The sequence below is a fragment of the Siphateles boraxobius genome, unplaced genomic scaffold (assembly GCF_051911475.1).
Source record: "Siphateles boraxobius isolate OS27281-9 unplaced genomic scaffold, OSU_SipBor_1 1, whole genome shotgun sequence".
In the NCBI taxonomy this organism is placed as follows: domain Eukaryota; kingdom Metazoa; phylum Chordata; class Actinopteri; order Cypriniformes; family Leuciscidae; genus Siphateles; species Siphateles boraxobius.
Genome location: NW_027508699.1, coordinates 22,094,801 through 22,165,000, shown reverse-complemented (window position 1 = coordinate 22,165,000; position 70,200 = coordinate 22,094,801). Strand labels below are relative to the sequence as shown.

At 38.5% G+C, this 70,200-nt stretch overlaps 1 protein-coding gene and 1 long non-coding RNA gene across 2 annotated transcripts; one reads left to right on the top strand and one right to left on the bottom strand.

The window, feature by feature from the left end:
* The first annotated feature begins 9,789 nt into the window (after window positions 1-9,789).
* On the top strand, window positions 9,790-44,797 carry cdh6 (cadherin 6). Its single transcript, XM_077228768.1, has 12 exons — window positions 9,790-9,920; window positions 22,235-22,571; window positions 24,928-25,222; window positions 25,843-25,962; window positions 27,224-27,397; window positions 29,355-29,542; window positions 29,727-29,977; window positions 31,550-31,686; window positions 31,934-32,064; window positions 34,079-34,196; window positions 40,530-40,781; window positions 42,790-44,797. Exons 2-12 carry the CDS (start codon window positions 22,359-22,361, stop codon window positions 43,293-43,295), a joined length of 2,385 nt encoding a protein of 794 aa, XP_077084883.1. The 5' UTR covers window positions 9,790-9,920; window positions 22,235-22,358; the 3' UTR covers window positions 43,296-44,797.
* Window positions 44,798-51,102: 6,305 nt separating this feature from the next.
* LOC143737394 (uncharacterized) lies at window positions 51,103-59,478 on the bottom strand. The gene is made up of 3 exons (XR_013203650.1): window positions 59,384-59,478; window positions 53,754-53,905; window positions 51,103-52,177 (listed from the first exon to the last, which is right to left on the bottom strand). It is a non-coding gene; the product is annotated as an uncharacterized LOC143737394 (long non-coding RNA).
* Between the last annotated feature and the right edge of the window lie 10,722 nt (window positions 59,479-70,200).

Below are 70,200 nucleotides of genomic sequence, written 5' to 3'. Positions count from 1 at the left end.
GCAGTAGTATCAAAGGTTAAGGATTAAGTGAATGCTTGGTTAAAGAGATGCGTCTTTAATCTAGTTTTAAACTGGGACAGCGAGTCTGAGTCTCGTACAATATCAGGAAGGCTATTCCAGAGTTTAGGAGCTAAATGCGAGAACGCCCTCCCTCCTTTAGTGGACTTAGATATCCTAGGAATGACCAGAAGCCTCGAATTTAGTGATCTTAAAGAGCGCGATGGATTGTATGGCGATAGAAGGTCTGTTAAATACACAGGAGCTAAACCATTTAGGGCTTTATAGGTCAGTAGGAATACTTTGTAATTGATACGTAACTTAATAGGTAACCAGTGTAGAGATGATAAAATAGGTGTTATATGATCATATTTTCTTGATCTAGTAAGAACTCTAGCAGCTGCATTTTGCACTAACTGTAGCTTGTTGATTGAGGATGCAGGACAACCAGCTAATAAAGCATTACAGTAATCTAGGTTCGAGGTCATGAATGCATGAACTAACTTTAAACAGATAGCATGTTGCGTAGCTTAGCAATGTTTCTAAGGTGGAAAAAGGCTGTTCTTGTAATATATGAAATATGATTTTCGAAAGTCAAATTGCGGTCTAGTATAACACCCAGGTCTTTTACTGTAGTGGATAAAGTAACAGGACTTCCTTCTAAATTAAAGTTGTATTGTAAGGGAATTTGTGGGTAGTTTTTTGGACCAATAAGTAGTACCTCCGTTTTATCTGAATTAAATAGCAGGAAATTACACGTCATCCAGCATTTTATATCATTTAGACACTCTGTCAATTTAGATAAGTTAGTGTTTTCATCTGGTCGTGATGAGATATATAATTGAGTGTCATCAGCATAACAGTGGAAATTAATTCCATGTTTTCTTATAATATTACCAAGTGGCAGCATATATATTGAGAATAGCAGAGGGCCTAACACCGATCCTTGCGGCACTCCATAGTCTACTGACGTTATCTTTGATTTTTCCCCATTTAAACAGACAAAATAGTAGCGGTCTGATAAGTACGATCTAAACCAGCTTAATGCCTGTCCCTGAACACCAGTGTAGTTTTGTAGTCGATCCAAGAGTATTTTATGATCGATAGTATCGAACGCAGCACTAAGATCGAGTAGAACTAGTATTGAGATACAGCCTTGGTCAGAAGCTAAAAGTAAATCATTTGTAATTTTAACTAGCGCAGTTTCTGTGCTATGATGCGGTCTGAATCCCGACTGGAATTTTTCATAGATATCATTTTCTTGTAAGAAAGAGCACAATTGAGCGGACACAATTTTTTCTAGTATTTTAGACATAAATGGAAGATTTGAGATGGGTCTGTAATTTGCTAAGTTATTTGGATCTAATTGCGGTTTCTTAATGAGAGGTTTTATTACTGCAAGCTTGAATATTTTTGGTACATGACCTAAAAATAAAGACGAGTTAATAATATTAAGAAGAGGCTCTTCGACTACAGTTAACACTTCTTTCAGTAGTTTAGTGGGTATTGGATCTAATAAACATGTTGTTGGTTTAGATGCAATGATAAGTTTATTTAGCTCTTCCTGTCCTATAGTTGTAAAGCGGTGAAGTTGTTCTGGAGGGGCCATAATTGAGGCTGAATCATAAGACATCATAGAGGATTGTATATTTACAATTGTGTTTCGGATGCTTTCTATTTTCTCATTGAAGTAATTCATAAAATCATTACTACTATATTGTAATGGAATATTTTGCTCTGGTGATGTTTGTTTATTTGTTAGTCTAGCCACGGTGTTGAATAAAAACCTTGGATTATTTTGGTTATTTTCTATTAGATTGCGGAGATGCTCAGCCCTGGCTGCTTTTAGAGCCTTTTTATAACGTGGCATACTGTCTTTCCACGCGATTCTAAAGACCTCTAAATTAGTTTGTTTCCATTTACGCTCTAAGTTACGAGTTTCTCTCTTGATTGCATGCGTAGCACTGTTGTACCATGGTGCTTTAGTTTTCTCTCTAACCTTTTTTAATCTAATTGGTGCAACAATATCTAGTGTACTAGAGAACATGGTGCTCAAACTGCTAGTCATTTCCTCTAGTTCATCTGTTTGTTTGGGTGCACTGCGCAGCTGAGATAGATCAGGTAAGCTATTTGAGAATCTATCTATAGTGGTTGGAAGGATTGTTCTGCCTGGTCTATAACGTGGCGCAACATGACAAATTTCAGCAGTACGTATTATACAAGTTACCATGTAATGATCAGTGAGATCATCACTTTGTGGTATAATATTTATATCAGTTGGATTGGTTCCATATGATATAATTAAATCTAGTGTATGATTTAGACGATGAGTGGGACCACTGACGTTTTGCGTGACCCCAAAGGAGTTTAATAAATCTGTAAACGCAGTCCCTAACGCATCATTTGTATTATCTACGTGTATGTTAAAGTCTCCAACAATTATTGCTTTATCGACATTGACCAATAGATCTGAGAGAAAGTATGCAAACTCTTTTAGGAAATCAGCATAGGGCCCTGGAGGTCTATATAGGGTAGCCAAGGCTAGAGATAATATGGATTTGTTTCTTGCATCTAGCGTAACATTTAGCACAAGTACTTCAAACGAATTAAACCTGTGACCTGTTTTCTGAGTAACATTAAGAATATCTCTATAGATTGTTGCAACACCGCCGCCACGACCGATCAGACGGGGCTCATGCTTATAACAGTATCCTGGTGGAGTAGACTCATTTAGACCGAAATAATCATTTGGTTTAAGCCAGGTTTCAGTAAGGCAAAGTACATCGAAACTATTATCTGTGACCATTTCATTTACAATGACCGCCTTAGGTGTGAGCGATCTAATGTTTAGAAGACCTAGCTTTAGAAATTGTTTTTGTTCACTGATATTTAGATTTTCTGGTTTAATTACAATAAGATTTTTGCTAGATCCTACACTAGATTTATTGTTTGGCCTCACTAAGCGAGGAATAGACACAGTTTCTATATAATGTTCTACACTACTTATATCAATTAAGTTGGGACAGCAAAGACTGTGATTTGGACTTTGACTTACTAGTCATATGGTGTGTAACGTCTTGGAGATGTTGTCCGACAGAACAGCCGCTCCGATTCTGCTGGGGTGCAGGCCATCAGCACGGTAGAGCCTAGGTCGCTCCCAGAACAGATTCCAATTATTTACAAAGAGCAGTTTCTGTTCATTACACCATGACATTAACCATTCATTTAGAGCAAATAATCTACTGAACCTTTCTTGTCCTAGTCGGTACGTGGGAAGCGGTCCAGACACGATGATCGTTGCTTCAGGCGATGTGCTGCGAACCGTCTCGATCAGGCTTCTGTAGTCCTTCTTCAGAACCTCCGTCTGCCGCAGCCTGATGTCGTTCGTCCCCGCATGTAGTACCACAGCTCCGACGCGCTCGTCACCATTCAGGATCTCGGGAATCTGTGCAGCGACATCAAGAACACGAGCGCCAGGTCGTGGTGCTCGTGTTCTTGATATATATTCAATATCTGAATATATTGATATATATTGATATATATTCAATATCTGAATATATATCAAAAGAAAGAACGAAAAAAAAACTGTTTGATTCTAGCTTCATGTATTCCTTTTTTATCAACACTTGAATGTGGGTAAATTTAATTAAAAAACAACAACAACAACATTTTGAGCAAAAAGTTGAGAAACAGGGTTTCTTTTTTTTTTCTTTTTTTTTTGTCAAAGACTACATCTATATAGGATGGTCAAAAAACTACATGGGGTAGATTGAGTCCATCAACACCCCCAAAGCTTGACATTTCATTCAGGAACAATATAGGCAGTTTTGATTTATATTGATGATCGGCTTATTTTGCATATGCATCTGCTTACATATCACATGTTTCTGCTTATTCTTCGACTGTGTTTTGATCAGGAGATTCAGTACTATTTCAGAAGATGTGTAATAGCGCCCCTTACTATCGTATAACAGCGAAAACACAGAGAGCATGACATTTCTTTCAATGGCAGGGAAAGAGTTAAAGGTGCAGTGTGTGATTTTTAGCGACATCTAGCGATTCGGTTGCGAGTTGCACTAAGGGCTCAGCCCACTGCTCACCCCTCCCTTTCGAAGTAGCTACGGTGTCTAACATGGGACAAACATATCGTCGTCTGAGACAGCAGAGAATAGCCAGAGTAAGCCAAGAGTGTGTAACATTGTCACTGTTTCTGTACCACAATCCATTATAAACCACATCATGGACAAAGTTTACAAAGCCATAGTCAGATGAGGATCAAGGGTCTTAATATATAATATAATAATAGTAATCAGCTGATTGTCTCACAAATGTAACCAGCACATTTCCCCCCACATAGCAAACCCATAATACAGCGAGGGAGAAGAACCACATGAAACTTTATGCAACTATATATTTTTTTCTAACAGGGTAGTAAAAGTTTAGCTGGCTAAATATGAGCTGTTACTGTGGCTGAGCTGGTTAAAGCATAAAGCCTTGTTTAAACTCGACGCGTCCGCATGAGCCCAAAGGTGCGTGCGGCAAAAATACCGTGATTGTAACAGCGCGCGCGCCTCCGCATCCCCTAGACACCATTTACACCATTGTTTTTGTATGGTATTGCATATCTTTAATAGATTTGTTTTTATAATTTATTTAGTTTCTTCATGTTTGTTTATAATGCACTTAAGTTATTTTATATATCTTATAATGTTAAAAATGCATTAGTATATGTAGAAGTTAACATTAAGTTGTAATGCTGTAACAATATTGTTCATTGTTAGTTTTACATTGTCAACGAATTGTGTTATTGCAAAGTTGCCCTATATTTTTTTGGTTGTTTTTATTTGAACACACACACACACACACACACACACACACACACACACACACACACACACACACACACACACACACACACACACACACACACACACACACACACACACACACACACACGTATGTCCTTCTTGAACTGTTTAGGCCAGTGTTTGTCTCTTTCACTCTTGTTTCCCCATGAGAGTTGCCCTATAAATGCAACATGACAAAGTCTATTGAGAAGCACGTCTAATACATTTTTCCCCCCTGCTGTAGTGATGTTGCCCTGGGTCTTTGGGATCTGCTCTCTTGCTGAGGGTGGAAATCACATTCCAGTGGTGGAGACGGGTCAACCCCTGCGATTTGCCATGCTCAGCAAGAGCACTCGGGACTACTTTCTTAGGCCTCAAATGACTCACATTTGGATCCTCAGGGAATAGAAACTTTACAGCTCCTCTCTTTAACACACCAGCCTTACAGGACATGCAAATAAGATGCCCTTGAAGTTTCTACATTCATTAAAAGAAATTCAGACATTTGCAATCGGAAACATGGAAATACGAAGTCTCGGATGTGACAAGAAGTCATCACCATAATTATGTATCTTATACAAAACGATGCTTGCTCTGTGCCCCCCCCCCCCCCCCCCCCCACCCCACCCCACCCCACTACCCCACTTTGAAATGTTGACGGCATTGCATGACATATCTGGGCTGCTTATTATTTAACATTGCACCCATTGCTCCTTGACTCTGTCTTGGGTGGTATAAGGTATAAGCCTGAGCCAATATGCTGTTACTGATTTAAAGCGGATTATCGTTTGCTGTCCTAAGCCTCAGTGAAATCCTTTAAAATATTCATATTGGCAGACCTGGATTAGAAAATGAAACAACAGACTTTTTTTTTACCCATGTAGATTGGTTATATATATATATATATATATATATATATATATATTTCTATTGTTTGTATGAATCTCAGCTTCTTTACAATCCCAACATGAAATTTTCATAGTTAATGAGTGATGGAGTGTGGTTTGTAGCCATGCTAGATTAGATAACACTTAATGCAACATAAACATAAACATCTGCTGAGTGATTGGCTGTTTACATAGGGCATGTGCTATCCATCCGTCCTCTGTCAACGCATTTATACTCATCTTCACATTACAGCCGTAATCTCTTTTAGCATGAGACTGGAGACAACAAGATTGAGAATTTTCAGTATTAGGCCGGTTTATTGGATTCAAAGATTTTGTATTATTAGTAGTCTTTTTATACATGACAAACATTTTTATGGATATTAAGTGTATGGCACAGTATTAAGTGTATGACTGAATATATGCACTTTTTCCCATTTTTTTCCATTTTCATACACACACAAGCATTTATAGATTTATTCACACTGACTTGAGCAAGACTTTCTGCTTTGTCAGCAGTCAAGTGGAATGTGCATCAGCCATGTCAAAGAATACATTTAGGTCATGTCAGGATTTCATCAGTTAGAATTCAGCTGGTGTGTGTAAACGCATGCCATTTCCAGAGTCAAGCATCATGCCTGTAAGCGCACTTGTCACATTCCTGGTAACTCAAATTTTTGGTGCTGTTTTGGTCATTCTTTTTTCAAGTTTTCAAGTCAATTTTTAGAATGTCTTCTGATGTTGTGAAATGTCTCAGGGTCTTGTGAGCAAAGCAATAAAAAAAGATTCACATCATTCAAGTCTGTTTCTAAATGCTGAGTCATAAATCTGCTTAAACAATAACTTTATTCTGTGCCATCAACAGATCCGCTAATGAGGCATCATCAGGCCTAGAGGAATTCCCATTGTGCTTAGGAGGTTTTGGAGTCAACAGGAAGGGGGCTGACTTTGTTAAAGTGTGACCAGGTTTCATGGGGTGTCTGACTGATGACTGTACATGGTATGTGGTTTTTGACTTTAGGGCTTGACTTTTGACGCATAGCTAGCTATTTACGTTATCAAAGTATGTCAATTCACAAGTTCTATCTAATCCAAGGGTCTGAAACTGCCAGTCCATTGGACTGAATCTGACCTTTTTTATGTCCCTTCAAGTGTTAGTTTATCTTTAAAAACAGCCCTTTAATCAGTTTTTACTTTCTGCATTATGTTTAACGTTATTGTCTTTCAGGGTTCTTAAGCCGGCCTATACCTCTGATCAGTGTTACACTGGGGAAAAAATAGTGCAATATTAAAGGGATAGTTCACCCAAAAATGAAAATTCTGTTAGTATTTACTCACCCTCATGTTGTTCCAACCCCGTAAGACCTTCGTTCATCTTCGGAACACGGATTAAGACATTTTTGATGAAATCTGAGAGCTGGATCACTCCTCCATAGGCTTCTTCAGGGATTGAACTTGCCAGCCCCGAAAAGTTATTAAAGACATCGTTAAAATAGTCCAAGTGACTACATTGGCTCAATATTAAGTTTATCAAGCGACGAGAATATTTTTTGTGCGCAAAAACAAACAAAATAACGACTTTATTTCAACTATTCATTTCCTTATGGTCCTCTAGTCAGTTAACATAGTGTGATTCCATAGAGCTACGTCACACATAGGATCACTATTGGCTGACGCTGGTCATGTGGGTGATGCATGTGACGTACAACAACAGAAGCGTACGCTGTTAAACTAGTGAACTGACTTGAGGCCCACAGAGAAGGAAATTAATAGTTGAAATAAAGTCGTTATTTTGGGGTTTTTTGCGCACAAAAAGTATTCTCGTCATTTGATAAACTTAAGATTGAGCCACTGTAGTCACTTAGACTATTTTGACAATGTCTTTAATAACTTTTCAGGGCCTGCAAGTTCAATCCCTGAAGAAGCCTATGGAGGAGTGATCAAGCTCTCAGATTTCATCAAAAATATCTTAATTCGTGTTCCGAAGATGAACAAAGGTCTTACGGGGTTGGAACAACATGAGGGTGAGTAATTACTGACAGAATTTTCATTTTTGGGTGAACTATCCCTTTAACTTTTTAAAAATCACTCAGAAATGGCTAAATTTCGCAAATAATTGCAAGTAAACGGCAAGTAACTTCTGAAGACAAACAATTGAATTAGAAAGACTTAAACATGCTCCAATAATCTTTGTTTTATTTACAACTTTGAAAAATATATTTTGTTACATTGTAGACACAAATTGTACAACATGGTTTATAGTAGGCTTATTAAACACCTATTTATTTATTATTCTTAGAAGCAATTGATCTCTAGTTTCATATTTCATGACAGTTCCCATGCAACTGGGACTCCTCTCTGTAAAAGAAAGGGAGCTTTATTTCATGACTCATTTATGCTTTGTGAAAAAAAATGAAGTGTGATATTATGAAGACAAAATGTTTTTTAGCAAAAAAAGCGTTGGATGTACATCATATGTATATGTATATATATATATATATATATATATATATATATATATATATACATATATATAATTTCTTGAAGTGTAAAATAATTGATGATTTTGGAAATTGAATATCAGATTAGAAAATGTGTGACTTTGACAGCCCTAAAATACATTTTTGGCCCTTGGACCCAAGTTTGAAAAAGTCTAGTTGACAGCAACAAACAAGCCTTTACACGCATGCCTAACTTAACTGTATAAATATGCATGCCCATAACTAGATCAAATGTTGTAATGGTTGTAAACCATTTTTTTTGTTGTTTTTTCAAATGTTCAGTACCAAGTCTTTTGAGTTTAACCCCTGATCTAATACTTAATAATGGTAGTGTAGAGTAAACTGATTCAGCTTGCTGCCCGTAATGGAGCGCTCAAACTCCAAGTTTCCACCCGAGACTACATAATTTAATATTTAGTAGAGATACTACAAAATAAAGGATGCTGGAGAACAATTGTTAGTGAAGTGAGATGAGCAGCTGCTTATATATTCTTATGACTGACTGGACTAGATGCTTCTCACAAACTTTCATTTAGAGCTCAGTTAAATGTAAGAAGGCCAAGAACATAACATAATAGTCAGATGTAAATAAAAGAATCCTGATGCATTTTCTTTATTGAGGAGACTAACTGTACAGCTTCTATAGAGATCATACATCAGTAATTCTTTTATCACTAGTCAGAAAAGTGCTAAAACATCATAGTGCAAAAGAAGTCAGCTGGGGTCTTGTGGGGGTTTTGATTCTCAGCAGAAAAAATATATAGATGGTCAAACTGTAAAATGGTAGGCTTCATGCCCACAACTGCTTCACGGGGTCAACAGATTTATGACACCAAGTCAGAGTCTTTGAAAGATGAACTAAACAGCTTGTTCTCCATCTCACACAACATGTTTCTGAAGACTTAAAGGGATAGTTCAGTCAGAAAAAAAAATGTGTCCTGTACTCACCCTCATGTTGTTCCAAACCCATATGACTGTCTTTGTTCAGTGGGACACAAAAGGAGATGTAAGAATGACAGCCTCAGTCCCCATTCACTTTCATTATAGCCTATAGAGAGCGAGAAAAAAAAAAAAGAATGAAAGTGAATGATGACTAAGGCTGCCAGTCCCTAATATTCTCTTTTTGAGCTCTTCAGAAAATAAGTCAGTTTTAAAAAAACATGAATATGAGGAGTAAATGACAGGATTTAATTTTTTTTTATGTTTATTTTTTATTTTAGTTTTTGAGAAATATCTATTTAAAAGCCAGGTAAACAATGAACTTTCATAATTTATTTCATAAATATAAATCATCTTTCCTCTACGGCCAAAAAAATAAAAATAAAAAAATGATTAATGATAAACTGAATAAAAGTAGAGGTAATAGTAGATAGTGACCCAAATCTCCAAACAGACGCGACGATATCAAATAACGTAGGCTTAATTTTCAAACTACTTTCGCATCCCTTAATGTTCATGATCCCTCTCAGTCACCGCTCTATGTGACAGCCAATCAGCGGGTCTGTCGCTTAGACCGCACGAGAGAGAGAGAGAGAGAGAGAGAGAGAGAGAGAGAGAGAGAGAGATGCTCCGCACAGTGGAGGGCAGAGGGAGACACAGGCACACAGAGTCCTGAGTCCACATAGTGTCTTCACAGCGCTCAGAGGATACACCACGAAACCAACTGCTGTCGACTCCTCAGCCCTGAGGTGAGTGGAGGGAATTAACTGTAGCCTACTTACCTCATTTTGCGTTTAATGTAACGGCTCTGAATTTAACATGCACGCGCAGTGTGACCTCAACAGTTAGACCTATGCTTATGCCGTAGACTGACTTTCATGGATGAGCGTGGATGATAATGATGGCTGTCAAAATTTGCCGGGATACTTTTTTTTTGTTGCAAACTAAGCTACTACTAAGCTACATAATAAGTGATTTGTATCACAGCGTGATATGTATCATAGCATCCAAACATTTGTAGAATATTATTTCCTGTTCATTTTATTTCCAATTTCCTGTTTTTGTTTACACGCCCAGATATAATACTGCACGCGATAGTGTTGTCCGGTCCCGAATATCTATTTGCTAGGACCCTCTTGGAACTGCTGTTCATTTAGGCTACTCTTGTTTTATTTAAATTAGTAACTTCATATTCTAATGCAAAATGTTAATATGATTTCTTGAGGAAAGTTCGGACTATTGTAGTTGTCTATAAGCTACAACCTACTGTAAAAATGTTGTCATCTTCGTTTCCATCTGTCATTTTAACTTGCCTAAAATAATAACTTTATCATAAATTATTTTTAATGGTTTCAACTCGATTTGCTTAACAAACTTATAAATTTCAAAGTGGTGAAAGGTGCAATGAATGTATCACTGAATGTTGTGACCTGATTGTTTTACTTAACAATTTAGCTATTAAACTTAATTTTTCAGTTTTAGTGGGTTGACATTTTGTACAGTTTATTCAATGTCCACTGTTGTGTGGCGGCAGAAAGTAATGTTATTGGTTATTTTCGTTTCAACGCCTTTTTTCAGAGGTGATAACACCAAACACTTTATTGTATTTATTATTTCAATGCCAGGCCTGTTAAAACTGAGTTATTAACAAATATTTAATTTGAAAATTGTGATTACCAGATCTGAAAAAGTCTCTCTCTCTCTCTCTCTCTCTCTCTCTCTCTCTCTCTCTCTCTCTCTCTCTCTCTCTCTCTCTCTCTCTCTCTTTCTCTCTCTCTCTCTATATATATATATATATATATATATATATATATATATACTAGCTAGATATTACTATTTGCGAGTAGCCTACAATCTCTATAAAATTATTTTAAAATTATCATCCAGTAGGCTAATTATGAATGACTGAAAAAGTAATGGAGAAGTCATGGGAATTCAATGATCAAAAGGTTTGGGAGACTGTAGCACTGTTCAAGGCCTTTTATGTCAGGCACCTGTAGTTTTTTGGGTGGATTGATTAAAGTTGTTCTATATTATGTAAATTATTCATAAATTCCAGGACTATTCAGATGTTATTCTGAAGAAGAACCACAGTAGTTGCAAAAATGTCTAAAATGTTTCAGAGTTTGTTTGTTTTTTGCCAATGCTAATATTTTGTTGTAAGTGTACAAAAATATATTAATATTTGTACTTTCCAGTCAATGTGGCAGTGCAATTTTTAATCCACTAAATTGCTGGATTTGACACTCTGTAAAAAGAAATCTTAGACTGGAATAAAATGGTTGAACAACTGTTGTCTTCAGAAGATATGGTTGCTTCTAATGTGTTCTACTCGTACTTTGGTTGGATTTTATGCTTGTAACAAACAGCAGACCTCTAAGATATGATATAATAAGGAAACTGGTAGATGGGTTTATTCAAGTTGATGTTAGTTAATAACATACTGGATGCAACGATATGCATGTTTCAGTTCTCCTATTTTTTTTTTTTTTTTTCCAATGTTAAACGTGTCTTTTTAATAGATAATGGAAGCCTGCAACATACAACAGCTTTTTAAAATACAAACATATCATTTGAATGTTATCATATTTAGAAATATGTCACCTAATAATCAAAGGGTTAGAAAATGCTTGCAATTCTGTTTGGGTTCAGATATAGATTGCTAAATTGTACATAGATAGATAGTAAGGCCATATGACCTTTGACCTTTGCCACATTACAACTGGATGGAGAATCAAGTGCATATTAGTTGTTGTTTTTATCATAGCCTTTTTAATTAAATCTGAGTCTGTCTGAGAGGTTTTTATTTATTTATTTAAAAACAAAACAATAAAAGCATTTTATTGGCAATTGTCATAGTTGTCATGCTACTTTCAAACAAACAGATTTTAAAATATGATGTTCTAACAAACAATAGAATTTCTTTTTTGATCAAAAGTTTCACACTTTGACAGTCTTAATAGTTTGAGAGTTTTGCGTTCTCAGGTTGTGAGGAAGCCTGTATGCAAATGTTTCAGTAGTCTCTGTATGATAATTAGATCAGAGCTATCTGTCACCTGACATCACAATGGCCCAGTAAAAGCTGTGTTTGCTCGCAGGAGATGAAGCAGGATAACATTGATTAGCACATGCACATGATTAATTTCACTCAAGAGTGATTTATGAACCTCTATCATGCTTTTACCTCAATAATGGAATACCACATAAATACCTCCAAAAATTATTCTTTAAAAAAAAAACTATTCTCAAGAAAAGCATGACTGGAGTTTAAGCCTATTTTTCCCAGATATGAGTAATTTTCTGTTCTGATGTGTAGAACACTTCCAAAATCAATAGAACAGTGTTTATCTACAACCGCTTTAGCCCAATACGAGGCGATTGATTTTCTTTACCAATTCAACATCCGCTATCTGTTTTCAGTTTCCTGGCTTGTTGTTCTTGTTGTTTGCTAATTTAAACGGATGGGAACGGAGGGCCGGGCGACTGGAACTGCGTCTCAAGTAAATCTTTAAATGGGCTCGCAAAGGAAAATATTTTTTCAAAATATTTGTCTATTATAATAAGTTTGCATCTTTCAAATACATATCCCTATAGAAAATTGGGATATGAAAGCTCTGGACGTCCTCCATAGATACTCAACACATCAGTCAGTGTGTAAGATGACAGGGCAGATCACAGTGCGAGTTGGAGGGGAATTTGGGGGGAAAAAATAGCATTGATGATGAAAAACAAACTTAAAACAGAATTCGCTATGCACAATGAATATTTCTGCCATTCATGCTGGTGCTTAAGAATAAGGATCGCTTGCTTTCTTTGTGCTGAGTGCAGTGTGAAATAAGAATGCAGATAACATAGACACCATGCTGGCGGTCCTGCCATGGCTGCGTTTGTGTAAGATGATTTATTCGGTCAGTGCATGACTGCTCTGAATGTGACCTGTGACTCTCCACATCTTAATCACAGTGACCCTGGTGAATTAGCTCAACTTCAATTCTGAATCTTCTTAGTGTGTGTGCGGTTAATCAGAAGGGTGGGGCAATTTTTGAATGAAATGTTTGCGGTGCTTATGTATCCTTCAATCATCGACGTTAAAATTTCGAGATGGTTGCTTTAATAAAGCGTTATTAGTAGTTCAGCACAAATTTGATTTTGCGAGTCTGGAGATCCTTTAATCGTAAATCCTCCTCAAAGTTTTTTATTCGTGTTTGAAGTGACTTGATTCATGTTCACAGTGACTTGCTCAGCTCGGCTGTCTCTGCTGATGTGATCTGCTCTGGCTGGTACATGTCGAAGCCGAGTTCTCCACCCATGTATGCAGAGAAACATGAGTCTGCCATATCGATTTTTTATAGTCATGTACAAGACATCTCTAACTGTCTCCATATGTCCACCATTTTACACTGGGAGGGAACAAGTCCCATGTGCATGGAAATTTGCGTGTGGCATATCATCTGGTGGCTGGTGTTTGAAATACAGCCCATTGAACTCCTAGGCGCTCACTGTGTAGCAATATATATCCTTCACCATAGCTTGTAACACAGTCTAGATTTGCATAACTGAGAAGCTTCCTCCCTTTGGAAATTGAAACTGTGTCCACAAAATGTGGCGGCATCTAATTACTCACTAGAGCTGAGTTGTCAAAAATGGGCTATCTGTGCAGGCAGCATCCAATCATGTAGTCCACTTTCAGGCACAATAATAGGCCTAATGTCATTAATGTTCTTCTCAGTTGTCATGGTTCTTTCAATTGATTGCTTTCTCTTATTACGTGCGAGTCAGTCCAAAATGAGGCAGAATGTATTACAGCTCTCCAATTTTCAAACCTGCCCTGGACGTGTGTGAAATGAATTACACCAGCACCGAAAATTGTCCATTCTGTTGAGGAATCACAGTTTTCTCAAACCTAGATTGGTCAGAAAATCTAGCCTGGATATATTCTGCCGGTGACATCTCACACCGAAGCTGCAATACTGATATATTTACCCTTGGAAAAACAAGCTGTCATACAAGCAGCATGGCCCAAAAGCAAATAGTTATTAACTGGAAGACGACACAGTCAGAGTGTGGTCACAGAAAGGGCACAGGCCTCAAGAGCAAAGAGCAAGAAATACAAGCTACATACAGATTACTGTATGGCTGATGTATTTAGTCGCAAATGAGGTACAGTCTGTTATTGGAAGAATAAACTAAAATATCTTTGTCCCTAATCAGTGAAAGGAGTGGATTTAAAATTCCTTTTCTTGTATTCTATAATGAATTTGAAATCATAGTTTTCTAAAATAATAATAATAATAATAATAATAATAATAACTTGTGTATATCCTGGTATTTATGTTACAGGCAATATCTGTATTTGGTAGCAGAGAGGTGACTGAGGGTCTGATCCATTTCAATAATACATTAACAGTGCTTGCTCATTTAGCCTGGCTTCCAGAGAATAAATATGTATTTGCTTTGCAAATTAATTCATTTGATGATAGAACCAAATTAGCCAAGATTCATAATAGCTGTACAAGACAACTATATGCCTAAGGTCCTGCTGAGTGTTGAAGCTGACTTCTGCTGATGAAACTGCAAACTCTTCTTTTGAAGATTGTATTTTCTGACTCCTTGTCTTCACTTCACATCATATCTGGGTCTGTGGCAGTAAAATCTCCTACATCGGTTATCGGCAAATTTTTATTTCTTAAATTATGAGCTTAGCAGTTACTTTTAAATTTATTGTTAAACTGTGCATGATATTTAATTGTGCATCTCCTATTTTATTATACATTACATTTGGACACTTGAAGTAATATTTAACAAATCTGTAAATGTATTGTATATCAGTTTTTTTTATATTCATTGTATTACACAATATTAATGAATTAACTTAAATGATGTAATATATATATATATATATATATATATATATATATATATATTTATTTATTTATGTAGAATTTTTATATCCAGTATATGTTGTTTATTGTACATAACAAAAAAAATATTGGCTTATCAGTTTGTTTTTAATTGTTTGCTATTGGATATTTAATTGTGCATACTAATTTCTCATATTTCTTCATTTAGATGACCTTTGCCATCATTTAACACTCACTTAAAGTTAACCTTTAAAATTACTGATAAATGTAATTTAATGTATTGCATTTCTCAAAATGTATATCCAATTTTCATATTAATTATAATATACAATATTAAAATATTCACTTTTATTCACATATTCAGCAACTAGCAATAAAACAAATTTTATTTTTATTTTATTTTTTACTTATCTAGACAAACTATTGTAGCATTTTAATCAGCCATGTATTGTTTATTGTCCATACTAGCATACAAAATGTATTGTATAAGACTTATCGTAACAGTATTGACAAATCATGGTCCAAAGAAATAACGTATAAAAGAAAAGAAGTCGATTTAATCAACAGCCTTTAACCTTTGCTTTTTGCTTGCCTTCGGCATATGTGGTGGCTTTTAATTCAAAGAATTTTCCAGTTCTCAATCTAGGTTTATTTATTTGTTGTCACAGATTAATTGAGATTTTCAGTTGTATTGTTGTGCTTGTTAATGTCAATAAATGTCATTATTGATTATTTCTGTTGATATATATATATATATATTTTTTTTTCCTTGTTGTGTGGGGCCTGAACTATATCAACAAAGATGCAGAATCAAATGTCAAAGTATGTTGTGATTGCAATCGCAATGACTTCTTGTGACCTTTTGGAATGGAAGCATTGTTACTTTGATTGTAAAAATCCTGTCTTTAAAACTTCTTCCTCAAAGCAAGGGTTAAAAGCATAAAACAACACAATGAATTACGACCTTGTCAGGAACGGTTCCATTTAGATACCTTCATGAAAATCACGGCCATAAATTGAAACACAGTCTGGGGGTTAAACAACCACGTCTCAGTCTGTCTGAAACACAAGTCTCTTGTGTTTACCAAGGTAAAGGTGCCACACTTACAAGATGTTGCGAGTCTGAGGATGAGTTAATGCCTTTGTCAAGTTGTAAAAGGGCCTTCAGGGTAGAACACACAATACATATAAACTATGATCCGAGAAAGAGTCTGTTTGACTTTGACAGCCTCTGCAAAAACTCTATTAGCACCATGTTTGTGATTTGCGTATTTGTCAGTCATGGAAGTGACAAGTAAACAAGCACGCTTGTAAACGCGCACGCACAAAACAGCCAGACGCGGATACATTTGCATTGAAATGGGAGCTGCATTCCAGGGCTGAATCACAATGCTGAAGGGAGGCTTCTGTCTCGTAGGCTCCCGCGGAGTTCGTTACATACGCCGTAAAACTGCTGTTCCCACGGCTTCTCCTTTGCCTCATGAGGGGAACCCTAAACAAACACCCCACAATGCTGTTATGGGATTATAGGGAAACCTTTCCAGCTCCACTGTAAACGCCAGGGCCACACTGACACAAAGGTTAACAGGTGTTTTGTGCTATCTATTTGAACAGTCTGCACGAATTGACAAAGGAAGGACAAGCTGCAGTCTATCACGCGGCGATCTCGTGAGCAAATGAGTGTTATGCGGCTAAATGGGGATTTGATTTTAGCAGGTTTGGCTAAATTGCTTTAATTCAGCACACAGTACGGTCTGCTCCAGGCAATTTGTGCATCAAAAACACACGCTTTCACCGCCTTTATGGCCGACCAGGAAAAGCAGATTCTAAGTCAGTGGCACAACATTGCTTCCAGATCACATTATGGCCTCTCTCGTTACGTAATTAAGAGGACCCATCTGGTACGGGCAGCGCTCCCTGACACTAATTGTGTTGGTGTGCACATGGCCATCCCATTGAGCAAAAAAAGACCTCCAACATTTGAATCCATTATCTCCTACTGTTCAGATTAGGGCGCACATGTTTCCAGGGAGATTATGGTGGAGGCTCGGGGGACGCTTGTGTCTTGTAGGGTCGAGACTTGAGGATTAAGTCTATGGTGTGGTAGCCCTGTTGGTTAAGCACTTCCAGCAATCTAGTCACATGCCGGGAGTATGTTACAATGTGCTGTTATATCAAGTGACTCCTTTTATGTGTGTGAAGACTAGAGATAATCGGTTTTGGCCGATATTCATACTTTTCATACTATTTAACTTAATCAGGCGGTTCTTTAAATTCCCCCGGTGGTGAAAATCAAGCTTTTAATGTGTGTGTTGTTTTTAATATGCTTTAAGACAAACCCATGTGCACATTTATAAGTCAACACCATTGCTGGGTGTTTTCTCTTTAAAACTGCAGTGATCTAAAGACAGTCTCAAAAGAGCGGTTTGAAATCACTGGTGTTCCTGACGTCACAAACTACCTTATAACCAATTACGTTAACGTGTGATCGTCAACGAGCGGATCTCTGAGCTGGAGTGAGTGGAGGCGGGGCTAATTTGCATATTCATAGAACTGCGTATACTAAATGAGGCAAGGGTGTAGAGTTACATTCAAGCTATTTGTAAGTATGAAGTTGTTGTTTTTTCAAGGAAAAAACTTTAAAACTGTAATTTTGGTGATCAAATAGTTTTAAGGGATAAAACAATATGTTGACTACAGGGGGACTTTAGCATTGGGTTTCTTTTGGCAAGTCTTCAAAGAATAGCACCCAACAATAGGTAATGTAATTGTATGTATTATTTGGATGATTAATAATAATAATTATTATATTATATTTATTGTTCTTAGTAGTAGTAGTAGTAGTATTACAGCAAAAATATGACATTTCAGTTTTTTCATTATAATGATAACAATTATTGTTATCATTATTATATTTGTATTGTTATAGCTAAATAATGTGCATTTTATTTTTATTATAATATCAATAATTATTATTGCAAATTAAAATGAAAATAAAAAAAGTGATCATAATAATAATTTATATAATATTATTGTTATAATTAACTGCAAAATTGTCTGAATTATATTTTGATCATGATAATAATTATAATAAAAATGATAATGTCTATGTTGTACTTTTAGTTAATTTGCGTCAAATAGCAGAAATACAATAGGCTATTTCAAATTTAGTTCGGAATATCGGTCATTGGATACTTAACATTATAAAATCAGTATATCAGTTGATTGTGTGTTGTTATATGATACTATAGTCCCTTTGGTTGTGTCAGCTGCAAAAACAGCACAGTATATATTTATCTGCTTACCGTCACTGATTTATTTCACTTCTTAGCATTTTTGCCATCAGGTAAACGTGTTATTGCATGTAAACCTCAAATGGTGTGTATAAATAGCCCTGGAAAATGTTGGGTAGGTCAGATATGGGGAAAAAAAAACATATGTCTAAAATGAATAAATCAATCATCACTTACAGCTGAGCTAGAGTGTTGCAGGATAAGTGATACCTTAGCATTTGAAAACCCTGCTGTCTAGACAGCACCCCCCCCCCCCCCCCCCCCCCCCCCCAAACAGACAAATCAATATATATTGATTACCCGCTATGCCCTGGGGAATGACACGGATACGCTGCTTGGCAGGCAAGTGCACCGAGTGGACCGAAGAGGAGCTCGAATCTGTTTAAGTGTGCCACCCTGACTGCATTTGTGTTCACCTGATCTCGACTTTGCCTCTCGTGCACTGTTGCTCAGTGGTAGAAAGAGAACCACAATCAAACATGGCACATGTCTCCTACCATTTGCTCGAGAGAGAGAGATGAGTACTAGCTGGAGAGTTTTCTCTTAGTGTTTTCACTAAGATGTGATGTAGCCAGAAGCTACGTGAGAATTTCTTTGCAGAGGCCAAATTTTTTTTTTTTTAAATAAAATAAATTTTCACAGCTCAGAGAAATCAAACTTTTATGCTATCGCTATCATGAGACGCTATATCATGTACCTTGACTATGCAAACAAGAATGACCTATTTAAAAACCGTGGCGTCTAGTCTTTCTAGTTAATGGCTGGTGGTCATTTTAATAGAGAGCCTGGAGACAGTGTGTGGCATTAGCTAGGTCTGTTTCTCTCTGCTCTGCTGGTCTGTGTTCCTGCAGCAAGAATTGTTACCTGTCGCCTCCCTTCTCACTGCCCGTGGCTGACATTCTCCTTCTCTCACTCCTAATTGCCCCTGTGGGACTTATCAGGGCTGCTGTGGCTGTCTTCAGCGTAGCAGAGCTTTCAGTGAGGGCCACGCTCGGGCCCCGCCTCTCTCTCTTTCTCTCTGGCACTTCCTGCCGCCTGACCGACTCCCCGCGTCCTCCACAGGTGTCGCCGGTCTTCCTCTTCCTCCCTCACCTGTCAGCCCCCACTTCGTTCGCATTCCCAAAGGGCCTCTGAGGGTACTGTGTCTTTGAAAGAAAAATATAAAATAAAAAAAGATAGAATAAAAATAGGACATGTGATGTCTCAAGGTTAGACTGCATGGTAAATTGCCTGATCTGAAAACAAAAGCAGATAACGTTTAGGCAGATGCGAGTGAGGTGCCATTGAGGTTAATTTGTTTTGTCTGTGTTTTGGATAGCAGACAACCGTGGCGCAGTTTATGGCAGGCACCCCTAGAGTTAATTACTTTATCGTTGCATTAATTGAAACATGAAAAATTGAAACATGAAAAAGTCAGTTTAAAGGTGATGTGTGTAATTTATTCCATGTGGGTTGATTTCTCAGGAAAGTGTGAAGTTGAACTGGTAGCATCTGGTTGTTTGAGATTCCACACCAGTTTGACACTGCAACATTGGCTTAACCAATGGCGTGAGTTTGGGGCGGGACTATTTGGTTTGCGACCAATCGCTGACAGGGGTAGTGTTTGGATAAACTGTTATTCATTTTTCAGTTCGATTTAGTGATGCTAGGCACACAAAAAATACACACTACAGCTTTAAGTTAATTGATAGTTAACCAAAATAATAATAATTTTATTTGGGCTTTCATTGTCATGTAATAATAATAATAATAATAAAATAACCAGGTGCAACCAACATAAAGTTTGCTAAATCCATTAAAAACATAAAACACTAACGTGTTTACCCCTTTTTCATTTTATGCAATCAAATTAAGCAAAGGTCTTATTACATTTAAATAAATAAAAATTGAATACAGGATGAGGTTAATAGCCATATGTATTATCACCCTCTGACACTTTTACATAATGGCAATGGTGGGTTTAAGGATATGCCACTAAAAATAAATATATATATATATTTATATTATATTATTTAGACATTAGCAATTTTATTTTAGTTAGGTTAAGAGTCATGAAAATATATTTTATTACGTTTTCCCAGTAATGTAATTTTATTTTTTCAGTTAACAATTTTTATTTTATTTAGTTTTTGTCTTCTTTTTTTAGTTTACGATAATGACCTTGGTTTGGAACAACATTAGGGTCAATACTGTAGATGATGACAGATTCTTTTCAGTTTTGTGTGTATTATTTTTTTGGGGGACTCAATCATGACTTTCACAGTATAAGACTGATATAAAGAGTCTGTAGTGATGTGGATCAGCATGTATCAAATGACACATTGGTGAGGCTGTAAAATGAAGTGCTGTGTGAGACACTATGTAAAACCATTGTCCCATTGAGTTGTCTTAGGTTTGTGCTTATATTTAAAGACAGCAGGGGAATTTTTATCCTTCACTATCCATCTCCCTCCCAGCAGGATGGACTTGTAAATGAATGAGCAGACATTTTGTGCTGGAAACTGTGTCTGTTCAGTCTGACACACCATGTAACAAAACCGCTTTAGATCCAGCTGAGTTCCCCCGGCAGGACTGTGTCAAGGGATTTGCCAGGTCACAGAGCTGAGCAAAATGGCTGCCTGAGTTTGACTAATGTGCTCCAGGAGCCCGTTCTCTTTGCCCAGGAGTTTTGGGTGGCTGAAATTCATTAAAGAGCAGCATCCGTAAACTACAATTGTTGGACATAACAGGGCCCACATCTCCCATTTTGCTTCCCTGTTTGTACCGAAATACATACAGGGAATCATGCACACACATACAGTATGTTTATACATACGTAGAGCCCCCATAATAATGTCTAGCTCATTGACTTTGACAGTAAATCAATAACCTGTGCTATCTATTGTTACCTAATTCAATTAGGCCAATTCATAAAGCAGAACATAATGGAGCTAATGGAAAATGCTATTAGGGGAATAGATGCACCATTTAAGTCATACACGGAACTATGAAAGTCAATTCAGCATCGCAATTGTGCATTTCCATCTGAATCGCTGGCCCACGATCGTCGCTCTTGCTGGATGAAGGGTGATGTTGACCTGATGCATTTTTACACTGATGGAGAGAGGTGCGCCAATGTCGCAAGCAATATTGTAAATCAAAAAAGCAGAGGTACTTAAATGCGATTCATTGAGAGGCCCACGTCTCCCCTTCACCACTTTGCGCAATCACATTTGCAATCTGCTTGATAAAGTGCGAGAGGGAGCGAGGGCAGGCGTTCAGTCGCAGACAAAGCCTCAGATTGATGTGGAAACAGGAAACGTGCTGATTGCTGATTATTATGTGGTGGCAGGAAGCTTTTGTCTATCAGACTGTCATTCCAGCAGGTCAGTTCAGAGCCAGCAGGCTATTGTGACCATGCATGCTGATAAAACCCAACACACATTGGTTGTTGTTGTTGTTGTTGTTTTTTCGAAGAAACTCTGAATTAATAGCACTGTGAGTGGTTAGATCTTTAAAGCAGGGCATTTAGAGAGCATGCGTATTGATTCATTGATTACAGATTTGTAATTGGCCTGCTTTGCAGTATTTTAAAAGTCAGGGGTTAATGGCTAGGTGGGGAAAAAAGCCTTTCTGCCTTTTATCGTGATGGATGCAGCACTTCGAATGGCCTCTGCTTTTATACTTTGTGAATGTGGGACGCCAATTATATAGATATCAGAGCCTCGGCCACAAAACTTACAGTGGAATTGGTATCTTATGGAGAATGTTCCAAAGATAACTTTAATAAGGGGATGGCTGTCGTATGATACAGGAGCTGAAGTTGCCTTTAATTAGGAAGGGAAGCATTCCCAGCAGCCCTAGGATAACACTCTAAGACTTTGCCCAATAACTGATTGTTTTTCAATTTCTTTCTATCTCTTATTACAGGTACTGTGTGGCTCGCTGGCAGCAGGAAAGACTATGAGGGTGGCTGATACCTGCACTGCAGAGCTCTGTAACTTTGGCAGATAGGATCATTATCCCCCTGTAAGACACCTTAAGAGCGGGAAAGATGAGGACTTGGATTGTACTTCTTCTGTGGGCATGTGCACACAAAACTGTGAATGCAGTTGCCCTTTCAAGAGGGCCGGTTCGAAGGAAAACCAAAGAAATTGAAGGACAGCAAGACAAAGAGTTGCTCAAACGTTCAAAGAGAGGATGGATGTGGAGACAATTTTTTCTGCAAGAGGAATACACAGGAACGGAACACCAATATATTGGCAAAGTAAGAGATCATGTTTCTATTTCAGAGTATAAATGGGTCTGAGCAATGCTGGAGTAATGTTCCAAGTAAAGTCGATTGCAGAGATAGATTTGGTTTCATCACTCCTTCTAATTCTGTCTTCTGAGGCTAATAAACAGAGAATGATCAAAACTGTGGCCAAGTCATATGTAGTGATCTCCAACATAGAGCCTGCTGGATTTGAGATAAGGAGCTGGGTGAAATCTGACCTCCCTGGTACCTCACTCTTCAGCTGAAGCTCAGAGCTGTAGAGGATCAAAGATTAAAATAAAGTATAACAGCTTGATACTGTTTCTTATTGCAGAAGATCTCAAACTGTGGCCCTCAGGTGGTTGGCGACACACCTCAGGATTTACACTAAATAAGGTTGTTAGATTAACCAGTTAATCCATTAAAAAGTTCCTTTAAAAAATAGTTTAATTGCAAACAGAACATGTGCAAACAGAACATGTGTATAATTGCATAATATGAACAACACATCATATTATTGTGGCAGTGTTTCAAATTTATTCGAAATATCACACCAGTGTTAAAAATCTGAACATACTAATAAGTGGATCGCAGTTTTCATTTTATGGCTGAAAACTGATAAATAGCCCATATTAAAGCTCTGTAGCTACTACCATATCTAAATAAATCAAAATTAAAAGATTTAAAGCTAAAATCAATTTTACGCTTTATAATGTACAATATGAAAAGTGTATAATAAGATTACATTTAACAGTGTTATTAAATTATTAGATTTATTAAAGATTAGATGATGTAAATGTAATCTTAATGTAAAAATAGGGGAAATTGATATATACAATTACATAAAATAATTGGAAAAAAAACAACATACAGTAGTACCGATAAATTGTGCATCCCTAAATATATACTATAATTCAAAGGTTTGGGTCTGGTAAGATTTTCATATAATTCCTTTGCTCAGCAAGTACACATTAAATTGATCAAAAGTGACTGTAAAAACATTTTACAAAATATTTATATTTCAAAGTAATGCAGTTTTGTCTAAAGCTGTTTTCAACATTGCTAATAATACGAAATGGGATTTCTGAAGGATCTTGTGGAACTGAAGACTAAAGTAATGACTGCTGACAATTCCGTTATTTTAAATTGTAATAATATTTCACTATTACTGTTTTTATTGTATTTTGATTAAATAAATGCCGTTTAAATGGTGAACTCATGACTCATGAGACTTCTTTCAAAACATTTAAAAATCTTTCAACTCCAAACCTCTGAACAGTAGTGTATGCTATACAATATTGGATATTTATTTGGCTAGTTTGGATTTGATTGTAAAATATGCATATTAACAAGTGCAATAACATGTTATGTCGTGCTGTGTGTTTGTAGAGGTTGTTCTGCATGAGCCAGTCGAGGAACTGATAATGGTTTTTACAGGAATAGTGGAATCAAAATATAAACTTAAACTTGCACTGCAGAGAAGTGAATTAACTCGGTGGTTTTTGCATGTTCTGATTTGATCAGGTTGTACTTGGCCTGAAAAGTCTGAGAACCACTGGTTCAGAGACTCAAAAGCCTTGCAAAGGATCACCAACCAATGGATTATTCATGTGGGATGTTGCAAGCACAGAATTCACAAAGCTCTCATTGTTGTTATGGACATTATGTGCCTGGATCATGTAGCAGTCAGTGTGGAGTAGAAGCAGCCATTTCTATAATGTTCAGAGGGAAAATCATGTAGAGCATAAGAGCCATTGTGTTTGAATGGTCTTTTGTATTTTACTACCCTATTTTACTGTAACAAAGCGGCTTATTCAAGTGGAAAGAAGTGTCAAATCATTCTCTCACTCCTCTATCAGATGTAATTGTCAAAGCTAATCACATCGCACCTTCAGCTCTAAAATGTGATGTTCCTATCACTCAATTTAATCATTTTGTGTAACAATAGTGAATAACACAAATTCAAAACTGCTTTATACACACATTATATAGAGACGAGAAGTAAAGAAGTTTGAGTACCTCATAAATATCTGACAAAGTGGTTGCACCAAAAGATACCATGCAGCAGCGTGCGTCACTGTTCATAATAGACAGGCATTCACCTTGATTGCACATTCAGGGTGTTGTACTTTCATCTGATATGCTATCAGAATTCAATTCCACAAGGGCTCATTTTCACATATTTGCCATGGAGTACCTGTCTATTGGTACATTCCCCCTGTAGTATTTTGTTATTGTTTTATTCCTTCAAAATCAACGGACATTGAATACATTCAGGATATTGGATGCAATACATATTCATGAGCCATATCAACGGCAGAATGAGCAGAGGTGCTGATGAAATGCTTGAATTGCTTCCTCTCAACAGCTTCACTCAGATATGGATAAAGGAGACGGCACAGTGATGTACGTTCTCTCAGGTGAAGGTGCGGGGACGATCTTTGTGATAGATGCCAACTCAGGAGATCTGCATGCTACCAGGAGCCTGGACAGAGAGGAGAAACCTCTCTACTCACTCCGAGCTCAGGCTGTCAACAAGAAGACCGGCGTTCCACTGGAGCCAGAGACCGAGTTTATTGTGAAACTACACGACATCAATGACAATGAGCCCAAGTTTGACAAGGAGGTTTATACAGCGTCCGTACCTGAGAGGTCACACATTGGTAAGATTCGGCAGCTTCAATAACAACCACGGAAAGTCTTGTGGGTGCATATGAAGTATATCAATATTGTCGAAATATTACCAAACAATCTATTGCTTAGTATAGTAATATAAAACAATATTGTAACTTGTCGTATTTTATTATATAACTTCACTTTAAGGAATTATTGAGTCTTATTATTTACTCTCCCACATCTGGTTCCAAAACTTTATGAGTTTCTTTCTTCTGTGAACACATAAGGAGATATTTTGAAGAATGTGCAGGTCACTATTTTCCATGCAGTTTAGTAAATAGTGACTAGAGCTTTCAAGCTTTAAAAAGGATCCAAATTTAGTCATTTTAGTCTTTATTCACTGATAATTTCCCCCTGGAGAACTATTAACTGCTGAAACTGGATCACTGACTCAGTAAGTTGAACGTGAGAACCAAAACAGTACGATTCGTGAATGAATCATTCAGAAATTCAATTCCTTAGTCATAGACAAGAGTGACAGGCATCTTCTTCCTATTTCCTCCTTTTTGCTTTCCACTGAAGAACGAAAGTCATAACAAACATGATGAGAGCAAGTCCATAATAAATATAGGTGAACTCTTTCTTGAACTAATTTCTTGTTTTTCAGGCACCTATGTCACTCAAGTTACCGCCCAGGATGCAGACGATGAAATGTTTGGCTACAGTGCAAAGCTAGCCTACAGCATCAGCCAGGGTCATCCATACTTCTCAGTAGAGCCAAACACAGGTCAGTCCATGTCAAACTGTTATATCATAGACAGAAATGGCGAAATAGAAAGAGAGAATGTGTATCTGTATGATTTGAAATGGGGCAAGGGTTGCACTGCAGCTCTGTCGTTCAAGCAATTTAGCCGGGCAAATTCGCCCAGCGAGTTTAATCATTGCTAATGTGTGCCCTGGAACATTTCCCGCAGAGGTCTTTGTTTAAACAAAAGAGAAATAGAAACACAAATGCTCCCATGGCAGATTAGTGTCCAGCTTAACACTGATATGCTTTAGCCCAGATGGGACACGAACGATGATGTCCATGAGCACATGAAATCCTAAGACTGAAAAAAAGGGATATTCATTAGAGGTGGGAGTTAATCTGAGAACATTTGTGGCATTCAAAGAAGCAGCAGGGCTTGGATTCTTCTTTACGTGAATTACTGGATTTGTCTTTTGCCTTTTTTTGGATCTAACCGGGACATCAGGCATACTTAAGTCAACGTGAATTTTACAACGCAAGCCATTTTACTTCTGTAAAGTGATGTAACAGGATGTTCAATAAGAAAGAATGTAGGATGGGACTTGATTTTATACAACACAAAATTAATTGGGTCATGAAAAGTGGGTGTTACATATCAGAAAATAAGTTTGCTAATCAATGCCATTAAAGCTATTTGGCTATTAGTTAACATTATCCAGTAGCTTGCATTCATAACTGACATCAGAGGAAAAGTTGTTGCATTGATTTAAGATTATGAAGAAAATTAAATAATAATAATAATAATAATAATAATGCATTTTCATGCCTTATTAACACTGAATTATGATTACTTGCTGTTTAAAATTTTTAAAATTAGTTTATTTATTTCAAATGTTTACTCTTGCCTACTTGTACATTATGTTTTGTATTATTTTGAATTCTTGCTGTAAATATAAAATAATTATTGCAAAAAAAAAAACTGGTCCAACACTGTCAAGCAAATCCAACAGTGATTTACTCTGAAATAGCTTGTCACCAAATTGGTTTAGCTTGTAAAACACCGGTTTTAATAATCCAAGGTCTTTTTTCTTCAGAACCTGCAGCGGTCTCTCAATCAGCAGCTGCTGCCTGTAAAAATCTCTGCGGCAAAATGTCAGTCTCAGTGCATGTACGCAATTAATTCTGCACTGTTCAAACACAACAAAGACTCAGCTGCAACTGCGGTCTGGTGTCGTCCATCTCCTAGAGTAAGGTACCGGGCTGGATTGGATGTTAACGAACTAAGTCATCTTTTCCTCAGGTATAATCCGGACAGCTTTGGGACCTTCCGATATGGACAGAGAGCAGAGGGAGCACTACCAGGTGGTGATCGAAGCCAAGGACATGGCCGGCCAGAAAGGGGGCTTAACAGGCAGCACCACAGTAAACATCAGCCTCACCGATGTCAATGACAACCCCCCTCATTTCACACAGAGTAAGCATGCATTTAATAGATAGAAAATATATATGTAAATTTGTAAATATCAACAAATTGATATTTGCACAAGACATTTGTTCCATAATTCCAATGATTCTTTTCATTTGCATGAGTCTTATAGTTGGAATAAACAACAAATACAATACACAAATTTAAAAAACAAAACAAAGACAAAAAATATATATTTTTTGTCATTGTTTGAAGGAAAATGGTTAGTGCCAAAGCTTTAGCAACTGTGTGAGGTCTGTGTGTTAATCCTGATTAAATGGACAGAGTGGGCTCAGCTCACTTACTCTTTTGTGTTTCTCCTAAAATAATATATTCTTTAAGCCTGCATGCAAATAGAAAATGCTTGGAATTTCTGTCATGTTAATTAGAGGAATGCAGGCTATCAGCACAAAGCGGATTTATTGCAGGCAGCACAATATCGGTCACGTTCGCCATTTTTTACAGTAAAGAGAACACCAAGTGTAGGTGAAAAAGCTTTAAAGTGTAAATTGCAGGTTAACCACCACAATCAATTAATGTGTAGATTAAAGTGCTCAATATATATATATTTTGAAAATTTCTGTCTTAAAATGCGTTAAAATAACATTTAATGGGGTTTCTTCAAAGTCAGCGTGTTTTTTACCGTAAGTGGGTGATGTCGTCATAACAGGGAGTCGCAACTCGTACTCTGCTAGATTCCTTCTGTTTGTGGCTTGAATATGGAGAACGACTGGGAGACTGAAGAGGTGGGAAACCACCAAATCTTGATGGACCACAGCCCTACAATTTCGAACCAGTCAGGCGTGAGAGAGGGGAGGAAACTGCTAGAAATCATGGCCCTCAAAGAGTTATCAATGCTTGGTGTGAGGAAAACGAGTGGAGGGTTGGCCAGGTTTCCTGGTGAGTAGCTAGAGCTAGCCTAGGTTAGCCTGATGCTAGCCCGGATAACATTAGGGAACATTAGGGAAGTCTTTTCAAAATCTTGCCGTCATGTAGAATAGCAAGGAGGGACAACGACTGAAGACATTTTTTACTTACATGGTGTTAGTAGTCCTAATCAGACCTGTAGAGATGCACACACTGCACAGGCACAATGGCGCTTTTGCTGGCATCTGCAGACAGAACGCGATATTGTGTGTGCTAAATCGCAACTAATTAGCGATGTTCATTGTCAGAAAGAAAAAAAGAGATCGATGTCCCTATCGCTGTGTTTGACAGGTGTTTGTGTGGGCTATGCCACCCAATGGAATAAGCAGTGGAGAGTATGTGCTGCCGTGAAGTGAATGCGTTTTGGAGTTTAGTGGACCAGCTAGACCCGCGACCGGCAAATGTGACGTGCCTCACGCAGCATCCTGGTTTTGGCGCATGCTGCCTGAACCCATTTGTTTTGCGTATAGCTTACTCTCATTTCAGGCAGGATCACAGTCCTCTTGAAGCCAGCACACACGAGTATGTTTACAATTCATTAATTTAATTCATCACTTCTGAATCTAAAAAAACAAACACAATAGTTCACCATTTTTGTTACTTGTTACTTGCCGTTAGACTAACGGTAACTCTAGGCTTGGAGTCCCTGTTATGACGTCACACCCAGCCTAGTGGAAGGGAGGGGGCGTGGTTAAAACCACTGTAAAAAGCACCAACTTTTCATATTATATGCAGCATTTTGGTATAAAAAAACAATTGTGGGCTTATTTGTGGGTTCTTATCTTTATGTTTAGTAAGCACATTGCATTATCTTAAGAAAATTTTTACCTGCAATTTACACTTTAAAAAGCACTTTAATTGGCTACAGTGTTGGATACAGGGATGCAAATTGTGAAATGAGATTTGTTCCTCCAAACTCTTCTTTTATGTTCTCTTGAACAAGTAAATGGTCTCTTGTTTCACTATATAGTGTAGATCCTCTCTCAAGAGAATTCACAGATTCAAGCACAAACCCTGACATTATCATTATGTTCCCCAGGTATATATCAGTTCAGCGTTCCAGAGCTCACCAACGTAGGATCATCAGTTGGCAGGATCGAGGCTGTGGATGCCGACGTCGGCAGAAATGCAGAGATGGACTACACCGTTGTTGGCGGAGACGGTCTGGATGTGTTCGACATCAGCACTGACAGGAACACCCAAGAAGGCATACTTAGCGTAAAGAAGGTACAAAGAAATTTATTTTGTGCTTTGCGTTTGAAAACAGAAGTTTCACTCATGCAAGTTTAAGAAGCTTGTTTTTTAAAATTAAAATAGTTACACTTGATGGTTTGTGAATAAAATGGGGAGTGGGGATGAAAATTCGACTTGGAGCGGGTTGTTTATTCCTGTGAATGTGTTTCCGTCGCAGCCTCTGGACTACGAGAAGAAGAAATCATACTTGCTTCAGATCAAGGTCCAAAACACGCATCCAGACACACGATTTCTGAGCCTGGACGCTAAGGACATGGCAACTGTCAGGGTCAGCATTGAGGATGTGGATGAGCCCCCACAATTTCAGAAAATCAGCTATATTTTGGAGGTGAAAGAGGACGCGGCTGTGGGCACAGTGATAGGATCGGTCAGTGCCATGGATCCTGACATACGCCGCAGTCCGGTCAAGTAAGGGCTTTGCATTATTATCATCCCATCACATTGTTTTCATCATCTAGATTTACAAGATCACCGTAAATCTCTTTAAATGCACATTGCCCAACACACAATAGCCTGACAGTAGCTTGCAAGCCGTTTAAACCTCTGCCTGTTTCTTCCCGTGACCTTTTTGATATCTGCAAAACCCTGAATAATCTGTCTGAAGCTATGGCAATATGAGCTTAGATGGACTGCTTCCTCTGAGCATGTTTATTAAATTCACATTTAATTCAAGAGGTCCTTCAGTCGCAGCATCTTTATGAGATAATTGTAATAAACTACAATTATGAGAATAAATGAGGATATTATCACTGTCCAAAGCGCCCTAATGATAAATCTGATGCGGGAGGCTCAGGAGGACAATAAATGGATGTTTTTCCCTCCGGAGAACGCAGTAAATAAGAACGCAGAATGAAAGCGCAATTAAAAAGCCCTCTGCAGCAGAGAACAGGACTTCAGGCTGGTAATTATCAGGGACATCAGAAGCACGGGCAACACTGTCGCTCTGAACATCAGGAGGCTAATTAGGAAATTGAACAATCCCACTGATTGATTACATTTGAAAGGACAATATTGTGATCTTCTGGTGAAAGAAGAACAAATGGGCACTGGGCATGTGTGGGCTCAGGGCACTGGGATTTCATGCAGTTATAGCTGTGGTGTGCATCAAGCATCCTCAAGTGTCTCCTGCCCTTAAGGTTCAGTTGTCTTAACGGTTTTGTAAACAAGTGCTGTTTTTCCAAGTTACTGGCTAAATTTGAATTTAAAGTAGTCAAGCTAGTAAATGCAACTTTTTTTAAAAAGTAGTTTACTTTACAAGATACTAACAACAAGAGGAAAAAAAGGTGCAATATCTTTTGAAATGTATGCAGTAACTATCCAATGTTATCCTTCATCGTTTCTATTTTTCTGGCACAAAACAAATGAGGGTTTTTTTCAACAAACTTCAATTAAGTTTTACTGTCACTATAGAGATTTCAATTACTTTTTTATTTTGAATACATTTGTAATGATTTTTGATGAATTTTCAGGCCTGGAAAACACCATTTACAAATTCCTTGGCATTTCCAGGTTTTCTATGGCAGTGGAAATTCAACTAGGCTGAAAGATTTTTACTTAAACTGTAATATATTTAACTAAATATTTTTGTTGAAATAAAATAAAGAAGACCTAAAAGGCCACCAAGGATTTTTGCACAGGGACTCAAATCAAATAGTTTCGATTACTGACACTCACTAGAATGAATTAGACTTTCCAACGCTACATATGAAAATGAAAGGGACAAGTATGGGAGGAGTGGGGATCTGATTATTCTAAATCTTCCCTACAAAACAATGATTATGACAACACTGACAAAACAGTCTTGCATTTTTTCCTGAATTTTTAATGATTTTCACACTCCATTTTCTCTGAGCATAATTGAGCCAAACCGATTTGTCACAGGTCACATCATAGTTTAACTACTCTACATTATTTTGAAAAGAACACTGTCGCAAACACATTGGAACTGGTGACAGTTGAGCTGAATGGTTTGACTTGCAGGTATTCAATTGATCGGCACACAGATGTGGACCGGGTATTTGGTGTCTATGCTGGGAATGGATCTATATTCCTGCAGAGGCCTCTGGACAGAGAGGAATTCGCTTGGCACAACATTTCAGTGATCGCAACTGAGTTCAGTAAGTAACTCCAAACGGCTCACAGCCGCAGTTCATTTGGAATGAATTTAGGTTGCTAAGCTCAAGTCATCCAGCATTAAATTTCTCCAGTAAGATTTCCGCATTTTCATTTACCATGACAGCTTATATTGACTAAATATATTAGTTTACTTTTTTAAATTAGAAATCCAGTTTTCTCCCGTGGCTCCAATAATGTTAGCTTCTATCATCTCAAGTAGTCAACCATGATCTGCCACATCTTTTTAAGGACACTTAGACAACCCAGAGCAGACCAGCCGAGTACCTGTGTACATCCGCGTACTGGATGTCAACGATAACCCCCCTAAGCTGGCATCCTTCTACGAGACCTTCGTCTGTGAAAACGCCAAAGTCGGACAGGTAAAGAGCATTTTAGTATACGTTTCCCATTTATCTGCCACATTGTCAATTTCGATGTAAGATAAGTAGGAATAAGTCCATTTCTCCTGTTCAGCCGGTGGATGGATGTGTTGATTTAAAATAGGGGCGTCTGTTAAACAGTGTGTGACCTCTACAGAACTCACACCTCCAGAGCGAGATAGAGATCAGTGATGAGTATTTCTCCTTCATGGATTAGACGGCAGAGCCTTTTTCTGTCAGGCTTGATGAGATTATGTGTCATGGTGGATGACAGGGGCTGTCACATATCACAGGCACTTCATAATAACTGTCCACCTCTCCTCCATTTCCTGACTCTTCTTGTATCCCTCGTTGTCCGTCATCACCCACCTCACTGACCCGCCCACCTCAGCGCCTGGCAGAATTGTTCAAGCTGGTGTTTGCCATGGTTTAGTTGTTGGGTACAAAAAGAACCAAGACTATGTATACATAAAAATATCATGTAATATGATATATCTTATCAAAACATCTTTCTTATTTTACTTGAGAAGCAAAATTACATCAAATACTATAGACGTCTTGCATTTTTTCCCCCCTATTTAGTGAGGTTTATATTCAAAACAAGAACAATTTAAGTATTATTTATTTTACACAAATTATTTCAAACAATTTTTTAAGAAAAAGTGCATATGCTATCAACTACATCTATAAAAATGTTATAATAATTGTAAAAATTCCATTTAATTCCATTTAGGTAAAAGAGACTTTAGGTAAAGGAGACTGTGGAAATTCTGTTACTTGCATGATGAATCCAAACAATCATTAATTAGTATTGTGTTTATTAGCTATATTTCTGCGACGGCAGTGTGAGATAAGGCTTGGATTTTGATTCTATTCAGCAGTTATATTCTAACAGACTGAAGTTAAGCCCAGAGGAAAGGGAAGCCAGCCAGCAACACGCAAGCAAGAAATCTGGCCAGTGCGTAAGCCTGGTAGAGAAAAAAATCATGAAGCACACAATAGATGATTACATTTTTGTCACAGCGTGTTGCCAGTGCACCCTTGAGAGATGCATTTAAACTAAAATTGCCCTTGGTGACAACTAAAGATAACCATGTGCCTCTATCACTGAGCCAACATATTTCCTTGCTGTAAACATGCTTATAGTGTTTACATGTAAACACTTGTAAGGTCTGAAAGATGACATTGTGAATAGGTCATTCCGGTTATGCAGTACCTTTCCAGCTCTGTAACTTAAATAAAAATGAATGAATATGTTTTTTTAAGTAGTTACTTACAAGAATATGTGCCTGTCAAGCTCATGCAATTAAATGTTATTAATTATAACTTCACACAATTCACATAATGTCAAGATAATAAGCAGGAGGCTTAACAGGATAGTGATATGAAGCAAAAGTTAGCCATTGCTAACGTTATCTATATTCAGACTACAAAAAGAACTAACAGGATAAACGTTTTAATATTGTATATACTGCATGTGTGTGTATATATATATATATATATATATATATATATATATATATATATATATATATTAAAGAATGCATGTTTTGTTTGAAAAAAGAAAAGATTTAAATTAAAAAGGATATTCATTTTTGTTTGCTACATTTAATAAAAACATAATCATGTTACTAAACTGCTCATGTAATATATTATTTGTATTTGTTTATTTTTGTTTATTATTTATTTAGCTTTTTTGTTTGATCTATGCCTATCATTTGAGTGTGAGAAAGGATTAATTGAAATGAAAAATTAAGAAAAAAGACAAATGCTTCTTTAGAAAATTAGAGGTTTTGATATTAGAAGTTGACAAAATAGAAACATATTCTTAAACCAAATTTGTTAAATAGATAACAGTGATGATAGAAACTAATTCGATTTTAATTTCAAATATATTTTATAAAATACATTTACAATGTGGACTTTCTTAAAAACAAACCAAACACAGTTTGTAATGTATGTCCTATGAGTCTTGGTTAATATGTGATTTTCATCATTTGCTGCTTTCCCACAGAAAATCCAGACAATAAGTGCAGTGGATCTAGATGACCCAGTCGGTGGACATCGTGTCTTGTTCTCCTTGGCACCAGAGAGCTCAGTGCGAGCAAACTTCTCAGTCCGAGATAATGGAGGTGGGTGCCCTCTCACATCGTCTGGCCCTCTAACTAGCTCACTGTCTCTCTTCATGACAACACAGACCAATCAAACAGGAGAAATCTTTAGGACACATGGCCTTTTCACATCTAGCTGTTTAAACTGAGCCATGTTGTTTTGCAGTAGCCATAACTTTAGGTCATTCTAGGCCTGTTGTGGTCTGCAGAGAGGACAGTTCCCTCATTCCTTAAAGTGCCCCTATTATGCTATTTTAAAGGTTCCTAATTTTGTTATAGAGGTCTCCTACATCAAGTTCACATGCATAAAAGGTCAAAAAAACACTTTCATTTTCTCATAATATACATTGCATATCACCAAATTTTTCAAAGATTCTCAAACATCTCGTTCGAATATTCAGTCTCTCTAAACCCTCCTTTCCCGAGAGCCTACTCTGCTCTGATTGGCCAGATGGCCCAGTCTGTTGTGATCGGTCTACTGCTCACAGCATGTGTCATAAACAAAAAGCCTTCTCTTGCTCCATCCTTTATCATTACTCAAAGTAGTGAGAACAACAGAAAATCGGCATTAATGGATACAATTTTAGGTAAAAATGGCCCACAGCTGATTAGCAGAATTATTTCAGTAAGACAGTAATAACGAGAGTTAGCCGGTTAGCTGGAGACCTACACAATATAAAACACAAAACGTCTCGGTTACGTATGTAACCCTAGTTCCCTGATAGGGAACGAGACGCTGCATCAAACGCTGTGGGAACGCCCCTGCGTTGTGCGTCATGAAGCACGTATGGAATCAGCCCAATGGAGAGATGGAACGTCATAGGCGGGTGACGTCATCGACCAGGAAACTATAAAGCACCCCATAAACACAAGCTCAACAGCTTCTGATAGGCCTGAAGGAAGCGCTAGCGGGAATGCCGGGAGTATGGTGGAATGACGCAGCGTCTCGTTCCCTATCAGGGAACTAGGGTTACATACGTAACCGAGACGTTCCCTTTCAAGGGAACTCGACCTGCGTCAAACGCTGTGGGAACGCTAATACCCACGTCGCCATAGGACCAAGTGACCGCCATGTGAGAACTAGCGCACAGAGGACGAGAGCACCTGTGCCCCAGGGGTAGAACTTAAGTCTAGGTCGTAGAACTTAATGAAAGTATGCGGTGAAGACCATCCAGCCGCATCACAAACGTCACTGAGGGAAACTCCTGACAGTAAGGCTTTAGAAGCCGCCATACTCCTGGTAGAGTGGGCTCGTACAGCCAAAGGTGAAGGCTGACCAGCCGACTCATAGGCAAGTGAGATAGCCTCGACCACCCACTTGCTCATTCTCTGTTTAGACGCGGGACACCCCTTCTTGGGTGGCCCAAAGCACACAAATAGTTGTTCTGACTTCCTCCACAGGGCAGTTCTGTGGACATAGGCGTCTAACGCCCTAACAGGGCAGAGTAAATTAAGTTTCTCCTGGTCAGACGACAGAAATGGAGGAAGACAAAAGGCCTGCAGAACTGTAGGTCTAACAACATTAGTAGGGACCTTGGGAACGTAACCTGGTCTAGGATGCAGAAAAGCCTTAGCCATGCCAGGCGAAAATTTCAGGCACGAGGGTGAAACCGACAGAGCCTGCAAATCTCCGATTCTCTTTAGTGAGGAGATAGCAAGAAGAAAGATAGTCTTAAATGTCCACTTTCTGAGAAACTTCTCAGGAACTTCTTCGATAGGTTCAAGAGGAGCTAGGGAAAGACCTTATAATACGATGGCCAGATCCCAGGCCGGCACCCTCGTACGAACTGCTGGCCTCAGCCTCAGTGTGCCACGAAGGAAACGAGTTATAAGCGGGTGTCTCCCAAGAGAAACTCCACTGAAAGGGACGTGGTAAGCAGCCAGTGCCGCCACATACACCTTTAGTGTGGAGGGGGATAGCCCTGTGGAGAAGCGCTCCTGCAGGAATTCTAGCACTGCACCCACTGGGCAGTTAACTGGGTCCTGCAGGTGCTCTCCACACCAAGAAGTGAAGAGTTTCCACTTCAAGGCATAAAGCTTCCTCGTGGATGGAGCTCTGGAGTGAAGAATGGTCTCAACAACCTCGGTTGAGAGACCAGAGTTCATGAGCTGGGCCCCCTCAGAGGCCAAGCCCACAATACTGGGCGGGGGTAAAATATCATGCTGCCCGCATGAGAGAGTAGATCCCTCCTGACAGGGAGCTCCAAGGGAGAGCCGTCCAGGAGAGAAATCAGGTCCGCAAACCATACGCGGGCCGGCCAGAACGGGGCTACTAATAGTAGGCTGACCCCGTCCCGGCGAACCCTCTCCAGACCTCCAGGTAGCAGAGCAATCGGGGGAAAGGCGAACAGATGTGACCTCGGCCACGGCTGCACCATAGCGTCCAACCCCAGAGGGGCTGGATGGCTGATGGAAAACCACAGATGACAATGCGTGGTCTCCTTGGAAGCAAATAGGTCCATCTCGGCGCGACCGAAACTCAACCAAAGGAGCTCCACCACCTCGGGATGGAGTCTCCAATCCCCCGGCCTTGGCCCCTGTCTCGACAGGGAGTCTGCTACCACATTCAAATACCCAGGAAGATACATTGCTCTCAGAAATAGTAACCTCCCTTGGGACCACAGGAGGATCTGACGGGCCAACTTGTAAAGCCGGCGAGACCGCAGGCCCCCCTGATGATTTATATAAGAGACCACCGACGTATTGTCTGACTGAACTAACACATGATGACCTCTCAGGTCTGCTAGGAAGTGTTTCAGAGCCTGGAACACCGCCAAAACATCTCTAGACAATTTATAAGCCGTGATAGATGATGTTCCTGCGACAGCCCTTGGGCTGGACGACCACTCGTGACCGCCCCCCACCATGTGAGAGAAGCATCCGTCGTTAGCGTTACGCGACGACAAAGAGCCCCCAACACAGGCCCTTTGAATAGGAACCAAGTTTCTTTCCACATGACCAGAGCACGAAGGCAGCGCCGCGTGACTTTGACCGTGCGTAGCGGATTTCCCCTCGGGGAGAATCCCTTTGTCCTGAGCCACCTCTGTAGCCATTTCATGTACAACAGGCCGCAAGGTATAACGTCGGACGCTGCTGCCATCAGACCCGACAGTCTCTAAAACTGTTTTACAGTAAGTAGCTGGCCTAGCTTTACTTGTTTCACAGCTGAGAGAATCGAAAAGATGCGGGTCGGAATATCGCGCATGCATCGAACCCGAAACCCAAACGACACCCAGAAAAGTGGTCTTCTGAGGAGATAATACACTTTTCTTTGGGTTCAGCCTCAACCCCAACTTCCTGATATGAACGAGAACGACATCTCAATGTCGAACCGCCATCTGCTCTGTCTGAGCTAAAATCAGCCAATCGTTGATGTAATTGAGGACACGAACACCCTGAAGCCTCAGGGGCACTAGTCCTGCATCCATGCATTTCGTGAAAGTGCGGGGAGATAAAGCTAAGCCAAACGGAAGAACCCTGTGCTGGTACACCTCGCCCCCGAAGGCGAACATCAGGAACTTCCTGTGTTGTGGAAGGATGGAAATGTGGAAGTACGCGTCCCTTAGATCTATCGTGACAGACCAGTCCTCGGATCTGATTTGTGACACGATCTGCTTGATAGTGAGCATCTTGAATTTTGGCTTCCCTACCGAGCGATTCAATAGGCGCAGGTCTAAAATTGGACGCAACCCCCATCCTATTTTGGAACGATGAAATATCGGCTGTAATAGCCTGACTCCACACTGGGAGAAGGAAACCGTTCTATAGCCTCCTTTTGAAGGAGTGCTTTCACCTCTTGTTCCATAACCAGAGCCAGCTCGGGGCCCACCACTGTAGGCAGAACCCCTCTGAATCTTGGTGGACGACACCTGAATTGGATAGCGTAATCCCTTTCTATTGTCTGCAGGACCCAATGAGATATTTTTGTAAGGCTTTTCCACTCTGCCAGAAATCCTACTAAGGGTACCAGTCTCTCGAGACTGGCCTCCGGTGTAACTTGAGCAGCAAACGCAGCGCCCTGTAACGGCACACCGGCAGGGAATAACTGGTCTAACCGCTCTGAAACCCTCCTCAGAGGGAGCGAGCGTCCCTCGGGAAATCGTTCGCTGGGACCGTCTGAAAAAACGGCAAGCACCGGCGTGGAGGTTGCACTCGTGACGGCAAAAATCTCTCATCTAATTTTGATTTATAAACAGACTCCTGTCTAGTCACTGGCCATACAATGCTGAGTTTTTCTACAGCTCTTGTTATTACCTCCACTAGCTCATCACTTTCGGGAGTGTAAGGTGGCGAATCCTCCACATCTCTCTCATTTATAACTGGTGCCTCAGCCCGAGCGGAAGAAACCGCAGCGCGTACTTCCGAACACGGGAATGAGGCACTGGATCTCACTGGTGAAGGGAGAGATAAGGCAGAGCCCGTCTCTAACCCCGCTGAGAGATCCATCCGCGATTCCCACGATACGCGTCGTCGCTCTGCCTCCTCGAAGAGCGCCCAGCGGGAGCGGACCGTCCTTAATGGCAGACACACGCAATGCTCACAATCATCTCCCTCGAGAGCTGACTGGGCATGCTGCACTCCCAAACAAACAACACAAAGAACGTGTGTATCCCCACTCGTAAAATAACGCGAGCAGGAAGGGACACACTTCCTAAACTGCTGTTCGTTCGCCATATCTCTCTTAATATATATATATATATATATATATATATATATATATATATATATATATATATATAAATTGTTTGTGTGGTACAGAGTATGTAAAGACAGACAATATTCACACAGGGACAGATTCACATATAGCGCGACTGAAGGCACAGAAAGCTGTTGCGCTTGTGTTTATGGGGTGCTTTATAGTTTCCTGGTCGATGACGTCACCCACCTATGACGTTCCATCTCTCCATTGGGCTGATTCCATACGTGCTTCATGACGCACAACGCAGGGGCGTTCCCACAGCGTTTGACGCAGCTCGAGTTCCCTTGAAAGGGAACCACGTATTTTAAACACCCGGGAGAAAATATATACATTAATAATTAATCAGACTTACGGCTGTGATTCTGAGGAGCAAGTTGGTCCAAATAAAGTGGGTACTGTCCCATCTTTAATGGATAAGAGTTTTGTAAATCCCATTTAGACCTTAGAGATCTAGGTCAAAACATCAAAAGGTTATACTGCTGTTGTATCACTGTGGTCATTTTAACCACTGATTCTTCACATCCTTATTCTATGAAAGTGTTTACAAAGAATTTGCTTTTGCAGCGCAGAAAACAGCATTTTCTCGACATGTAAACACACAAACCAACTACAGTTTTTGAGGGCGGGTCAAAGTAGACGTTGTTCGCGTGCAGCCAATGAAGAATTTAGGTGGGCATTATGCAAATGTGTTACATTGTTACATACTGTATGTAAGTTACGGAAGTAAGACTGGAATTACTGACGACTCGTTTGAATAGTTCAGAAATCATTCTGTTTTTTTTTTTTGAGAGACAATAATTTTATTTATCGCACACTTTGATCTTTACAATTTTGCAGACCTTTTACATTCAGAAACAGCTACATTATTACATGCTGCATAAGAAGGTAATATCTGAAAAAGCATAATAGGGGCACTTTAACCCTTAAATGCATAAATGTTTCGCCAATCATTCATACATATTTGTGTCTTGCAATCTTTAAATGCCGCAATAGTATAAAACTCTACTGATAAACAATTACAAAAAAAGTAAATTAAAGCATGTTTAGTTACCTTTTAACTTGGAAGGGTGCGATTTGAGCAGATACTTTTTACTATCATCACTGTCATTGTCAAAGCTCATTTCCCCAGAACGTTCAGCTTCTGGCTCATATTTGCGATCTCAACCATATTCTCAAAACAATCTTTTTCAACGTCTTCAAAACTGACAGGATCCCCACCAGATCAACCAACAAGTGACAGTGACACTAATTGATTGCGTACAGAACTTGCTCTGAAATAAAATAATAAGCTATTTAAAGTTTTTCTGATTATATGTGTGTATTCTTTTGTTTTATGTCTGCGGTAATTATGAGTGAAACATCACGTCATCACTGTGTATCAGACATTGCCACCTTGAGGAAAAAAGGTGAATTGCACTTATTGGGTCAACAGAGATTCAATTGATACACTGAAAAAAAAACAGACATTCTTTTATTTAAAAAAAATATATTATTGTTACATTGTTTATAATGAATAAATTGTGGAATACCAAGAAGGTGGATGTCTAACTTAAAAAAAATGAATGAGGGGGAGGGTAGTGAATGAAGTCCCGGGTCGAAAAAGACCAGAGATATGCGTTTAAGGGTTAAAAAACTAAGCGCTCAACTCTCCACAGATAACACAGCTGGAATCTTTACACGACGCGCCGGATTTGGCCGAATGCACAAGAGCACCCATCTAGTGGCGGTGGTAATCTCAGATAGAACCTTTCCCATGCAGAGCAGCACGGGCACGCTCACAGTTCGGGTGTGCACGTGTGACCGAGATGGCAACATGGAGATGTGCAATGCAGAGGCTCTGACCAGCTCTGCGGGGCTCAGCACTGGGGCGCTGGTGGCCATCCTGCTCTGCATCCTCATCCTGCTCTGTAAGTAGCCTTCAGTTCTCTCCTTTGACAATCAGATCACTTCTCATACGTCCATCTGTCTGATGCCCCCTTCCCCCATCTGTGAATCCATCTGACTATTCATCTTTCAAGCTTTGCTAGTAAGACTTTTCAGTTCATTTTCCCACCTGTCTTCCTGTCAGTTAGCACTTTTGTCTGCGCTGCCATTTGATTAATTACAATTCCAGTGGTTTGAAGTGTGTACGCCTGATCTGCATGTAAAATAATTTGCAATTAGGGGGAAAAAGAAAATAAAGGAAACCGTTTCTGACATTCTCAGATGGCTGAACTGATAAAACGTGTTGGTTATTTAATCAGGAAACTGAAAAACAAGAGCTACATTTCAATTAAATGAAAATTAATCCAGTCTTGTTTTAATTCAACAAAAAATGGAATATCACATTTGAGTTCTAGGCTTAATTTTAATTGAAACACTTGTCATATAACTAAAATGCATGTGTAAATTGATCAATTTCCTGTCATTTTTTTGACAGTTCATTTGAATTGCTATAGAAAAGTTTGCTTAATAGAGTTTTGCTATCTGTTAACATCAGCTACTCGTAGTTCTCACCTGTGAACTGTGTGCAGTAGATCTTAACGACATGACACCAACAGTAGGTTTCACCCACAGGGTAATGCATCATGTATGAAACTCTTCCTACTCCATTGCAGTGAAAGATCAATGATAAAAGCAACCAAATGGTACTAAGGGGGGATTTACTGAAAAATGAATTGTTCCCACTGATAGTGTGGTCAATTACCTGATGCTACTGTATCTAAATCACCTCTTCAGAATGCCGAACTACACAACACATCTCGAAATATGGCTGTTTATAATGCTCTTCTACATCATTTGATGAATATCTGCTGCAAAGATCAAAGGGAATTGTACACAATGTACACATATTTAAATTACATTTTGTTTACCATCTGCAATATATAATTAACCCTATTTTATTTATGACCACATTTCTACCAGATCCGATTTTTACACACACACACACACACACACACACACACACACACACACACACACACACACACACACACACACACACACACACACACACACACACACACACACACACACACACACACACACACACACACACACACACACATATATATATAAAATTTGTTGAAGACAGTATATCTTATTGTAAAGCCACACCAAAAGGAAGTTGGTGTAATTCTATATATCTAACACTTACCAAGGCTTTTTTTTTATCAAAAAAACAGTAAAACAGTAATATGATGAAGTATTATTACTATTTAAAATAACTATTTTGTATTTCAATATCTTTAAAAAGTTGTCAGTGTTGGTTGCAAACGCGATGAAATAAAAGACTGGATTTAATTGCAAGCAGTGAATGTTTAATGAAAACAAACTCAAAATAAATCTTCAGGTTACTGGATACAAAAAAACGTAGAACTGAACAACAAACATAATATTGACGAGAACGGACAATGAACTCAGCGTTTAAGTAACAAGTCAAACTAATCAATGAAATAGAGAATACTTGCAGATCATAATTAGTCCATGAAAAACCAAGGAAACCAAACTCAACCACAGGAAACTAAACTTCAAAGCTGAATTTTCAGCATCATTACTCCAGTCTTCAGTGTCACATAATCCTTCAGAAATCATTATAATATGCTGATTTGCTGCTCAAGAAACATTACTTATTATTATCAATGTCGAAAACAGTTGTGCACTTATGCTGCTTAATATTTTTGTGGAAAACGTGAAACATTTTTTACAGGATTCTTTGATGATTAGAAAGTTCGAAAGAAAAGCAGTTTTTTTCTGATGTCATTATTGTCACTTTTGATCATTTTAAGGCATCCTTGTTGAATAATAGTATGAATTTCTTTTTAAAAAATCTAACTGACAAACCTTTGATACATTTATGAGTATACACAATAGCAGTCAATCTTTTTCATTCTGGTGCATCACTGATATTAACTTTTTTTTTCTCTTGTTCTGTAGTGATTGTAGTGCTGTTTGCTGCCCTGAAACGTCAGAAGAAGAAAGAGCCCCTGATCATCTCCAAGGAGGACGTGAGGGACAATGTCGTCAGCTACAATGATGAGGGTGGCGGCGAGGAGGACACGCAGGCCTTTGACATCGGAGCGCTTCGGCATCCGGAAGCGATGGAGGACAGCAAAATGCGTCGGGACATCCTGCCCTCCGAGTCACTCTACCCCCCGCTGCCGCTCCGTAGGACCATTGTGCCGTCCCGAGAGAACACAGACGTGCTGGACTTTATCAACCAGCGCGTGCAGGAAAATGACGGCAACCCCACGGCTCCTCCTTATGACTCGTTGGCCACCTACGCGTATGAAGGTAACGGATCGGTGGCCGAGTCGCTCAGCTCACTGGGGTCCGTGTCCTCGGAGGGGGTGCAGGACTATAACTACCTCAGCGAGTGGGGGCCACGCTTCAGGAAGCTAGCAGACATGTACGGCGGGGAGGACAGTGACTGGGACTCCTAATGGACAGACTACGTAACAAGACTCATTTGCTGATCTGCCTCTACATGAAGACTGGAGAGGCAGAATGAGGCAGCCTAATTTCTTTTACAAAGTGCCCTTTTATCCTTCTCTTTGTCCTACAATCAGGCAGCCGGTTTCTCTGTCGTGATTGGCTGTGCGTTTTCTCAAAAGAGGAGACGAACTTCACGCTCCGCATGGAGGATGTATCTGTCTGCGGACTTCTTATCAGAAAGATCATCTGCAGTGACATCTTTATGCATAATCCCAGATTGTTCTGGAAATGTCTAGGGTTTTTCATATCTGTAACCATCACTGAAAAGCCAAGCATCTGATGCGGAAGCGCTGTTCAAATGCTGCTGCAAAGAACAGTTTATCAGTTGACTGTGAGCCTGTGAAACACTTGAAGTGAACTTGAGCAGGTCATTGACTAAAAGACCAAGGCCGAGTACTTTATGAAAGTAATGAAACCACGCCAAACTCAGGCCTGTGAATTCACCATCAGCACTCAATGTGTTGCGGACGGCTTAGAATCAAACAGTTCAACATCATAGGAGTTGTCAAATAACTGGGAGGACTTTTCAAACTCTTACTATTAACTATTTGCAAAATTTTATTAATCTATTTACGCACTCAAGAAAATATGTGTTGTCCTGTAACCCGGAATCAAGACTGGTTGTGTGAAACCCATCTAGAAAATGGGTCTTATGGGTTTTATGGTTGGCACTGGTTTTCATCATCCACATGAAAAATTAAATGCCAGAAGCTTACAATTATCTGCTATGTCATTGGACCTAAATGTGTTTTTTCTTCTATTAGCAGTCTGACTAACGTTTGGTTGAACTCAGAACTGCTTAGTATGACTTTCTTCTTGTGAGAGACATACTTTCACACAGTCCCTTAATGACATGCTGCAAACGAATAGCCAGGGAAGTAATAAAAGCTCAACTGATTTATTCCTCGGCTGAATGTTAACCACAACAGTGTTGTATTGAGGTGTGAGTCAAATCTTAAAGTAAATCACTCCGCAATGATTGCGCCCTCTGTTCAAACCAGAAAATGAGCCTTGAGATTGCCTTCACCTCTTCGCTTAGGAGGGGGTGAGTCAGCTCTGAACAGTGCTCGAGCTGGTAAATGTGTGTGTTTTAGAAGCAGAATTTCCATTCTTTGTCATTGATATGCTGTAAAAAAGAAAAAGAAAAAAAAAAGAAAAAGATGGTTACTCATTCTGTAAAAACTTGGTTTAATGAGCAGTGCTTTGTACCAGTGGCTTGGGAGAGTAGATTATGTCCATGTACTACTTTACTTTATATCTTGTGAAATTTTGTACCAAATATTTATATACCACGATGATGACTAAATATTCTTGAAATATGTACATTCGCTATTACTGTTCCTGTGTTTTGAACGTGTTCAACTATAAATGTGAGCTGGTTGCAGTTCATTTGATGATGTGCAAATGGAATCAAACTTTCATTAAAATAAATGTTCTCTTTTGCAGAAAACCTTTGCAATTCTTTGCACACTCAGAAAACACTTACAAATGCATTGCGTTAAGCTTTTGACTTATCACAAGCAATTTGTATTTATTTATTTTGCAAATTACAGTTGGTCTGCTGCCCATTTTGTGAGCAAAGATAAGTTCAATCAACCAAAAATAAATGTATTTTTTATGATATATATATATATATAGAGAGAGAGAGAGAGAGAGAGAGAGAGAGAGAGAGAGAGAGAGAGAGAGTCATACAAGTATATATTAGTATTATATGATATGATTTATTTTTAGTATATCTTTAATGCTCAATATATGGGCATGACTTTAACATGATTCTTAGAGTGTCATGATCGTTATCAGAAAATGTCCAGTGTCTGCCCAAGATCGTCAGCTCATTAGGCCAATCTATAATGAAGATCTCGAAGCACGCTACTGGATTTGGAGGGAGAGGAAAGAGTATTCATTTTAAATTGATTGGGGATGAGCTGTTGTGAGGCAGATGGTGACATTTCAAACAATGCCGATGTTAACTCAATCACCCTGCCATCCAGCACTCACTGCAAATATGTACGTAGACACTAGTCTCATCTGGTCTCTCTGTGTCTACAAGGCCATTAAGGGCTTAAGCAACACTCCAGGATTCAGGTGCGCTAACCTCATTTAGAAGGGTCAGTATGCATGTTTTGGAAAAAAACAATATGGAAAAATTGTACTCAAGCAGAAGGGCTTTTGCTTATAAGAGAAATTGGTTGAGGTTTATGCACTACTGAAAAAGCGGAAGCCCAGACAAATCTGAAAACTAAATAAAGGATTCCAAGTTTAAAGGAATAGTTTGTTCCCATGTAAATCGTTTTAATATTTACATTTACATTTACCTCCCATATGCTGTTTTAATAAAAGAAAAATAATATTAAATTATTTACTAATAATAAATAATAATATAAAGTAATACAAATTTGAACACAAAAATATTGCCTATTGTTTGTCTTTAGCCAATGAAAAAGATGAGGGAAAAAAGATTTCTTTAGTATGGTTTTCTATAAATTTAATTAGCATTTAAGGCACCATAAAACCCATCCATAGAAGCTATATTCCAATCCTTCTGAAGCTATGATATAGATTTAAATGAACAACTGACCCACATCTCAGTTAATATTTAGTGATAATGGTTCTGTGTTGCTTTTAAATTGATTTGTTGTTGTTGTCCCACTGCGGTCACTACGAACTGTTGTTGTATGGGAAACAAATCTATGGGAAAATGATATGTTCCATGTTCAAAAGAAACAACAGCTTACAGGTTTGAATGACATGAGGGTGAGTAAATAATGGGTCAACTATTCGTTAACGTAGCCTAATACATGCTCAGTCAAAAAGCAGCTTTTTAGTTTAATGGAGCCTGAGCAAAACCTTTTACCTGATATGTATAAGACATTAAGTTATGTTGCACTAAAATGTTGCAAACTCTAAAGACATCCTTCAAGACTTGAGTTCATTACAAGCGTATATCTCAAATCAAATACGGCTGGTAATCGTAGGATAAGCCCCGAAGACAAGATTACATGAAATACGCAGTAATGAAAGCAAGGGCGGCTCGAAGCAGAAGAAAAATGTACACTCAAGTGTGTTTTAATCTCTGTAACATTAAGCCGACTAAAGGTTAGTTGTGCTTCAGGCCCGCGCTGGATGTATGCTGGGGATCCGTGGCGGTCGTGGCCGACTCCGTGAAGGATTCGCCTGAATCAAGGGCAGTCAACATGTCACCGCAGCCGTGCTGCTGCTGAGGGTTGTAACTCATCATGGCCGAGGCTTAAAACGCTGCGTCGCTTCCCATTAGCCTCGCCTGTCTCTTTAGCCTTAATCTTTAATGGGCATGTCATGTTAGGGGAAATGCTAAACACCAATCTACCTCATCTTGGGCTTTGATTTTCTTCTCTTTCTACCCCACGCTTTCATGGGGTGCCGTATCCTCTGTTGCCTTCATCGCTGACAGGCTAAGTTTTCATTGTTATTCACAAAAAGAAGTAAAATTTTCGGATTAAACTTTACTCCAGAGAGTTCTAAAGCACCATTCCCGCTTTCTTTTGTGCCAAAAATGATGTTTATATTCAATCTGTCAAGCTGCAAATGTTGTGAAGAGCACTGAAAGGACTGTTGTCTGTGTTATCTAAGAGCTCCTGATGTTGTTTTGAATGCGTTGTGTCATGGCCTATTTTCCAGTCATTCACCGAATGAGTCCCATTCACTTGTACACTCATTTCGGTTACTTGTAGTTCTGACTCATTAAACAAGCAATAGGCTGTTTATTTGCCATACAAAAGACATTTAGCTATGGCTCAAAATAATCTCCTGAACAGCATGTTTAGTGATACTTACACCATCGTTCAATAGTTTAAGCAACAGTGACGGTTAAAACTTTACGTAGCCATCATTGACTCTGATACAGTGAGTGCTTTTGATGGATTATTCTAATTAATATATGGACTTGTGCGCTTTTCTTGGACTGATGGGAAGTCTCTTATCTCGGAGTCCAATACATCTTGTGTTTCAAAAGTGTCCAAACTTCCTGAACTTTTCAGTCTAATATGCATTGATAGAAAACTCTTTGAGTCTCTGAAGAAAAAAATCTTGTCAGCATTAATGCAACATGATCTTCCCCCATGGTCCTTTTTTTTTTTTGGTATCTGAAAGCCTCCATAAAATTGATGAAAAAAGCTTGTGGGGAAAACTACAAGCGACTGTGTAAAATTTAAACTATTTAAAAAAATTATAATGCAAATATTAAATGTGTTGTATAGCTTTTGGGCTATGAAGTGCCAGAGGTGGTAATGAAGTAAATTTAGTGTATATTATAGTGTATTTTCAAGCAGGCTATCTTTACTTTATTACTTTTATCATTATAGCCTATTACAAATCTTACTTTTTACTCATGAAATTTTACAAAAATAAGTTAATGCTTAGGCTAATTCAAGTTTATTGTATATGAAATCATTGGTTATACAACTTTAAGTTATAGTTGAACTAAATCTGCTGTAAATGGAAGAGCTATTTACGTTCATCGTGTGAAATAGGCCTTCTCGAATTTTGAGGACTAGTTTTATAATGAACATTATTGCAGAATGACCTATTTTTTTTTTTTAACTCTGTCCCCTCTGTGTGTTTAGGATATTAGACCTCTCTCCTTAAATACACTCTTAAAAATAAAGGTTCCAAAAGGGTGTTTTTTTTTTTTTAGAACAAGGCTATTCAATTGGCGGCCCGCAGGCCACATGTGGCCCGGAAGCAACCTCCAAGTGGCCCAGCCTATGATTGTCCCGCCAAAAACGCAGTGGGAAGTTCCGATCATTTTACTGACTCGGATCTTTGAGTCTCGTTCAGCAAAATGAACAAATCTTTTTTCGAGTCATTTCGTTCATTTCAGCATAATATAATTAAAATGGCATGATAAATATCCCAACACATCTACTTACAAAAATGTTGATTACATTTGTAAAAAGAATAAAAATAAACTATAGGGTAATGCAACCAAAGCCAAATTATAAGAAACCTAAATGTTTTATTAATTGATTAGTTGTTGGGTCTTAAGTTCAGGCTATTGCAGGCTGATTCTGTTAGTTCACCTCACCTCCTGATCCGAAACGTTCTTTCCTTTGATACTTCATATTTATCCGTTTAGTTCTCCTCTCGTGCCTTGAGACGTTAGTTGTCGACTCGCCAGTGTCTGACTCTGATCTGTCTGCTGGGCCGACCGTGCCGTGTGTGATACAGCAGGGCTGGAAAGAGAAATGATTATGATCTTTCGAGTCTCGAGTTCGGGTTCGGACGGGTCCGAGTCTTTCGTTCTTCCTGTCAGTCCCATATAGGCTATGCTGTCAGTACCGGAAAGAGAAATGATTAGGTCATCTGGTTGGGGTTCAGACGGGTCCGAGTCTTTCGTTCTTCCTGTGAGTCCCATACAGGCTATGCTGTCAGTACCGGAAAGAAAATTGATTAGTTCATTTTCTTCGAGTCTCGATTTCGGGTTTTAAATCCTTTGTTCTTTTGTCATGTGACCGCTGGTATCTCGCTGCAAATTAGGGTTGTGCCGATCATCGTCCATCGTGATGGTTGACCGACATCACGATGGTGAGCATAGTAGGCTAGTCTTTGTCTTCGGTTGCGAGCCTAAACGGCCAAATAAACATAGAAATACTTCAAAATGCCAAGCCGAGTATTCCCGTGGCGTAAACACAGTAGAAGTAGCTACTCTCTCTCTCTCTCTCTCTCTCCATGATGGTCAGCGCGATTCCGAAAGACAATGGTCTGGATATGAAGCATGTGTGCATGCTTGTGACAGATGGCGCTCCATCCATGACAGGGAAAGTGAATGGTTTGGCAGCACGTTGGTCCCCTGTTGCACCTCAGTTGATCTCCTTACACTGCATTGTGCATTAGCCAGTGTTGTGCGCAAAACTAAGCGGGGCGCTCAAAACGACAATGGACAGCGTGATGGCTACAATTAATTTTATTCGCTCCACATCAAGCCTCCAATACACCGCTTATTCCGCATGCTGCTGTCATAAATGTCTGCTGAGCACCACAACCTGCTTTTTCATAATGACGTGAGGTGGCTGTCCAAAGGCAAACCACTGGAGCATTTCTGTGGTCTCAGAGAGGAGATCATAACTTTCCTCCACGGCAACAAGCAAAAAAAAGGCAGAAACACACTTGAGTCGCACACTGGACGACAACTGAGTGACATATTCAAACACCTGAATGATCTCAATTTGGGACTACAAGGTAGAGACAAACCTGTCATCGACCTTGTGGAACAGATGCGCGTATTCCAAGTTGACCTTTTCGCAACTGATTTGAGCACAGGCCGAATGCTGCATTTTCCGAACACTCTGCAAATGCATCTCATCCCCCGCACAAATCACAGATGTGATGACAGATTTCATTGCGAGGTTGAAAAAGAACTTTGCTGGTCGATTGGATGTACTTGTTCTGCCCACAGAGGTGGCCGTTTTTTTCAGAGACCCATTCACTGTTGCAATAGAAGGGGACTTACCCGCCAGAGCAAAGAAAGTGGTCCCTTCCATTGACGAGGGGAAATTCACACTCGAACTTGTTGACATGCAGTCATCTGTAACCATAGCACAGGAGATTTGCACTAACGGGCCTGCAATGTTTTGGCCTGATGTCAACGTACATCAGTTCCCTAACATTAAGAAAGTACCGATCGTCATGCTCAGTATGTTTGGATCAACATACACATGTGAGTTTTTCACACATGAACTCCATAAAAAGCAACTCTTGTTGCTCCCTGACTGACCGTACTCTCCACCAATGCCTTCGGATTGCATTGACAACTTACAAGCCTAAAGTCACTGCTCTCGTTCAAAACAAAAAATGTCACTTCTCCCACTAAGTCAGCAGGGTAACTGTAGCCTACATCAATATAATGTGGGATGTGTAACAAAGGCATGCCTAATAACACATGTGGTGATTTAAAATATGTTCCCTCAGTGTGGAGTAGTACACCTTGTATTCATGTGTTATAGATGTAAATATTGTGCACTTTTTTTTTATGCAGTTTCAGATGTCCGTGGGTCAAATGTGAGCAAGATGTTGATTTTGAACTTAATATTATTGCTAATAGCCTACTACTTTGCACTATTTTGTTTTATGCACTGTGATCAGATATGTAGCCTAGGTAGGCCTAGGCAAGAGGTGCCAAGGTCAGTTTTTTTGTTTTGTTTTTTGTAAGTGGAAAAAGTAGGGGCTACCTCAGATTCTGTTCAGTTAGGTATTTTATTGTTTTTTTTATGCACCTTTTGCTGTGCAAACTGACCTAAGTTAAAAGAGAAACAATGAATAAACCTTACATGTTTTTCAATAAATTTGTTTGTGTTGGTTTTAAAATGTGTCCTTACGAGCTGCTTCGCCGCTGAAATTACTGGCCCAGCTAACCTTCTTGGTTTGAAAATCTGGCCCAACTGAATTTGTAATTGAATAGCCCTGCCACAGAAGAATCCATTTTTGCTCCCCAAAGAATATTTTAGTTAAAACCATTTTTTTCTTCATGTAGGGAAACATTTTAATAATCAAAATAAACTTTTTCTACTATAAATAACCTTTTGTGCAATGGAAGTGTTTCATAGATATTAAATGACAATAAAAAACCTTTATGTATTTCAAGCATATTTTATATACAATTGTAATCGAAATTATTCAATCCTCCATTGCAAATCAGGTTTATTGGCAAAATCTACAGACTTTCAGTTGTATACAATGAAGAAATCAAACAAAAATAATTGAAATAGCTCAACACAACAAATGTTTCAAACGGTTTCCCCAAATTCAACTGAAAATGCACTGTACCAACCACTGTAAATTCCGAACTAGAAGTCCTAATACTAGATGGCATCACACTAGTTCCATCACAGGGCCTTCAATTTTTTTTTGTCCTTTCACCCTGCTTATCTGGGTACATGACAGGTATTTGGTGATCACTGTCTGCCCATCAGAACAACACAGCACATTGAAGAGTGAGCGGTCTGGAAGACAGCTGATGTCAAAAAGGCCAGCAAAAATTCATTAGAGCTTGAAATATTGAACCTGTAAGGCACCAAGTAACAATCTCCCACTGGGTTTCATGTCTAGTTTTTCATGTCTGTAGCAAATGTGAAGCCATGTGAGGATCCAGATCTGTAAGGACACCCCTATTTTGTGTGCGGAAGGAGTCACAGCGCTCTTCTTTTGAACTTCTGAACCTTTGCAGCCACATTAGGCAAACGCTGTTTCCTGCTGAGGACGTGAAGGTTCGCTTCAAAACAACGCACACCTGAGGTGCTAACATCTCTCTCCAATGGGCCGGAAAATGCAGCCTTTACCGCACACCAGTGGAAGCAAGGAACATTTATTGGCCACACAATGTCCGTCAATGGGCCAATACGAGAAAGCAAAGAAGGCATTAAATTTTATCCCAAATTCCCATTTTCCCACAGCTTAGCGCTTACCTGCCCCGGTGCGACTCCAAAAGGCACGGCTATTGCTTTGTCATCAGGTGGTGGATTATCGGCGGAAATGTGAAGCTGTTGTCAAATTGAGATTTTCCAATATGCCTCTATCTGCCAAGTCTATGAATTTATGTTTACTCAGAGGGGGGATGGAGGGGTCCGAAGGAGAAGAAATGAGAGATCATCAGGTCTTGCCGCATCTCATCCGCTTTTCTACATTTCATTTCACCCTCAGTATTCATTTTCCTGCCCCTAAAATGATCAGAATAATTCATGTGCTCCAGCGTTGCCTGTAGAATGTGATTTCCACTCCTCGGCCCTCTCAGCTGAACAACCCCACAGAGGCATTGGACTTTGAGGTCACTCGGCTTCAGCATAGATGATGCCCATATCTATAATTCAATGGACAGGAAAAAAGGGATGAGTACAGATCACAGACTACTTAGAAGACATACGGTGGTGTGGAATCTCCCTCGTGTCCACAAGATTGGACCCGCATTCCGATGGGGGCATCTAAAAGCAAAGTCCATTAGCAGGAACCTTTTCTTTAAAATATTCCTGCCCCCTGAAATGTTTGTTTTGGCCCTTTTAACTGAACTTTTAGTTTTAGTCTATTTAAGGGTCTTGTGCATTTGTAGATGTTTCTTTTTTTCAAATGTAAGTGTATCTCCTTTTTCAATTCGAATGCCCGAATGTCACTGAATTCACTTTAGTGGCTAACACATGGCAATATGAAAATGGTTCCATTTTCGTCTTAGATGCACTTTAACAAGTCTAAGAATTCAGTGTACTAAACAGGCTTTTTGCTCAGAAATAGGAGATATAAAAATTGCACTAGTTCAAACAGGATTACAGACCTTTTCATGTTGAGTGCTAGTCCTTTCAAGTTCGATCACAAGTGGCCATTAGGTCTTCTTGCATAGCTTCCTTCTCAAGCACTTCATTGATTTAGCTCAAGAGCCTCTCTTAACCAGTCCAGTTACCTATTAATAATCCTTGTTGTGAACGGAGAAGGACATAAGCGCTTCTGCTGAGTATAACTCATTGTAAATACCTTTCTAGGACAAGAAACCGACAAAACAGTGAAAGTTAAATACTGGCTATTGCAGATCATCTCTTGCTTTGCGATGGAAATGCAGAATTTAAATAACTACAGACAAACTTTACTGATACTGTTCTTCATCCTGGATCTGAGTTCTTGATTCGCTCTCTGCGCTTTCACTATTTGGCTTAACAAACCAATTTTCTTCAATTTGCAACCACATGATGCATATAAAATGGGAATAAAATGGTTAATAATGAAGCAGAGTGAACCAGTAAAGCGTTTTCTTGGTCACATCACAGTAGTCATTGCAATGTATTTTTCTGTTATGATGCACCTTGTACCACATTTGTGTTCTGGAGAACTGCTTTCAGAAAAGCATATTTTTATTGATTTTCTACTAATTTTAGAGACAAATACATTTGTATGTAATGTTAACTGCTTGAATGTGTTTGTTACCTACAGCGGATGCATCATTGTGCATTAATGAAGTGGATACAGCATATTTGTATTTAAGTGTCTACTGTTTTTTTATGATTTATAAATGAACATCTAAAGGATTACTTTGGTATTCTCACATTTTTAGTATTTATATATTCTCATTAAAAATGGTTAGAAGTCACTCACTTTCACCATAAAGAATTACATTAATAGTCACTTCAGGGCAAGATACCCAAACACATCTTCAAATAAAACTTTTTAAAAAACTGTAAATGGATCTGGTGCTGTTTTACTTCCTAACACTTAAACACTTTAGAAGACTGAACAATGCCCAAGCAGAAATGTTGACCGTCACCATATTATATGAAAAAAAATTTCAGGCATTTAGTTTCTGTCCCAGATTTCAAGCAACTGGAGTCTTGCATTTAGATCTATGGTTCATTTCAAGCATGAGTGATCTAATCACTGACGGTCTCCACACTCACCTTCATTCATGATTATTTCAAATATTGAGGGCCCTCTAAATCATCTATAGTACTTCAGCCACTTCTGCTTTGGTCTGATCTTCTCCACAGCTCTCATTCTCAGAGGCTCCAAGGCGCTCTTAGACATGGGGCCGACGGCTCCACCTGCATCACTTCAAATGAGACCATACTTTGTCTTAAGGGCTTTTAAGAAAGAAAGAGAACATTTTTGCTCTGTATTCATTGAGTGCCGACTAAATCGCATTGTTTCAAGGGTAAATCACATGGGTTGAGACTATTCTCTGAATGATTATCCAGGTTGTTAAGAATCTACGTTAGTCAAATTAATAATATATCAGGTTTTTTGTTGAAAAAAAAAATGCTTTCGTTTGACAGCAATGACATACGTAATAAAGTAATATGCTTCATATCACATCCCACTGGGAAAGGCCATAAGTGGAAAATACATTTAAATTGGCTGCCATAAAGCATGGCTGTCCCACTTTCTTGGGCACATTGTGTTAGGCTCCACATTTGAATTTTCAACTCTCAAAAGACACACACCTCATTAGGCATGCTGTGATGCCAAGAAAGGGAATGAATGGAATAAGTCCGCTTATACATGAAAACTCCCCTGATAAAACATCGTCATTAGATAGCTTACAAAAATACTTTATTTTAGAGGATTGTTTGATTATTTAAGAGAGCAAACAGTAGTGTATTTTCAATACTGTGGATTTACTGTCGGAAACAAACAAAAGAGCTCCCTCCACCGGTTTTATATTGATCATTGTGCTGTGCACTGGAGAACATGTACATCCATCTGAACAGGCTGGACAGACTGGCAGCTGCTTCTATGTGCTGTTAACCTAGCTATCTGGGGGGAAAAGAACAGATTCTCCGTTTCAGAGTGGTTTTTTATCCTAAATCCAAGGTAAATGATAAAATCCCAGCTTTTTTTGATGAGTTGATGTACTGCTAAAAGACAGCTTAAGCCCTGAAGGAAAATCAGTCTAAAATCAAGTTTACCTGCTTCTAGTTACAGTAAATCAAGGACAATCCATGAAGCTGCCAGCAATGTGACATTGAAAAGGCGCGCATGCCATGTCTGTAGTTTCAGAATGCATTGAAACCAGTAAAAGTGTAGATCAGTGGTGTGTTCAGTTGTATTTATATCAGACAAGCCTACTTGATCATGTCTGCATGTGGATGCTGTATGAATCAGACATGTGATCAGCTAAGGACAAAAAGGAAGGAAAACATTCAATATGACTATACAACAAAAACAATTATACAATTTTTTTCTCATTAATATGTAAGTTAAAGTTCATATATATATATATATACATACATGTGACCCTGGTTCACCGAACCAGTCACAAGTCACAAGGGTATATTCGTGACAATTATAGCCAACAATACATTGTATGGGTAAAAATGATCGATTTTTCTTTTATGCCAAAAATCATTAGGATATTAAGTAAAGATCATGTTCCATGTAGATATTTAGTAAATTTCCTACAGTAAATATATAAAACATTTATTTTTGTGAGCGAATGCAGCACAATCTCGAACGTAAATGGACAACTTTAAAGGCGATTTTCACAAAAATAAATGTTTTATATATTTACGGTAGGAAATCTACAAAATATCTTCATGGAACATGATCTTTACTTAATATCCTAATGATTTTTGGCATAAATGAAAAATCGATAATTATGACCCTAATGTATTGTTGACTATTGCCACAAATATACCTGGCAACTTGTAACTGGTTTTGTGATCCAGGGCAAAGCCCTTGTCATGCCACTCGGCCGCCATCTTGGCAACGCCTCCGGGCAGCTATTTCGGACTAACAAGACCAGGCTCCTATCTAAATTAATTGGCAGAGAGTCAGAACTGCACTTTCACTGGTCACCGGGACATAAAAACTGCATGTATAGAAACAGCAGTAAAATATGATAAAAATCGCTGAAAAAGTTTGATGACTTTGCCCCAAAATAAGGTTTAAAACACCTTTTTCCCCACAGGTTATACTTTTACTACGCATGCGCAAGGTTTCTCTCCCTCTCTGCCGTGCGCACTACATGGTTTGAAGCACAGTATGTGCGAGCTCTTGCTCGCTCGCTCTAGATTCCGGGAGATTTTAATTTGCGGGCATCAGGGAGCCGCTATCAATATGCGGGAGACTCCCGGAACTTCCGGGAGACTTGGGATGTCTGATATTTACACAACGCACACATACACTGAATATCAAATCTGCCGCCATTTCAAACAGTAACGTATTTTCCGCTGTCATAAACCTCAACTGTGCGCATGCGTCAGTGGAACCAGATGATAGGCTTAAATGTTTCCCGGCTTGACTGTTAAAAGCAGACGATTGGCTTTCCAGCGGGAGGGGTGGAACATGTGCATACAACCGCCATCTTTGGCGTTACGGGTTTTCCCTATATAGTTGTATTGAGGATTGAGGAAGTGGCATGTCTCTATATTAATTGTCTCTGTCCAGGGTCACATAATTATATATTATATATTTATATATATATATATATATATATATTATATATTACTATAAGGTTTTATTAATTAACAGTAGTTAACTACTTTAGTTAAAGCTGCAGTCCGTATTTTTTCCTCTTTGTCAGCATCTCTGTTCGAAATCTGCAATTGCAGTTATTCACGGAATTATCAACTTTTCGCGGGTTGTGCCTCAGCACGGCACTGCACGGATGAATCAAATGTTTTGAGGAGAACATGCGGCTGTCAGTCACTGCGCCGATGTGGATACAGTCATTTGGAATCACAGATTCTACTTTTTGGAAGTATGACCAACATACAATCATCTGTTTCATCTGAACAAGTAACATCCACTTTTGTTCTGACCAACTAAGGGAAAAAAAGCATTTCAGTAAATAGCGCTGATTAAATCTAACAATCGCTTATCATATCACGACAAACCCAAACCGTGCAAATTATTCTTTGTTCTCAAATTGTTAATGTTAACAACATCAATATTGCGTGACTACATTAAATGCCCTGCAGATATTTATCCTTGTTTCCGCATGGGCCCGGTTGCAGTCTCTTTTTTTCTGTTGCCACTCCGAAGTCCAAAGTCTTTTGCGTTTTACAACGGGTGAATCTCCATTTGTCACTGGTGATTGTCGTTTGAACCTTTCTGGATCCGCCATCAAATAAATAAGTTTAATTATATTAAGTGCTTTGAGAAAACACTATAAATCTCCACCTCCAACATCCTCACATGCAACATAGCCTACTAGCCGAGACACCTTCTTTATGTGTACAGATGTGACGTAATGACGCAAAGACATGCTCGAATTTCCCGCAGAAATCCACCAGTACCACTGGTAATAAAAACATTATTACAAGCTTACCGTTTTGAATCGAGCTAAGGCGAGCAGATAGTTTTGAACACTGGCTGGTTATGTACTTGCTCAAAAATGTATTTTGGATAATTATTAACCCAAAAAAGTTACGGACTGTACAATATTTCTACAACGTTTATTAATCTGATTTAATGTTAATTCCAACATTTACTAATGCATTATTAAAATCCAAAGTTGTATTTGTTAACATTAGTTAATACACTGTGAACTAACATGAACAAACAATGAACGACTGTATTTTTATTAACTAACATTAACAAAGATTAATAAATACTGTAACAAATGTATTGGTCATTGTTAGTTCCTGTTAGTTAATACACTAATGTTAAAAAATGAGACCATATATATATATATATATTAATAATACTAATTTAAATAAAAAATATTATTTTAAAAATTATTATTATAACCATGAGAATAGTATTTCAAAATAATTTGTTTTTATTATTTAAACTATAAGGATTAAACATCAATAAAGACTAATACTATTGCAAAATACTATTGTACTGTAAAATAAAAAAATGAGTATTTAATAATAATAATAATAATACAATAAAGTATTATTATTACTTTCATATCCCCAAATATAATGTTTTATTATTAATTAAATTATACAAATTAAATTAATAAAGAAGTATTATTGCAATAATATTATTGTTCTGTATTATTATTTTTCTATTGTTATTAACACGAGGAGAGCGAAACTGTAGTCTCTCTTTATGTGTTCTCCATATACCGCAAAGTCATGTATTCATATTCTAATAGTATTGCTAACCATATAGGCCTCAAAGCAATGAAACTGATATATAGGCCCATATTAAATGTAACAGTATGACAAGGCCAAAAAAGTATGAGAAGTGTTTGTTACAGTAATATAGAAATTGGATGGATATTGATATTAATGTCACTATATTGCTATGAAAAATTAAGCCTGATGCTTATATGCTATGATGAAATGAAAATATTTGAGTGAAAACATGTCCACTCTTCACCCATCTACAACGCCTACAATTCACTCCCTTTCAAATAAATGTACACAGTATTGCCTGAGTTTTATTTACATCCTCACTGCCATCATTGAATTCAATTTGAGGTCGGAAACTAGTAACGGATAGCTTAATAAACCTGCTCCTCTCGCGGCGCATCGCTGCAATGGGCCCCGTACGAGCAAGAAGAGGGGAATGAGGAAAAAAATCCTCGCTTTCTATTACCCCGGAGGACCACTTAAAACATCTCCTATAGAAGAGGAAATAAATGAGCGCACCAATCTCTCATCTCCACAAAAGCTCAATGCACAGGCATGGCTACGGAGCCTGGGGTAAGGGGGGGTGGGTGAGGTGGAGGCTCAAAGAGAGCAGAGGAGCACCTATCAATCTACTCTGACAACCTGTCCTGTTTTCTTCCTTTATGCCAAGCCAGAGAGCATCCCTCATCCATGTCCACTCCACCCCGGCTCCTATACTTTTGCTCCCCTCCTCTATGCCGTTCAATCTCTTTCTCTCACCCAGAAGGGATTCTGTCATCTACTATCGGCTCTGTCGTTAACAAGAAGGGAACACATCAAAGTGAGGCTGAATTCTCAGGAGGGGAGAGATCAAAGTTTGGCTCTAATCTCATCAGGAATGAAGCAGATTGATGAAGATTTGAGGAAGGGTGGTGGTCTGCTCAAAGACAGGAGTGCGCTGGGAGGAGGCAGAGGGGACCGCGGGGTGGGGAACCCGAAACCTGTCTTGCAATCAGGCAGATGCTTTATATGGACACCTTATACTGTCAGGAAACGAGACTGTGTCCTGAAGTTTTCCTGCTCTTTGATAATTTTATTACCATTTCAAAAGAATATATAAATGACTTCAGGTGAATGGAGAAGCAAAAAGTCAAATTAACCCGCATCACCTTTTATATCACAATCTTTATATCCTCCAGAAGCCTCAATCTAGTTTTCCATCTTCTTTGCCAAACAGTTTCCTGACATTTGTGAGGGTTAGCACAGCTCAGTTGTGACTACGCCGCTCTCTGAAAGCATTTGCTTGCCTCTTTTGCTGCAATCAACTCACTGATATTTTTATATGATTGTAGCACACTCTGCTGGTTACTGCAGCAACGTGTTGACACGCAAGCTTAAGATATAAATAAATCAACCACCTTAAAACTAGATAGATAGAACTAGAATACATGTCAATGCAGAATATGCAGATCTTGGGCTGTATATATTTCTTATACGTCACAGATATTTAAAATGTTACTAACCATGATGGTTTATGACATTTAGTCATAAGCAGTCTTATTCATGAGTCTTCCCATGTCACTTCTCTGAAGCTGCCTAGAAAGTCAACATAGAGTCGCCGAACAGTAAAAAAGGGGCTAACGTAATGTCAGGGTGGAAGGGTTTGTGCCAGCAGGCAAATTTAAAGGTTTCTTGTTGTTGTTGTAGTAACAGATGCAAAATCTCAAATTGCAGGAGAACAGAAATGACATTTTCAGTCCACTCATTAAAATACAGGAATATCAAACATGCGGTTTTCAATAAACACTGCTCCTGTATATCATGAACACAGAAATCTGGGAAAGAATGATCATATTGTGAAAACTATTGAGCAAAAAAGATTGCTTGTCTTCAACAGAATTTCTAATTTAAATCATATTTTATTCATATTTTCATGAACACCCTTGTTTTCTGTTCCTCCACTGATTGCGCACCATATTAATGCCAAGGTCATGTGTTCAATTCACAGTAAAAACTGGTCAAATGTAGCATACCTGTGGAATGTACCGTAGGTCTCGTTGGTTAAAAGAGTAACATACATGTTTGAATGTGTATTGTACATGTTTTCAATTCCTCTGAATGATGCTTGGCATAAAATTACAATTACAGCAGTTGTTCTGTGAATGTTTCCATGACGCTCATGATATAACCAAAGAAATGTTTCTTAAAACTTGAGATTCTGAATGTTCACTTTCAGAAAATAATGTTGTTTATAACTTATTGAGAATATTTGGTAAAAAATATAAAAACTTAATTGTTTGCTGGAACGTAAGTTATGGGTAAATCGATATTAAAAATCACTAAAACACTAAAAACTTAAATCAATCATTTAAATGCTACAAGTGAAATAGGCATCATAGTATTATAATGTACAGTATCTAAAATAAATATTTTATATAATCATTTTCAGATTGACTAAGGATACATTTAACAGTAATATTGTAAAGATTAAATGAGCATTAGATGGCAGTAAATGTAATCTAAATGTAAAAACAAGGGGAAATTATCATGAAAAAAAATCAATATTAAATATCAAACGATACTGATGCATTTAAAAAAAACTCTAATATTGGCCGATAATTGATAAGGGGCTGATATTTTATGCATCCCTAATGTGTTTGCAATGTTTTAATTTATATTCTACTTCCTGTTATTGACAATAATAAGAAACAGATCACAGACTGTCACTGAGCCAAAAACACTGCAGGTGACACTCATTTTTTATCTGTTGATTTGTGCACAGCCCTCAATATAAGGCTTGACTTTTGGGATTAGATAACCATGGGTGGTCTCCCGCAGATGCACAGACCATGGCAAACACCACTTATTTATTTTCCTTTGTATAACGCTACCTGAACCTGGCTCATATCTCCCCCTCCATCACTGTCCTGATGTTGGTCCACCCCTAAGCCTCATCCATCAGGACCCTCTCATATCCTCCTCCCTTCTCATTTGTGTACAGCCTCTATGGGGCTAAATGCGCTCTTGGCATCATGCTCGCATTATTTTATCATCCCCACAATCTATCATCAGCAGCCCAGTACAGTTCAGATGCCCTCTGTTCTTGTTGGGATTAAGCTAGGCTTGGATAAAAGGATGTGTAGCGCTTTGGGAGAGACATATGGACTGAGTCCCCCATCAGCTGGATTCATGTATCCACTCTGGATTTGTGAAACAAGATAAAGTGTGTCCATACTGGATAGCCTTGAGTGACAAAACAACATCTTTCAATAAGAAAACTCCCATCAAATAAACAACTCATAGAGCCATTGAACGATGAAGTTGAGTGTAATATGCCCACTCAGTGGCTCACAAAAAAAGGCAGAATTCTATAGCAGAGTTCATTCCTAAATTGAGCGGGTTTGCAAAGAAAAAATATATAACTGTGCTGCAGATTGCCACGGGTGATCCACGCAAAGGCTAAACAGCTGTTTGAAAGGCCACGGCCCCTATAATCTTACCCAAGGCATTTCAGAAAAATATTGCAAATATCACCACTGCCATATGGGGCATCATTCTTCCGCAATTGTGGGCATACACAATCCTTATTACCTCTGACATTAACATTCATCCAAAAGCATTTCCTAGTCTCGATTTTTCCCCAACATGACTCTTCTAGTTTCTAATAACCCCATTATAAAAGAACGTAATTTCTATCATTTGTTTTAATGGCATTTTGACTTATGTAGGTCAGCAGCTTGGTGTGAGTCAGTAAAATTTGAACCGCAGAGTTTATGTAATCAGAAATTAGTCTTGCACATTAAAAGGGCAAATGAAGTGAAAGGAAATAATTTACCAAAGGGTGGTATTTGGAATTGGAGATGAAAGCGTCGAGGGCTTCTACAGGGCACGGCGCACACAGCCTGTTTGACATGGGATCATGTTCCGACATTTTTCTCCATTAGAACACTGAGGGGATCCGAGTTAAAATAGTTTCAGTTTGGCTGTTTGAATGCTCGAGCGGTTAATTTAACTGACCCTGCGGCTTTATTTTTTTAATGTTTAAGAAAATACAGGGATCATAATTAGGCCTTCACTTGAATATACTGAACAAAATTGTTCTGAGGTTGAGTTCCATATTGTCTCCCCCAAAACTAGATGAGAATTTTCATGAATAGGCATATATGAGTGCAAGCAAAGGTGCATCCATCTCTTCTTAGTTCATATGGTTTGGTCACTCACTTTTTATGGGCCAATATAAAAGCTTCATTATACAGTGAATATAATGTCAACGCTAAAATCTTAAATTAACAATTATATTTAGGACATTGCAGCAATGTAAAAAAAAAATTGCTTTTTGTCATTTATAAGTTCAACTTTAAGTCATATACTATACTGTATATCCATTTTCTGTCAAAAATACTAGAAAAGGCAGTATCCACACAACTATGTTCCAGAAATGATATCTGTGAGGATTTCCAGTCAGGATTTAGACTATATCATATACTGCTCTCATTAGAGTAACAAATTACTTGCTCTTATCATCCAGTCGTGGTTGCATCTCTCTATTAATGTTACTGCTGCATTTGACATTATCGACCACAAAATTCTTTTAAATAGACTTGAAAATGATGTTGGCATTAGTGGAATAACATGGTTCAAATTACTTATCTGACCGTTATCAATTTGTAGCTGTGAATTAAGAGGTACATACCGATCACAAGTTCAGTATGGAGAACCGCAAGGCTCAGTACTAGGACCGTTGCTCTTTACCCTGTATACTACCATTGGGAGATCATTAGGAAGCATTGCATCAGTTTTTATTGTTACAATGATGATATTCAGCTCTTTATTTCTCTGGGGCCTGATAAAACATACTTATTCACAAAACTAATGGAAGGCATTTGATATAGAATTTCAATTATTTTTTTACTACTAAATTCTGACGTTTTAAATATTCTACCAAAAACTTTTGCACGTAATAAAAAGAATACTGAAACAAGTTTTGATGTCTGCTCTTTCTTCGTCATCAGTTAGGGACGCGTTATTTGGCAGCAATATTTCATGTGAAATCCACATTTCTAGCATATGTAAAACTGTATTTTTTCATCCTAAAATATATAAATTACAACATATGGTCTCAATGTCAAATAATGCATTTATGAACTCAAGACTAGATCATTGTAATGCTTTACTGGGCAGTTGCCCTACAGGCTCAATAAACAAACTCCAGCTCGTTCAAAATGCAGCAGCTAGCTTTCTTACTAGAACAAGGAAGTGTGATCATAATAGCCAGATTTTGTCAACATTGCACTAGCTCCCTTTAAACATCGGATACATTTTTAAATCTTGCTAATTACTTATAAAGCCCTGAATGGTTTAGCTCCTCAGTACGTTATAGTATCGCATTAAAGTCCTTCATGTTCATTGTGATCTCAAAATTCTGTCCAGTTGATAATACAATGGCCAGTTGAATATCAAAATCGACTGCAGGTGGTGTATCCTTTTCCCATTTTTTCTTCCTAGCCTTGTTCAGGAGGCAGACACACTCTGTCAGTTTATATCTAGATTAAAGACCCATCTCTTTAACCTTGCTTACACAAAACACACTATTAAATTTTAATAATTCCCTTACACTTCCCATAACATCCAATGTACGTTTTACATCGTACGAGTAATGTTAACTACGGCGATATTGATTGAGTGGTAATATAGGTTACAGTAGGCAGCCGGATTCTGTCAGTATCCAGACCAGATGATGGACCTGCACCTGCAGATGACCACAACTGCCCTAAATGTCAGAGGAGACCATGACAACTAGACGAGCTGTAGAGACAGAGACCCTTGCGAAGACTTCGTTGACTAGCTAGCCATCAGCACAGATCCTCTGCAAAAGACTGGTTATCGTGGTCTTCACTCAGACCCTATTTCCAGCTTCAACTGCCTCCCACCAAATGCTGGCGTAATGCATCCCAATGTTCAAGCAGAAGGAACTAAGTGAAATATTGTGAATGATATCAATCCACAATCTGACTTGTGATGCAGCCTGGAATTAAACCACGCCATGTTCGTTTCTCTGGCCAGAAGAGAACTGCCCCCCTGACTGAGCATGGTTTCTCCCAAGGTTCTTTTCTCCATATCTGTCACCAATGAAATTTGGGTTCCACGCCACTATTGCGTTTTAGCTTGCTTAGTTGGGGACACTTAATGTTCTGCAGTATTATCAATTTGTCTGCACTGAACTAAACTGAGCTAGATGATGGCATTACTGTTTTCTCCAGAGCTTCTTTATAGATTAATTGAACTTATCCCAAAATGTATGAACTAAACTGAGTCAACATTGAACTGACTTCCACTGAATAATGATAGCATAGTCTTTCTAGAACTCTGTTTGCATCATTGATAATTATTTACCTGTTTAACAATGTAAAGCTGCTTTGAAACAAACTGTATTGTACTAGATAAAAGGTAACTTAAAAAATATTTCCTTATATAGTCCATATATCTAACAAAACTGACATTTAGAAAAATATATTTTTGGTCCATACAGGTCCAATGTTGTATGTACATAACTATATAGTTGAAATAGTTGAAACATTCTTCCAAATATCTTTAGATGAATATGAAAAATAATAATAAAGATGTGAACTAATACATAAGGCATAAAATACCTAAATAGATGTCATATTTATATGCAAAGAGATGAGCCTGTGAGGCATATATTTGCAGCCCATTCAATTGTTTGTCAGTAGACTGCACATCTATCCTTCACAGCCTGGTTTTCCTTCTTGTTTTCAATTAAATATGGCTTCTATTCCCTGACCATTGTCAGTAGGTGGGAGTCTAGAGATGGAGATGAAAAATGTAGCAGGTGTGCTATAAGGATGTTGAAGGGGGCTGTTTTAAGTAGTCCTCTTCACTCTGAAGCTGCAGCTCTGAAAACGGATTTTTCAGTCTAAGACATTTGTTATTTATTTCAAATCATGTGTATATTTTTACCAACAAGTTTACTTAATGTTCATCCAGTGGTCCCTCTTTCAAAGCAAATGACTTTATTTATTGTGTGTCTAAATAAAATGTGCGTGACACACAGGTCACTGCGTGCATTTAAACTAAACTCTATAAGCCTTAAGAAAACTCAAGATAAGGAAGATGTACAGAGCTGATTTTATAGGAAGGAAATACAGTTAGATAGAAAGACAAAATTATTGTTTGATTACTTCATATTGGCGGATTCATTAATTAACTTAAGGAATTATACAAGTAATCATTAACTCTGTGTAACATCTGATCAGGCTTCCGTCCTCTCAGCCATCACCTGAAAATTTAACTCTGTCACTTCCTGTTCTTCCCACATCAGTTCCTGTCTTGCCATTTTCTGTCACCCTGTATTTAAAAGTCATTTGTTCCCACAGCAATATTGCTAAAATTTGCTAGTTTCACTGCCTTACTAAGTGTTCTCCCATGCCATTGTAGTTGATTACTGTTATGATCATTGTTTTCGCTCTTTCGACTCACGTTTCTGGATTACTGTTTTGGATTTTTCTGCCATTGGATTGTTTTGCCCATGTTTTTGCTATTAATATTATAACAATAATTTGTTTTATGTGTCATATTTTTCACATTAGGCTTTAATGGCAATTTATTAATAACAACAGAATTGAATTTTTCATTCCATTTACTGAACACAGCATGAACATTATTGTTTATAAATTAGCCTTTTAATTTTGTTTTGTTGTAGTCAAGAAACACTAATACAAACTATTTCCAACAGATATACGAAACTAAGTTATGAATAAATACTGTAAATGTGCAAATATGTGACACTGGACCACAAAACCAGTCACATGGGTCAATTTTTTGAAATTGAGATTAATACATCATCTTCCATTGATGTATGGTTTGATAGGATAGGAAAATATTATGAGGGTACAAAAAAATCGAAACATTGAGAAAATTGCCTTTAAAGTTGTCCATTTATGTTCGCGATTGTGCTGCATTCACTCACAAAAATATTTTTTTTATATTTACGGTAGGAAATTTACAAAATATCTTCATGGAACATGATCTTTACTTATTATAGAGCTTCCGCGCTTTCCTAGAGCTTCTGGACAAATGGGTTTTTGGGGTGCGGACTGATGGGGCAGTGAACCCGAGGTTACCCCGTGAGTCAGTCCTAGGGCTCCTAAAGTCTGATTTCAGGGACCAACGGAGGCGTCCAATAGATTTCTTAGGCGCCGAAATAACACCACAGACACAGTTTAATCACCGTGGGAAGATCTCAGGTTAAAACTGGGAGTTGTAAAAAATATAATTCACAAGTGTGTTGCCAGATGAGAAGTGTATCTCATCTTTTTACTCTTTTAATTAATTTTATAACTGTATCATATATCTCTTTTAATTTCTTTTATAACCGTTTTAATTTTCTTTGCTTTTATTTTGTGATTATTTACCCACACCAAAAAGCAGGCCCTGCTTGTTATGTACTTTTTTCACTTCAACATCTTTCCTGTTGGATTCCCCTATTGGTCACGGGTCCTTCAATATTTCCCTTCACCTTCTCCTCAGAATGTTTCTACCTCATTGGTGCTTATTGGCTCTGACTTAGTGACAGTGAATTTAAAAGAGAACACAGGAACTGCACATTAAAAACCTTGCTCGCTATTCACTCTTTCAAACTAATTTCCTCATTTCTTTCATTTCCGAAATCTCAAAACCTGGATTACGCACCTCTCAAGATCACAGAAGTCCCTTTGGCTATTGCATTAGCTCCAGGGGTTCCTACCAGGGGTCCCTGAAGGTACTCCACGGGGGCCATGGAGAAGATATAATTTTTAAAACTGTTGAATTTCATAGCATTTTGAACTAATGATCCTCTAAGCATTATATAATGTAGTAATGGTAGTTTATATATTGTGAATGAAAGTTATTATAAAATGTTAACAAATTCAGTTGGGTAAGGGGGTCTTTGGGTTTTTAAAAGTTGAAATCTTGTCCATTAGTCAGATGAATAACACACAGATTGATGGCCTGTCTTAAAAAAAAAACCATAAAATATCATAACAATATTCAATACCAGGATGGTAATCCTGTATTCTGGTCTTTTAATAGGAAGAGCTTAGAAATGGCATACAAAGCCCCACCATCTGCTCGGCAATGGCGGGTGATTCCGCTAGACTATAATCCACAGATCAGCAGCACACAGAAATTAGAGACATAAAGCACAGTAGAATGGACTTCTCTCGCGCGCCGTTTGATGGAAATGAAGCTGAGAGCTTATCAGCTGTGGTGCCGTCTTAGGTGAAGATTGCAGTGAAGCAAAGCCGAGCAAAGTTCTCAGAGGAGTTCAGCAGTTCAGTCTGTGTGAGGGGAATCTTTTTAATTGGAGATCGGGAGATGGTGACCCCCCACCACGAAATCCATCGAGCCTTGACAAGATGATGAATATAGTTCTGTGTATGCACACTGGTGGGCTTTGAAATTCGAATGAAGTCTGGGAAGGTACTGATGATGTCACAGTTTGAGTCTTCGAGAAGGCTTGATGGATCTCCTTTGTGTGCTCAAAATCAGCGGTGAAATTATCAGTTCTCCTGAGTCCTATAATGGCAGTGATTTTCCAATCTCTGCACAATAATTTGGATTGTATGGGTGTTGTAATGTCATAATGATCACCATGGGAAACAAAGCTGATGGGAAAATCAACATAATCACTTTCAGTGCTTTTGTACCTCATGCAAAATGCTCAAAAACCAGGTGTTGTTTTGAAGAGCTAGCTCCGTTGTATCCTATCATCGTCCAGACGGTTTCTTTCAAATCCCAACAGCATTCGTAAAAGCACAGCGAGACGCCGGCGCTCTGTTTAAGTGATCCAAGTGGGACGTTGATAGAGCGCAGCGTCGCCGTGGAGTGGTAATGTGGCCACTGCCTAGCCACTGAGCGATGGCTGCTCCTGTTGTCAGCACTCCCTGTGTTGGCCTGATAGATACGTCCTCGCAGGGCAAGAAGAAAGCCTTATCTGCACAGATAAAGCCTGCTTTCTCCGGGGGTTCTTGGTTTAAAGGTCGCATTACGTCGGAACCAGTAAGACCAGGGCCTTTGGAGTGTACGCAGCATATCCACAGTATATATGAGTCACAAGCGTGGCGGGAGACGGCTTTGTGGCGGGCCCTGAATAGCATTTCAATATCAACCTGTGCCTGCAGGCTGTGCTCAAACCCTTTGGTGTCAACAGAACATCATATTAGCTTATCAAGCCCGGTTGGGGGTCACAGATGGAGAGACAGGTTGACACTGCTTGCTACTAAAACTGTTCCTCGCAGTCAGGGAGGATGACAAAAGTGTCAGGGAAGAGGGAGGCGGAAAGAGGGAGGTATCGGAACGTCACATCTCTCCCTCGGTCACGGATGCGCAGGCCACAGTAAGCCACCGCTATCAGGAAAGGTATTCCAAGTCAGTTCTCCATAGGATGACTTTTCTGCTTATTATTCATAGAGGCTGAAGGTGGAGAGATAAAGTGTGCATTGCTGCCACTGTGTCCTGTTAGCATGGATAGCTGCTATGAGGAAAGGCCATCTGTGGAGATGAATTTGAAAGAGCATGAGAATAAAGGTGGGCACGCACTCTCACGCTGGGTACGGCCATCGCTGCCAAATGCCAACTTGTTATGATACAAAATATGGTGGGCCATGGCCAACAAAACCTGAAGGAAAAGGTTTTTTTGAAGCGAGCGGTGCTAAAACCCGCTGGCGTGCACGGGAATGATTGATCTTATCTTCTGCTTCTTGAACAGATTGGAGTGTCGAATAAGAGGTGTGATGCCTTTGTAAACTGATGAGACACAAATAAATAAATATATAACGAGTTCTGTGGAAAGAATGTTAAAGCAGTGGTTGCGCCTTTTCCCATGTGCATTACGTTCCATCTGGTTCATACGGCCGACAGATGAAAGTGCTCTCGCAGCTCAGCTTGGGCCTCACCAAGCAGATGTTTCACCCTCTGTCTAGCTATAAACTCAGTTAGCCAATTCACACAGAAACATTTTCTCTCTGGCCCACATAAACTTCTAGACTACTGAAGGCCAAGTGTAGCCTAAAGACTCTGAGGCTGCAGGAATGTGTCAGAGCGAGTGATGAGCAATGCTGGGCCACCTCAGGGAACACTACTGCTTCCCTTTTCCTTTTACAAGGTTATTAGTTTTGCATTTTCAATTTTGTGTTCTTTTTTTAAAAGCATTTTTCATTTTTGTTTTTATATGTTTTAGTATTGATTAATTATACTTATAGAGCAATGCAGTAAGTTGATAATACTTTCTATGTGATAACTGATTAACGGATGACTTTAAAAAACAATACCATTTTGTTTAAAACAAACTTAAATCAATAGTTTTTGTCAATGTCAACCCAATTTTGTGATGCTTAAGTAAATTTAAGCATTAATATATACAGTATAAAATGTAGCTTTTCATTTTGAGCATAAGAAAATGAAAAGGTCATTTTAGGCTCTTCAAGAAACAGATTGCTTAAAGAGTTTCATATTTGTCATAAATTATCGCTATCCTTTTAGTTGAGAGCAAAAGGTTGTATAACACATTTAAATATGCAAAAAAGTATATCAGTTATCCATGATTATATATATCAGCCGATTAAAAGATAATTAAAAATGTGTTAATAATAGCAGAATAAAATAACCTGTGCGTTTGTCAGAGAAGACATCCAACCTGCACATGGCAATAAATTGTGTAATATGTGCTGCTACTGAATCTTAAAAAGGGATAGTTCACACCAAAATGAACATTCTGCCATAATTTACTCACCCTCTATCTAGATAGATAGATAGATAGATAGATAGATAGATAGATAGATAGATAGATAGATAGATAGATAGATAGATAGATAGATAGATAGATATGCGGGTGGGATACATCTATCTATCTATCCTTGAGACTGAACTGTACACATACTGCACGGATATAGAGGCAAATTCTGAAACCATAAGAGGAGATTTGGAGTGAGTTGGACCACAGCATGCTCTCTCCTTGTGTGGTTGAACCCCCCTCTGTTTGAAGCTCTGTGTGGGAGCTCATTAAAAATATGATGGACACTGTCCTCTGCTGGTGAGACAGTGAAAGTCTGCTTTTATAACAAATACACACTCTGATCAATTGGTGTGCAACAAAACCAAAAATAAGATCTCCCATATATCAGCTATAATCATCATGTGCATCGTCCCCAAAACCATTTGGCAAATTAGTGTTATTAATCATGTAGCCTTGGCAAACTTGGAGAGTTTTAGAAAAGGCTACAAGCTTAGAGTCAAATTCAGCCCTCAGATACCCTTAGCTCTGAGACAAACTTTACGGTTG

Coding starts and splice junctions, on each gene's coding strand:
- cdh6 (XM_077228768.1), top strand. CDS start 22,359: ATGAGGACTTGGATTGTACTTCTTCTGTGGGCATGTGCACACAAAACT. Junction 22,572..24,927: donor AACACCAATATATTGGCAAA/GTAAGAGATCAT, acceptor TCCTCTCAACAG/CTTCACTCAGATATGGATAA. Junction 29,978..31,549: donor ATACGCCGCAGTCCGGTCAA/GTAAGGGCTTTG, acceptor TTTGACTTGCAG/GTATTCAATTGATCGGCACA.